At 35.4% G+C, this 65434-nt stretch overlaps 4 protein-coding genes and 1 long non-coding RNA gene across 7 annotated transcripts; all 5 read right to left on the minus strand.

Annotated features, from left to right (window-relative positions):
• Positions 1 to 3943: 3943 nt before the first annotated feature.
• On the minus strand, positions 3944 to 6212 carry LOC123923012. Its single transcript, XM_045975661.1, has 4 exons — positions 5553 to 6212; positions 5157 to 5478; positions 4095 to 5108; positions 3944 to 3975 (listed from the first exon to the last, which is right to left on the minus strand). Exons 1-4 carry the CDS (start codon positions 6210 to 6212, stop codon positions 3944 to 3946), a joined length of 2028 nt encoding a protein of 675 aa, XP_045831617.1.
• A 32267-nt stretch (positions 6213 to 38479) lies between these two features.
• Positions 38480 to 40696, minus strand: LOC123923013 (protein FAR1-RELATED SEQUENCE 5-like). The gene is made up of 3 exons (XM_045975662.1): positions 40039 to 40696; positions 39025 to 39971; positions 38480 to 38881 (listed from the first exon to the last, which is right to left on the minus strand). Exons 1-3 carry the CDS (start codon positions 40694 to 40696, stop codon positions 38480 to 38482), a joined length of 2007 nt encoding a protein of 668 aa, XP_045831618.1.
• Positions 40697 to 42956: 2260 nt separating this feature from the next.
• LOC123922323 (protein ALP1-like) lies at positions 42957 to 52426 on the minus strand. 3 transcript variants are annotated; one of them, XM_045975048.1, is made up of 5 exons: positions 47086 to 52426; positions 44696 to 44799; positions 44241 to 44568; positions 43939 to 44170; positions 42957 to 43859 (listed from the first exon to the last, which is right to left on the minus strand). In XM_045975048.1, exons 2-5 carry the CDS (start codon positions 44704 to 44706, stop codon positions 43408 to 43410), a joined length of 1023 nt encoding a protein of 340 aa, XP_045831004.1. In that variant the 5' UTR covers positions 44707 to 44799; positions 47086 to 52426; the 3' UTR covers positions 42957 to 43407. The 3 variants fall into 3 exon arrangements, with proteins under 3 accessions (XP_045831004.1, XP_045831002.1, XP_045831003.1); XM_045975046.1 differs by having other exon boundaries at positions 42958 to 43859; positions 44241 to 44799; positions 47086 to 52424; XM_045975047.1 differs by having other exon boundaries at positions 42958 to 43859; positions 44241 to 44802; positions 47086 to 52424.
• Positions 44839 to 47086, minus strand: LOC123922324. Its single transcript, XM_045975049.1, has 2 exons — positions 45910 to 47086; positions 44839 to 45822 (listed from the first exon to the last, which is right to left on the minus strand). Exons 1-2 carry the CDS (start codon positions 46234 to 46236, stop codon positions 45001 to 45003), a joined length of 1149 nt encoding a protein of 382 aa, XP_045831005.1. The 5' UTR covers positions 46237 to 47086; the 3' UTR covers positions 44839 to 45000.
• Positions 52427 to 55370: 2944 nt separating the features above from the next.
• LOC123924762 lies at positions 55371 to 58525 on the minus strand. Its single transcript, XR_006814835.1, has 3 exons — positions 58085 to 58525; positions 57336 to 57472; positions 55371 to 55948 (listed from the first exon to the last, which is right to left on the minus strand). It is a non-coding gene; the product is annotated as an uncharacterized LOC123924762 (long non-coding RNA).
• Between the last annotated feature and the right edge of the window lie 6909 nt (positions 58526 to 65434).

Genomic DNA, 65434 nt, shown 5'->3' on the forward strand with positions numbered 1-65434 from the left:
ATCTGTCATGGTCATTGCGAAGGTAACCGCTTTTCGAAGAGATCGCGTTTTCGTATGCCAAGTTGGGAATTTGTCCGGAGAAATTGTGCTGTCATTCTTAATGATCTGGAAGAGATTGTTTCCCAGGTATTTGAAGAAAATTGGATGGTGGCCATGAAAGCGGTAATGTTCTCTCAGCGTGGTCCAACCCGTGGTAATCCTAGGAACATCATCATCATTTTTGAACCCTACTTTGAGTTGAAGGCCTTGCGAATCAAACAGGTGCCAGTAGCGCCCCAACTCATTCCTAAATTGCTCATAAAAACTTCTTTCAACCTCACCCTCAACCTACATAATTAAACAACTAGAAATTAAATATATCATCCAAAACAGAACACAGGATATTGTTTCACTCAACAGATCAACAAGTTCAAACTGGGCTAAAATTGATACATTTTTCAAAAACAAAAAGTAAAAATACGAACAAAAAAGAAGATTCAAAAGAAAAGAGCTCTGTTTGTACGAACACAACATGCTCTGTTTTAAACCAAAAAAAGTAGATTAAAAAGAAAAAGAAAACATAACATGCTTTGTTCTTCGTCCTTTCCTTTCGATTTACTGTGTTTTGCGCATACATACTATTAAAAAAACTGGAAAAAATTGACAAATCAAATCATGAAACTTACCTCTCCTTTGACATGAATCGTCAAAAAAGACCCCTGTTCTTGTCTTTGAAGGATTTCACCAACAGTCACCACCATGTTTGTAGTTGATAGATGGATGGAGCGGAGAAGAGGAAAAAAGAAGAAGAAAAATTTCACGAGAGTAGAGGAAGTGATTTGATTCTATCTTGGTAGAAGGGTTTTGGGAGAAACAATGGTTGATGGACAGTTCCAATGTCCGTAATGATGAGTTTTGGTGAGCAAATATTAATGGTGGTGTTTATTACCAAGAATTGAACGGGTAAGTGGTGATTAATGAGTTAAACATTTACAATGTATTTGTCAACTAAAACCATCGATCTTCCTTCCATCTTCCTTCCATCTTGTGAGATTAATTTTTAAAATAATGATTTTTTTGATTTTCCAAAATATATAACACAGTAAATCGACTACCTTTTCAATAATAATTTTTTTGATTTTTATGATTTTCCAAAATATATTAGTCAAAATATATTTTAGGATATTTTAGTACCAATATAATTTTAATTTTTTTTGATTTTTTAATTTTATGATTAATGGAATTGATTTTAAAAATATAACGTTTCCGGAGAGGTGATTATAGTCTCTATCGTTATCTTTTACCTCATAGGCAATTGTCTCGCCCACACTTTTCAATTTTTTTTTTTAAAAAAAAAGAGGTGATTAATGGAATTGGTTTTCAAAATATAACGTTTCCGGAGAAACAATATAATTTTAGTACCGGTCGTAAGATTAGGGTTAACGTGAGTAACTCATAGTTAATCGTCTCGACCACACTTTTCATTTTTTTTTTATTAAAAAAAAAGAGGTGATTAATGGAATTGGTTTTCAAAATATAACGTTTCCGGAGAAATAATATAATTTTAGTACCGGTCGTAAGATTAGGGTTAACGTGAGTAACTCATAGTTAATCGTCTCGACCACACTTTTCATTTTTTTTTTTTAAAAAAAAAGAGGTGCTTATAGTCTCTATCGTTATCTTTTACCTCCGATTAATGGAATTGGTTTTCAAAATATAACGTTTCCGGAGAAACAATATAATTTTAGTACCGGTCGTAAGATTAGGGTTAACGTGAGTAACTCATAGTTTATCGTCTCGACCACACTTTTCATTTTTTTTTTAAAAAAAAGAGGTGATTAATGTAATTGGTTTTCAAAATATAACGTTTCCGGAGAAACGATATAATTTTGGTACCCGTCGTAATATTAGGGTTAACGTGAGTAACTCATAGGCAATCGTCTTGCCCACACTTTTCAATTTTTTTTTTTTAAAAAAAAGAGGTGATTAATGGAATTGGTTTTCAAAATATAACGTTTCCGGAGAAACAATATAATTTTAGTACCGGTCGTAAGATTAGGGTTAACGTGAGTAACTCATAGTTAATCGTCTCGACCACACTTTTCATTTTTGTTTTTTTTTTTAAAAAAAGAGGTGATTAATGGAATTGGTTTTCAAAATATAACGTTTCCGGAGAAACAATATAATTTTAGTACCCGTCGTAATATTAGGGTTAACGTGAGTAACTCATAGTTAATCGTCTCGACCACACTTTTCATTTTTTTTTATTAAAAAAAACAGGTGATTAATGGAATTGGTTTTCAAAATATAACTGAAATTCTGGCACACTAGTGTTAAGATGTTGTACTCAACGCTTCACCACTGTAAAACACTTTTAATGCGTGAACCAATGATCCAACATCCAACAGCGCATACAAAATGAATAATAAACTTAACAAACTGAAAGTAAATTAACACAGTAATTTGTTAACCCAGTTCAGCATAAGCCTACTCTAGGGGATACCAATCCAGGAGTGAATCCACTATGATAGTATTAGTTTGAAGCCCTCAATAAACTTCTCGTTTATGACTTCTCACCTAATCACCACCTGTGCTATATTCTACCTAAGACACACCTAGGTATGAGAACCTCCGCTCACCTCCTCTTGACCACAGCCACTGTGATCGTACTTTCTAGATTTAATAGGTGAAGACACACTTCATAAAACACACACACCACTTCCGTGCTTAAAAGCTTTGGAATGGTATACACACACTATCTCCTTGCTTAGAAGCTCCAGAGATATTACAATGCATAGACACACAGTTCCTAGTCTAGTGGTAAATCAACACAAGACTCAGAACACAATAGACACAATACTAAAACCTAAACTCACGCTTTGTAAGACTCAATTCTGGTTTCAGTGATCTGAACAATGGTGTCAGCATCCTTTAAATAACCTACACTAGCATGGGCTAGATCTTCAATTAGGCTTCAATAGCTCAGCATGATCAAAGGTTCCTTCAAGGAATAATCTTCAATTAAATGTTTTGTTTCCTTAACTGGAAGATCTGATTAGCAAACAAAACTGGGTCACGAGATCCATTATTAATTATACGTGACAGCGCTCCTTATCACATACGAAGATTTATTATGGATTCCATATTTAGAATTTAGGCGCGAGATCTCAACATACACAGGCCCGGCCCACTGGATGTGGTATCCAATGTTGAAGCATTGTACCCAACATCTTGCTTATACTGGATGGTGGAAGCATGTAGTTCCACATCAGGAAGGATCACATGTTTTAGCAAAATGAGGCCAACCATACAACACCAACAATCTTCCCCTTTGGCAATTTTTGGCTAAAACATCCTAAGATTATTTCAACCGTTCTAGAGAGATACACAAGCTACCTTTCTTCAACTCAACATAGGCACACAGTCATGAAGTAAAGTAGAACAGTTTAACATGCTTGTTTTAATAACCCCTCATATAAAAATAGCATATTTATTATGTATCAAATTAGAACTTCAGAGGCATGCAACAGCGAAAGGACAAGCACAAGTAGCCTCACAGGAATTTGCCAATAGAGAGTATAAGATTCTCATAAAAGAAACACTAGGGAAAAATAAATTCCTCCAATAATAAATTCTCAGGAACAGATGATGCTTCAACATGCAGTAGCACATTGTGTGCTTAGCAAAATAAAGTATTGCTCCCCCTCAATAGTAGAGGCGAGTACCAGGTTCATCTTACTCCCCCTTAGTTCATGCATAGTTTTATTCAGATGGTCCAGCATCTGATGGCACATCATAGCTCAGCATCTATTATGGCATAAGCATCTATTATGGCATACAATAGCTACTCCCCCTTTTTAGCCACAAAATAGACAAAATGGGAACTGCATAAAATATTATCCAAAGGCAGTGCAGATAGTAGCAGGACATAAAGTGCAGACAAAATTATTACACACCATGCACACTAGGTGCTAAATACAGGGCTCAGCCCACAGACTTGCAAAACAAAAATCCAGAAGAAAAAAAAACACATCAGAATTACACAGAAGCACTTGGGGAGGAATCACTTTCTTCTCCTTCAGCATCTGAGTCAGCTTCTTCTTCACCACTAGTACCATCATCACCTGCATCAGCTGCTTGAGCTGCAGCCTCTTCAACCCTGAGAGCATGTATCATCCTTTCAAACTGCAACTTCTTTTCATCTAGCTCCTTACAGTTTGCTTCCAGCATAGCAATCATCTCCTTCCTTGTCATAGGAGTATCAGCAGCAGCAGTTGATGGTCCAACAATATCTGGAGCATGCTGTTTACTGTACAGCTTCTGATGAATGGCCAGAGGAGTTGCCCTTTTCTTAGCAGACTCACCCTCATGCCTTATATTAGGATGTTGGGACAAGATGATGTCACAGATCAATGTTGGAAATGCAATGGGTTGCTTGGTGACAGAAGTCTTAGCATGCTGCACAACTTGATTAAAGATATATTGACCAGCATTAAATTTTGCACCAGTACCAATCATGTAAATGAGCTTACCCAGACTTGTAGCAATATCGGATGCATGTGTAGTAGGAACCCAGTTGACAGATGCAATACGATTCAAAATGGAATACTTTTGGGTCAGCTTGACTGCAGGTACCTTCTCCTTCTTTGGCCAGGTTTTCACTTTGTCAGCTGTGATGGTTTTGCATACCACATTGTCAGATACTTCTATGTCAGGATGAGGATCATCTGAGTTACCCAGCACCTTGTTGATCACACTTGGAGAGAATGTCACACATTTTCCTCGAACAAATACCTTCTGAAATTCTTTGTCCAAGGGATTGTCACAACCTATAGGAATGTTGACAACAAACTCCCTAACCAGCTTCTCATAGCAAGAGCCTAAGCCCCACACAGTTTTGATCAATCCAGCATCATTGATCAAGCTCACAATCTCTTCACACTCTAGAATATCTTTGCCTAGTTCCCTCTCCAAAGCCAATCTTCTTCTGCATATTATTCCCCATCGTTGAGCATAAGATGGAAGATGAAATGAAACGTTATCACAAGGAAAGTCTTCAGTGTCAGGAGCAGTAACTTGAGGCATAGCCTTCTTAGCAGTAGGCTTGATGCTTGAGTCATCCTTTGCAGCTTCAAAATCAGAATCACTTAATGGTGCACTCTTCCTTTTCAGCACACCCTTTTTCTTTTCAGAAGGGGGTACAAACTTGCTCCATCCTTTCTTAGGACCATACTTGACAGGCTTCAGAGTAGTGTCCTTTGTTTTCTTGCTGACAGCAGGGGTAGTCATAACAGCAGGTGCAGGTGTAGTAGTCCTGCTTCTCAGTCTTCTCCCAATTCCTTTCTTAGTAGGTTGAGGTTGCAGATCTTCTTCATAGGGGACTTCATCAACATCTACTATATTCTGTTCTTCATTGGTGGTTTTCTCAGAATTCTCACCAGTTTCATTTTCTGGCTCAGAATCAGCCACATGTTCAGGAGTATTTTCTTTGTTTACTTCCTCTTCAGTGGAAGCTTCAGTATTAGATCCACTGCCAAACGACCCAGTGGCAGTGTTAGCATGTGGGCTAGAACCTCTCCTTTGGATGCTTCAACATCCTTTTCAGTATCAGTTGGTACAGAGGGTGGCTCAACACCGGTTGGCGCATCGGACACAACAACTTTTTCTTGGGGTTTTTCAGTAACATCAGTTATGACATTCGTAGGAACTGCCATATTCTCAGGACCACTAGGATTATTGGTCACAATAACATTCTCAGCAACATTTTGGGTTTTTCCTAGGGTTTCAACAGAAATAGGGTTTTCCTGTGCAGAAGGGGTTTCTTGATTGACCTTTTCAGAAACAGACTTAGCACTTTCTTCATTATCTTTACTAGACGATTCAACATTCGCATTTTTGCCGGAGGCAGCACAATGCGATTCCACATTCGCAGTTTCAAAAGGATTCTTACTCAAGTACAGATCAGACATGCTCAAACCCCTTTTTACGGGAGATTGGGGTTTCTTCTTCTTAGATTTAACAGTATCAGATTTAATTGAAATAGAAGGAGACGATTCACTTACTTTCTTAGTGGATTTTGCAGATTTCTTCTTCTTAGAACTAGTTGCAGGGATGCTTGATATGGGTGTCGCATTGACCACAATAGTTGCTTCTTCCTTCTTCGATTTTGATCTTGTTTTCACAGTATCAGCGATTTTGTTTTTGATCTGAGCAGAACCGGAAGATTGAGACATTTTCACAGAGAATTTGTTGAAGTTTTTGAAGTTTTTGATGATTTGAGATGATGACTTGAGTTTGCAGATCGCAGCAAGAAGTTTAGAGGAAGTTGAAGGTTTTGAAGAGAAATAATGATGATATGAGAGTTGATAGCGTGTGAGTGGGAAGTTTAGAGGAAGTTGAAGGTTTTGAAGAGAAATAATGATGATATGAGACATTTTCACAAAACGGTTGCGCGCACATAATGCCTTAACTGCTATAACTCCTCATGTAGGCAAATTCCCAATTTGCCCCTAAGCCTTTCAAACTGAGTAGCATCTAATGCTTTAGTAAAGATATCAGCTACCTGTTCTTCAGTTGCAACATGCTCCAACTTCACAATATTTTCTTCTACTAAATCCCTGATGAAGTGATGACGAATGTCAATATGCTTTGTTCTACTGTGCTGTATTGGATTTTTTGAAATATTTATGGCGCTCAAATTGTCACAGTACAATGTTAGAGCATCCTGTTCAACATTGTATTCCTTAAGCATCTGCTTCATCCACAATAGTTGAGAGCAACTACTCCCAGCTGCAATGTACTCAGCCTCTGCAGTGGATAGAGAAACACAGTTTTGTTTCTTGCTAAACCATGAGATAAGATTCTCTCCTAGGTAAAAATATCCACCAGAGGTGCTTTTTCTGTCATCAGCACATCCAGCCCAGTCTGCATCACAATATCCCATCAACCTAGCATTGTTGGTGTGGGAATACATTATTCCATAATCAGAAGTTCCATTGACATACTTCAAAATTCTTTTTACTTGTGTAAGATGGCTCATTTTTGGCTCAGCTTGGTACCTTGCACATACACCAACAACAAATGTGATGTCAGGTCTGCTTGCTGTGAGGTATAGTAGGCTTCCTATCATGCTTCTGTACAGGCTTTGGTCTACATCTACACCTTTCTCATCCTTGGTTAATTTTAGATGTGTGGCAGCAGGTGTTCTTTTGTGGGCAGCATTTTCCATGCCAAATTTCTTTATGATATTATTTGCATACTTGCTTTGAGACACAAATATTGTGTCTTCCATCTATTTTACCTGTAATCCAAGAAAATAGGTTAGTTCACCTACCAAGCTCATCTCAAATTCAGACTGCATCTGTCTCAAAGTGTTGGACCATCGGTTCCGCCATCCCTCCAAAGACTATGTCATCAACGTATATTTGTGCTATCAGCAAGTTTCCATCCATTTCTTTGACAAACAAGGTCTTGTCATTTCCTCCTTTCTTGTATCCTTGGTTGATTAGGAATTCAGTTAGCCTTTCATACCAGGCCCTTGGTGCTTGTTTTAAGCCATACAAGGCCTTTTTCAGTTTATAAACATGATCCGGATGATTTGGATCTGTGAAACCTTTTGGCTGTTCAACAAAGACTTCTTCATGGAGATACCCATTGAGAAATGCGCTCTTGACATCCATTTGATAGAGTTTGAGCTTTAGAATGCATGCTACACCAAGGAGTAGTCTTATGGACTCGAGTCTTGCTAGAGGGGAAAAGGTCTCTGAAATCTGGCACAATCTGGCACGCAGTGAACACAATGTTGCACAAGATGTTATAGCATATGTTGCAGCAAGACAGGCGCTGAATAAAATAAAGCAATAAACGACAGAATAATAAATAACACAGATTGTTTGTTAACCCAGTTCAGTGCAACGTCACCTACTCTGAGGGATACCAATCCAGGAATGAATCCACTATAATAGTTCTAGTTCAAAGCCCTCGACCAACACCCGGTACTTGACTTATCGCCTAGACACTACCCATGCAATCCTATCTAAGAACCTCTTAGATAATGAGACCCCGTCCCAAATTCCCTCTAACAACACGTACCATGTTGCTGTCAATAATAATAATCAAGATGGAGACACTCTCCTAGAAACTAGACCACACTCTTGCTTAAAAGCTTATGAGTGAATCACACACACTAACTCCGTGCTTCAAAGCTTAGGAGTAGCTTACAATTAACAACCAAAACACAGTCCTAAACTTGCATCAAATTGACACAAGAAGGCTGACAAAAGACACAAACTCTAAACCTTAAAAACTCACACTTTGTAAACAACACGGTTTAGAATACATGAGAATAATAGCTTGAGGCTTCACATATTTATAGTCTTCAATTGTCTTGATGGGCAAGTTAGGTCTTCAGACAAATACAGCTGTAGGAATTGCGGCCAACCCTAGATTATTTCCAGAAATATAATTCATGTTGTACCAAACAAAAAAAAACGCAAAAATATAATATAATTATATTTTTGTTTTAAATAACATTCCTTCAGCCGACTTCAATAAAACTTGCTGAGCAAGGCTCGTTTTGCCCAGGCGCACGTGCTTGAATATATAATTGAAGCAAATATTGACTCAGATTTGAAATAAAAATTTTGCACGAAAACAGAGCATCAGTATGTTGTACTATAATGCTACAGCACCTTAGTCCAGCATCTGGCTGGTTGACTTTTGCAAAATGTAGCCAATCAAAACACCAACAATCTCCCCCTTTGGCAAATTTTGGCTAAAACAACCTTGGACCAGTGCATAGAGAGATACAGTCTAGACTTTCCTTCGAGTCAACATGAGCACACAACTAGGAAAGAAAGTAGAACGATGCTAAGCTATTTAAACTTTCCTTCGAGTCAACATACGCACACAACTAGGAAAGAGAGTAAAGAAATTCATCAGATGAATAGATAGCTAGCACGTAAGCATCAGAGGCATGCAACAGCGGAATATAACACATCTAGCCTCAAAGTACAGATAGAGAGAAATAAACTCTCACATAGTGGATTCAAGATCGGAGAAATAAACTCCTTAATAATTAAGCAACGCCACAGAGAATAGGAAAAATAAATTCCTATGTAAACATGCATAAGTAGTAGAAAAGTAAATTCTACCTACTCCCCCTCAATATATGCATAAACTTCACTCCCCCTCAAAACTTGCATATCACATAGAACAGACATGCTATACTAGATGTTATAGCATTATGCATCACATCATGCACAACATATTACTCCCCCTTTTTAGCCATAAATTCTGACAAATAAAGTCAGTATCACATAGTAGGAGCAAAATACATATTTCCACAGAGTTATCAGATCATAGAGAACATAGAGTGCAGAGAGAATCAGAGCATAGGAACTCATAAAGTGCATATACAAACCATCAGGGCATAGAAAACCTGGAGTATCGGACCCAAAGACATGGATTATGCATGTTACAATCCAGAGAGCATCAGGGCGTAGCCCAACAAATTAAAATCCAAAAGGACATGCAAATAAAGCATAAGCAGGTCACATAGAAGGACTTGCGTCAGAGTCCTCCTCCTCTACCTCAGTATCACCACCTGCAATATCATTAAGAACACCAGTATTGACATTGAAAAAAACACCTTGAGGTCAACAGTCATTTGCTTCCTAGGCAAAACATCAGTTTGACTGGTTGACAGATGATGCAGCACAGTCTGCAGCATGTGTACCCTCAAACAGTCTAAAATCAAAAGACAAATCACAACCTCTCTTACTAGGAACACCAGCTTTAGTACAAATGTCAGGATGTTGAGCTAGAATAATGTCACACATCAGTGTAGGATAGACTATAGACATCTTCACAGTACATGACTTACCATGCAGAACAGTTTCATCAAGAATATAAGAACCAAAGGCAAAAGGTGATCTGGTCCCTACAACATATATAAACCTAGCCAAACCTGTAGCCACAGTATTGGAATGAGTAGTTGGAGCCTAGTTGCAGTTTTCATTAATCCAGCAGCATTAATCAAATCAACAAGCTTTTGTCATTGTAAAAAAAAATTCACTTAAATTCCTTTCCACAGCAAGCCTTCTTTTTATCACAAATTTCCACCTGTCAACATTTTCAAAACGATGAAAGGAAATGTTGTCAATGGGTACAGGGGATACATCTTGAGGGATCCTCTTTTTCTTCACAGACTTCTTTGAGGATGCTGCAGGCGATGCAGTAGCATGTTGGTCTTCCTCAAACTCTGAATCACTAGAGGAAATAGTCTTCCTCCTCAAAAGCTTCTTCTTTGGCTTAGAGGGCCTAGTAATCTTACTCCACTGTCTTTTAAGACCATAGATTTTCTTTTCCTTGGCAGTCTTGACAGGAACATTAGAAACAGCTACACCTTTACCAGCATTGCTCCTTAACCTCCTAGTACTAGAAGCAGGAGTCCTCTCAGTAAGGTTGAGATTGTCAACATAAATAACATTTGAATCTTTCTCAGCAGATTCATCAACATTCAAAGGAACAAACATAGTTTTACCACTATCATCAACATAAGGAATCACATAGATATCATGAAAAAAAACATTATCAGTAGTAGTTGCTTCAGAACCCTTTTCTTTGTCAGGAACAATAACATCATCTGGAGACTCGAGTATCACGATGTTATCCAAATTTTCCCGTGCTGCAGATGTTGTAGCATCATGTGCAGCATCTTTCTCAGGAACACTCTTCTTGACATGTTCCAACACAGAGTCATCTTTGACCTCAGTTGGAGCGCTAATATCATTACCAACAAATGTTAAACACAGCAGGGGAGAACACCACATAACTTTCTCTGACAAATACTTTCTCACCACAAGAAACATCCTTATCATCAACAAACACACAATTCTTACCAAATCTTCAGATGTTTCAATATTACTAAATAAGTTGAAGAGAAAACTGCACGCCACACTTGCAATAATTGCTATACCTCTTCAGATAGGCAAATCCCAAGTTTGCCTCGCAATTTTTCAAATTGGACCGCATCTAGAGCCTTAGTAAAAATATCAGCCAGTTGTTCTTCAGTGGCAATATGCTCAAGAGTTATAATACCTTCTTCAACAAGATCTCTGATAAAATGGTTCCTAATATCAATATGCCTCGTCCTACTATGTTGGATAGGATTCTTTGAAATATTGATTGCACTAAGGTTATCACAGTACAATGCCATAACATCTTGTACCACATTGTACTCCAGCAACATTTGATTCATCCATAATAGTTGGGAACAACTACTACCAGCAGCTATGTACTCTGCTTCAGCTGTAGATAAAGATACACAATTTTGTTTCTTGCTGAACCAGGATATAAGATTGTTGCCTAAAAAGAAACAAGTTCCTGAGGTGCCTTTTCTATCATCTGCACAACCTGCCCAATCAGCATCACAATACCCCTCTAGCATAGACTTGTTCTTGTAGACCCACTTGGTACCAATCACATTAGTATTTTCTGGTCTAGGAACTAAGTCCCAAACTTCATTCTTCTTGAACTGATTTAGCTCTTCTTGCATAGCATTTATCCAAAACTCATCAGTGAGGGCTTCCATCACATTTTTTGGTTCAAACTTAGAAACAAAACAAGCATTAGGAACTAAGTCAAGTGTCCTTCTAGTAGTAATTTCATGATTAGGATTACTAATAATCAGATCTGTAGGATGATTCTTTTGAGTACGAATGGATGACCCTTTCTTTGAAGTAGCAAAGATTGGTTCAGGTGTAGTGATCTCTGTATCATTCTTGAATTCCTCAATAGTTTCAGAATCTATACTACCTAGGATAGATGCTGTAGCATCTTCTGTATCATCTTTCACAACTTCACTTGAAATATCATCTATTACTACATTTATAGATTCCATCATGGTTTTGGTTCTGTAGTTATATACTCTGTAGGCTCTGCTATTTGTTGAGTATCCCAAGAATATGCCTTCATCACTTTTAGGATCCATTTTAGTTCTTGGTTCTCTATCAGACAAGATATAACATTTACTTCCAAACACATGAAAGTACTTAACAGTAGGTTTTCTACCTTTCCACAATTCATACAGAGTAGATGTAGTTCCAGATCTCAAGGTGACACGATTATGAATATGACAAGCAGTGTTCATAGCTTCTGCCCAAAAACCATGAGAGAGTTTCTTTGCATGTAACATTACTCTTGCAGACTCTTGTATAATTCTATTCTTTCTTTCTACTACACCATTTTGTTGTGGTGTAATGAGAGATGAAAATTCATGGATGATGCCTTCAGAGGCACAAAAGTCAGAGAATCTAGAGTTTTCAAACTCCTTTCCATGATCACTTCTGATCCTTAACACAACATTGTTTTTCTCTCTTTGAAGTAGAATACATAGATCTTTGAATACGTCAAAGGTCTCTGATTTCTTTCCAATAAAATTTATCCAGGTATATCTAGAGAAATCATTTACAACAACATAGGCATACCTTTTTCCTCCTAAGCTTTCAGTTTGCATAGGTTCGATCAAATCCATGTGTAGAAGCTCAAGAACTCTGGTAGTGGTAAGATGCTGCAGCTTTGGATGTGGCTTCTTGGTTTGTTTTCCAATTTGAGATTCACCACAAATGTTTCCTTCTTCGATCTTGAGATTTGGCAAGCCCTTGATGGCTTCTTCAGATATAGCTTTCTTCATGCTTCTTAGGTTGAGATGACCAAGTTTTTGGTGCCACAATTTTATTTCATCTTCTTTCGTGATTAAGCATGTCGACACATTTGCCTCTTCTTGGGGAACCCATAAGTAGCAGTTGTCTTTTGATCTGACGCCCCTCATCAAAATTTCACCCTCATCATTTGTAACCAAACATTCAGACTTGGTGAAGTTTACCTTCATCCCTTGGTCGCATAATTGACTGATGCTTATTAAATTTGCAGTCAATCCTTTTACTAACAACACATTGCTTAGTTTAGGCAAGCTATTACTGTTGAGCTCCCCTATACCAACAATTTCTCCTTTAGTACCATTACCACAAGTTACAAAACTAGTTGAGTAAGACTTTAAATCAACAAGAAATTTTCCAATTCCGGTCATGTGTCTTGAACAACCACTATCGAAATACCAGTCTTCCCTTGATGAAGCTCTAAGTGATGTGTGAGCAACCAGAGCAGTAATCTTCTTCTCAAGTTGAGTACCATCACTGGTCTTCACATTCTTACCTTTAGGTTTCCATTCTTGTTAAGTGGAGGCAGTTGTGGAAACTGGTTTAGGCTGATGATGCCTGTTAGGGTATCCAAACAATTTGTAACAAAAAGGTCTTATATGCCCTTTTCTACCACAGTAGTGACATATCCAAGAGTGATGTTTTCTTTTGTTCTTTGACAAGGGATGCTGCTTATGATGCTGTAGCATCTGTTGAGGCATCTTTCGCTTATGAGTTTCTTTTGGATGCATGTACGTGAGATCTGAGTTGTAACCTTTGTGTTTGTTGACATTCTCATAACTAAGCCCAATATGTTTAGGCTTTAGAACATTTTTCTCTAAGATTTCTTCTAGTTGACCATCAGCTTTTTGAAGTTTATCAAGATGATCATCATCTTTATACAGCATGTCAGAGAATTTTCTCAAACGCCAAATGTCAGCATTTAATTTTTCAATGACTTCCTTAGCTTCATCAAGATCAGAGGATAGATAATTTACCTTCTTCTGGAGCTCATCCATCTTTGATATATTTTCAAATTTTTCTGCCTTCAATTGATTGATGGTTACCTTTTGTTTCTCAATGACTCTGCATATTTCTCCACTCTTGAGGCAGAGTTCTCTGTAAGAATCAACAAGTTCTTCGTAGGTTACCTCTCCATCACAAGATTCTGTATCAGATGTAATAGTACCTGTTAAGACTGAGATATGTTTGGCAGTCACAGATGCTATATCATCTTCTGAGTCATCATCATCAGACCAACTTACAGTTAGTCCTTTCTTCGTTCTTTTCTGATATGTTGGACATTCAGGTCTGATGTGACCATATCCCTCGCATTCATGACATTGAATATTCTTGTTTAAGCTTGACTTTTCATCACTCTTAGGTTTTCCTTGATTCACAATGCTGCGCATAGTGCCTGGAGCATCATTCTTAGAATTTGGTCTGGGTCTTTTGTCCATTTGTTTTAGAACTTTGTTGAACTGTTTTCCCAGCAACTCCATAGCTTCAGAGATACTTTTATTAGATTCTTCATCCTCCTCTAGATCTTCTTCATCATTTTTGGATGAAAAAGCAATGCTTTTGTTTTTCTTTTCAATTCTTTCATTTGCAGCACTTTCATAAGTTTGGAGTGATCCAACCAGTTCATCCAGCTTCATCTGAGATATGTCTTTGGCTTCTTCCATAGCTGTGACTTTCATATCAAACTTCTTTGGAAGAGATCTGAGCATTTTCCTTACTAACTTTTCTTCGGGAATTTTCTCCCCAAAGAATCAAATTGATTATCATAATCTAGAATAGTCATATGAAAATCTTGATCGTTTCCTCATCCTTCATACGTAAATTTTCAAACTGAGTAGTAAGAATCTGTAACTTAGACATTTTTACCATAGGGGTACCTTCATGAACAGTTTCAAGAATCTTCCAAGCTTCCTTTGCTGAGACGCATTTTTTGATCAGTTTGAAGATGTGTTTGTCTACCCCATTGTATAATGCATATAATGCTTTTGAGTTTTCCAAAGCAAGCTCATCTTCTTCTTTAGACCAGTCCTCCTCAGCTTTTAGTTCAAGTGTTGGCTTTCCATCTTTGTCCATGACCACAGGGGGGTCCCATCCTTTCAGAACAGCTTTCCAAGTTTTGCTATCCATAGATTTTAGGAAAGCAATCATGCGTGATTTCCAATAATCATAGTTGGAGACACCAACGAGAAGCGGTGGTCTGCTTACAAGCCCTCCTTCTTTGTCCATGTTGCCAGACATTCTCCCTGGAGCTCACCCTATAACCAGAAAGGGTGCCTGCTCTGATACCAATTGAAATCTGGCACGCAGTGAACACAATGTTGCACAAGATGTTATAGCATATGTTGCAGCAAGACAGGCGCTGAATAAAATAAAGCAATAAACGACAGAATAATAAATAACACAGATTGTTTGTTAACCCATGTTGGAACAAAATTGATTTAAAAATATTTGTCCCTAATTATATAAAGGTTTTGATGATAACAAAGTATTAATTAACAAATTGGAAGGACTAAAAATTTATTTTAAGTGTGCAGATATAAGCATCATATAAGCTCTGAATGAAGTTCAGAGGATGTGAATTCAGAAGTTCACAAGCGCTCAGAAGATGTTGGACTTCAGAAGTTACAACCTTCAGAGGATGAAGACTTCAGAACTTCTTGTCTGTCTACAAGCTTCATCAAGCTCTGAAGATCTCTTTGAAAGCTGTGAAGATTCTCTTTACTAGTCAACTCTTCTACCAATGAAGAAAAGGACCTTTCAAGCCTGATCAGTTCAGCTACCCTCAGTTTGTCTGTTCTCTTTTGAGAACGTGGGTTTTCAGTTTTGTTAGCTGAATAAGGAAAGTCCACTCTGCAGTAGTCAAAGTAACTGAAACTCTTTCTTAGTTTTGGATACAACCAAACTGCATCAAGACAGACTACTTGAAGACAAAAGATTATCAACTCCAACGGTTCTTTTCGCAACGACTCTTTTCTAGTGGTATATATACTAGAAGATTCAGCTACAACAATATACAATTATCAAGAATTGAACGTGCGCTGAACAAACTCTGAACTCTGTGATATACAAGCTCTGAACCTCTGTCAAGTGTTTTTGCACTTTAGCCAAATACTCTGTACTATTTGTATTTGCTCTCTTTAGGTTCATCTAAGAGCTTTTGTATATTGTTATATACTTTTCATTACTTGAGGAAACTTAAGCTTGTGTGCTTAAGTGTGAAGTCTCTTGCTTGTGTGCTTGAGCATTGTTGAGAAGTCTCTTGCTTGTGTGCTTGAGCATTGTTGAGAAGTCTCTTGCTTGTGTGCTTGAGCAGGTGTAATCTTGTGTGATTATAGTGAAATCCCTTGGAAGTGCAAGGGGACTGGACTACTCTCGCTTTGTGAGAGGAACCAGTATAAAATTGCTTGTGTGATCTCTTTCTCTCTATCTTGTTATTATTTGTGTTATTTTTCCGCTGCTAACGTAGTTGAGTTAAGAACTTGAAAAAGTTTTAACTTAGCTAAAACACAATTCAACCCCCCCCCCCCTTCTTGTGTTTTCACACCTTCAATTGGCATCAGAGCGCCTGGTCTGTTACTTTCACTTAACAGTGAGACAGTAAAGATCTTGTGAGAACACTATGTCTGGAGGAGATGATAGTAGTACTAGAACTACTGGTGAAGGTGAGGCCAGTGGTGCTGGTGGTGGTCCTAGAAATGCTTTTAGTTTTGACTACTTAAGTAATGAATCACATGAACATAGTGGCAACAGAAAAGCCCCTATATTCAATGGTGATGCTTCATTATTTGAGTGGTGGAAAGAGAGACTGTATAGCAATATTACGGCTATTGATCATGAGTTGTGGGATTTGGTTGAGTTGGGAGTAACTTTTGAAAACTTAAATGAACATGGAAGGTTGTCCATTGAGCATAGAAAATTACTCACACCAGCTAACCTAAAAACCTACACTAAGCATCATAGAGTAAAGGACATTGTTGTTGGTGCTATTAGACATGAGGATTATGTCAGAATAGAGAACAAGTCTACTGCTAAATCTATTTTTGATTCTATGTGTGCTACCTATGATGGTAATGAAAAGGTTCAAGAGGCTAAGGCTAGTCTCTTGATAAGGCAATATGAACTATTCACTATGCAACAAGATGAAAACATTGAGACTATGTTTACAAGGTTTCAAATCCTTGTATCTGGTCTTAAAGCTCTTAAGAGAAGTTATTCAACCTATGATCATGTTCAGAAGATTCTGAGAAGTCTTCCTATTGCTTGGAGACCTAAGGTCACTGCAATAGAGGAAGCTCAAAATCTCAAGACTCTGAGTCTTGAAGCTCTGATAAGCAATCTCAGAAGCCATGAGATGGTTCTGGATGCTGACTCAGAAACTAAGAAGAAGTCTAAGTCAGTGGCTTTACAGTCAACTAAGACTACTTCTAAGGCTCTTAAGACTCAGCTTCTTGATATTGAAGAAGAATCTTCTGCTGATGGTCAAGAGGATGAGATGAATGAGGATGAGTTTGCTTTATTCACCAAGTTTCAGCAATGGAACAGATTTAACAAAAGAAATTTCAGAGGTAACAGCTCCAGAAATTTTATCAGCAAAAAGGATGATCAGAAGAACTGCTTCAACTGTAAGAAGCCAGGACACTTTATTGCTGATTGTCCAGAAATGTCTGCTAAAGACAAAAGCAAAAGATACAGCTCAAAGAAGCAACAATTCAAGAGTAAACTGAGAAAGAGTCTGATGGCTACCTTTGAAGAGCTATCATCTGAGGAAGAAGTTGAGGAAGAAGAAGAAGCAAATCTAGCCCTGATGGCTTCAACTGACTCAGATGCAGACTCAGACGATGAATCAGAATCAGATTCAGAAGTAACTGATGAGGTATTTTCTGACTGCTCTAAATCTCAACTCATAACTGCACTTAACAAGGTCATTGAGAAACATCTCAGAGTGTTAAGTAAACAAAAAGTTTTACAAGAAAACCTTAACACTCTGACTGAACAAGCAGAACATTTTCAAGGTCTATATCAAGAAACTCTGAATAGAGTAAATGATCTTGAAAAGGGTTGTGCTGTGTGTCACAAACCTACTGATGAGCAAGAAATGGCTCTTCAACAGTTTGTGCATCTCAACCTTGGTAAGAGCAAAGCTGCTAATCTTGTTTATAATGTCATGAGACATAGAGGAGAGGGACTTGGCTATGAATATGGTAGAACATATTCAAAGCTAAAGACCTATCCCAAAAAGGTTGGAAAATCTTGGGTTTACTATGTTGTACCTCAGAGTGAAGAAGGAAAGAGATTTGGTACTCTGGAAGATGAGGACAATAATCTGAGAGATTTGGGAAATGACAACTCAGAAGAACCAAGTTCCTCAGGATCTGGGAAGAAAAGCTCAGAAGATAAAAGCTATTCAGAACTTGACAGTATGAGTTCAGATGTTCTGAAAGTTTCAAAATCTGAGGCTTCAACTTCTGGAACCAGAGGAATTCTAGTTCATGAGAAAAGTCAACCTAAGGGCTCAGAAGTTTTTAAAAGAAAGTCAAACCTCAAACCTCAGAGGCAACATAGGACTAAGGTTATTTATGATTCTAGAGTCAGTAAACATAACCAGTCAAATCATTGGACTGGTGATAAATACAAATTCTGGAATCATAAACAACTCAAGTCCTAGAATAATAACAAAACTCATACTAAGAAACATTTTCAAAAGAGTTATTATTCCAAACCAAAATCCTTTTCTCACACTCAACAACACAGTAAACATTTGTGGACTAACAAGCGTGGACCCAGAAGATGGGTACCAAAAGCTGAAATTATGTATCATTCAGATTTACCAACTAGGAAAGGATATGTCCTACCTAGAGTATGGAAACAAGTCCTATGCAAAGGAAGAAGGGCTTATGTCCTTGACCAATGGCTGACAAGCTCTCAAGTTAACAATCAGAACTTGATAAATGAAGAGGAAGAATATTGGGATGACTTTATCATTAACTGTGATAAAGAGTTCCACCGTAGTGATTAAAGTTGTTTCTCATACAGCCTATCACTCAAAGAAGTATCATGAATCATTCATGGTATCTGGATAGTGGGTGTTCAAGGCACATGACTGGTGACAAACAACTGTTTTCCAAGCTAACCATGAAAGAAGGAGGATCTGTTGGCTTTGGAGGCAATCAAAAGGGAAAGATAATAGGTACAGGTACAGTAGGTAATTCCTCCCTATCTATTAATGATGTTTGGTTAGTAGATGGACTCAAACATAACCTATTGAGCATAAGTCAATTTTGCGACAATGGTTATGTAGTTGTCTTTAATAAGGAATCATGTACTGTGTCTAAACAATCTGATAACTCCATGATATTCAAAGGTCTGAGAAAGAACAATGTTTATAAAATTAATCTTTCTGATTTGAATGAACAAAAAGTGATGTGTCTTTTGACCTTGAGTGAGGAAAAATGGATCTGGCATAAGAGGTTAGGCCATGCTAACTGGAGGTTAATCTCTAAGCTTAGTAAGCTTGACCTTGTCAGAGGTTTACCTAAAATCAAATATCACTCAAACACACTTTGTGGTTCATGTCAAAAAGGGAAGATTACAAAATCATCTTTTAAACCTAAAAACATTGTCTCTACCTCAAGACCATTGGAACTTCTTCACATTGATCTTTTTGGGCCAGTTCACACTGCCTCTATCAATGGAAAGAAGTATGGATTAGTGATTGTTGATGACTACAGTAGATGGACTTGGGTAAAATTCCTGAGAACAAAGGATGAAGCTTATGATGAGTTTAGCATCTTCTGCAAGCAAATTCAAAATGAAAAAGGCTACACTATTTTAAAAGTTAGAAGTGATCATGGTGGAGAATTTGAAAATGAACCTTTTGAAAACTTTTGTGAAAAATATGGCATTTTGCATGAATTCTCTTCTCCCAGAACTCCTCAACAAAATGGGGTTGTAGAAAGGAAGAATAGAACTCTGCAAGAAATGGCCAGAACCATGATGCATGAAACAAATGTAGCAAAGTTTTTATGGGCAGAAGCTGTAAACACAGCATGTTATGTTCAAAATAGAATCTATATCAGATCTAAGTTGAACAAAACTGCTTATGAATTGTTCAAAGGAAGAAAACCTGATATTTCTTATTTTCATCAGTTTGGATGTACATGTTATATCTTAAACAATAAAGTCCATCTAAAGAAATTTGATGCTAGAGGTTATAAGGGTATTTTTATAGGATACTCTGAACGCTCAAAAGCATACAGACTGTATATTTCTGAAACACATACTGTGGAAGAAACTATGCATGTCAAATTTGATGACAAAGAGCCTGACCAAGTGTCAGAGCTTGTGGAAGGTTTGTCTAGATTTCAGGTATCAGAGGATCAATATTCAGATATTCCAAACTACTCAGAACATCCATTCTCTGAAGAACCTCTGAACACAATAGTTCCTACAGACTCTGAACAACCAAGTACTGAAGCATCTGCTGAACCTGATGTTGATGAGTCTGAAGATGATGAGCCCCCAAGAAATACTTTCAAATACAAATCATCACATCCAGAGGAACTGATTTTAGGCAACAAGGACAGTCCAAGGAAGACAAGATCTCAACTGAGAAATGAGGAATCTTTAGTTGGTCTTATCTCAATGATGGAACCATCAAAGATTGATGAAGCTCTGAAGGATGATGCTTGGATTGTAGCAATGCAAGAAGAGCTGAATCAATTTCAAAGGAATGATGTGTGGACTCTAGTGCCTAAGCCTTCACACAAGAACATTATTGGAACAAAATGGGTATTCAGAAACAAGCTGAATGAACAAGGTGAAGTGGTAAGAAACAAGGCTAGATTGGTTGCACAAGGTTATAGTCAACAAGAGGGGATTGACTATACTGAAACCTTTGCACCAGTTGCTAGACTTGAAGCAATCAGGTTACTTCTATCTTATGCTGTTAATCATGGAATAACCTTGTATCAGATGGATGTTAAAAGTGCCTTCTTAAATGGTTTTATTTCTGAAGAAGTGTATGTTAAGCAACCTCCTGGTTTTGAAGATGTCTCAAATCCAGAACATGTTTTTAAACTGAAGAAATCACTGTATGGTCTGAAACAAGCTCCAAGAGCTTGGTATGATAGACTCAGTAATTTTCTTCTTGAAAAGGGATTTGAGAAAGGAAAGGTTGATTGCACACTCTTTAGAAAAACAACCAAAGAAGACATTTTAATCATACAAATTTATGTTGATGATATTATTTTTGGTTCAACTAATGCTGCTCTGTGCAAGAATTTCTCTAAGATAATGCAGGATGAATTTGAAATGAGCATGATGGGAGAGTTGAAGTTCTTTCTTGGAATTCAAATCAATCAGAAGAAGGAAGGAACTTATGTTCATCAATCAAAATACACCAAAGAACTTCTGAAGAAATTCAATCTAGATGACTGCAAAATAATGAATACTCCTATGCATCCAACTACCAACATGGGCAAGTCAGATGATGAAGGAAAGGTAGATCAAAAGGTCTACAGAGGTATGATTGGTTCCTTACTCTATCTGACAGCCTCTAGACCAGATATTTTATTCAGTGTTTGCTTATGTGCAAGATTCCAGTCAGATCCCAGAGAATCTCATCTTACTGCTGTAAAGAGAATCTTTAGGTATCTGAAAGGAACAACTAATCTTGGACTTCTCTATAAGAAATCCAATGATTATGTGCTAAATGGATTCTGTGATGCTGACTATGCTGGAGATAAAATTGAAAGAAAATCCACAAGTGGCAATTGTCAATTTGTTGGTGAAAACCTTATCTCCTGGGCTAGTAAAAGACAAACTACTATAGCTTTGTCTACAGCAGAAGCAGAATACATTTCAGCAGCTAAGTGTTGCACACAACTACTCTGGCTAAAATATCAGTTAGAAGATTATCAGGTAAGCAGTAACAATATTCCTTTATATTGTGATAATACTGCAGCCATTCATTTATCTAAAAATCCTATTCTACACTCTAGAGCCAAACATATTGAAATTAAACACCATTTTATCAGAGATTATGTTCAGAGAGGCATTATAGATATTAAGTTTGTTGATACTGAAAATCAATGGGCTGATATATTTACTAAAGCTTTATCTGTTGAAAGATTTGATTTTATAAAGAAACATCTGAACATGTTTTCAATCTCTGAATGAAAATTTTTTTTGGCAATTAAAGTGTAAGAGGTTATGTATATCAGAAATTATGATTCAGAACATCTGAAACACAAGCTCTGAAGTACTTGACTCTGATAGAGAATTTTAAATAACTCAGAGGCTCTGAACTATTTAAGTGAGAAACGTTTAGTATTCACTGCTGAACAGTTGTCCATTAAAATAGCAGTTACCGAGTAACTTTCTGCACGTGGTCTACGTGTGTCAGGTAGTGGGTGGTTAATGATGATTTTTGGAATTCAACTTTCTGTCAATTAGCGTAACTTCCCAAATTTGCTATTTTCGTGTTAACTGTGTGCATTTAAATAAAACTTACACAATACACTTGCACACTATTCACTTTCACAACCTACACTTTCATATTCTCTCTAAACCTCCAACACAATTTCTTTCTCTCTCGTTAGTTTTCCAAACCCTACCCTAATCTCCAACATGGCTGGACCTTCGTCATCTTCTTCAACAAAGATTCCACCGTTTATGTTCAAGAATCTTCAGATTGTTGGGAACGAGATGGAGTTTCCAGAATCTGAACTCACTTTTCTGTCTGAGAAGATTGTGGATTTTGATAGTCTTTCTGCAAACGGCTTTGAAGTTAAGCAGTACTTTACATCACAATGATGGGATAAGTACTTCGACATGCTTAACGGTCCTATCTACCCAGACTTGCTTAAGAAATTTTGGATGAAAGCAAGAGTGTTTGATAAACATGAAGCAAAGAAGGAAGAGATTGCTGCTATTGAGAGGAATCCTAGTCTGAAGGGTAAAACTAGGAAGGAAATGGGCTTGCTGGAATATACAGGTGTTCAGATTAGGTCTAACATCTGTGGGATGAATATGGCCTTCTCACCCATTCATTTCAATGCTCTTCTTGGTCTACCTAACTCTGGGATAGAGTTAGATGCTTTTGAAAAGGATACCAGATATAGAGATGATCTTCTGCATCTCATCTGCACTGATTTCAAGCTGAAAGGGAAAGTCAAAGGATTGACTGACGAGTGCAGAGTTTTGTTCAAGATAATCCTTGCCTCTATCAGTCCAAGAGTTGGAGGGACTGATACAATCTCCTGGACGCATCGTCATTTGTTATATTTCCTTCTGACAAGGAAGAGAGTTAATCTTGGAGATTACTTCTTTGAACGGATTTGTGAAGCAATCTTTGCAAGTAAATCTCAGAGGAAAACTACTATAGTTTATCCCAGGTTGTTGTCAGATCTTCTATATCAAGGTCACGTGATTCAGAACCTGCAGAAGTTCCACCCAGAACTAGTTCAGAAGAAGTTTTATCCAGAGATTCTGAATGCTAGTTTTCTATCCAAGATGCGTTTGATTGCATCTAAGCCTGTTGCTCCTCCTAAAGAATTGTCTGTTAGGCTTGAAAATCGTCTGTATGTTGAAGGCTACCCTGTTATTTCTGAAGCTGATGCTGAGCATGTAATTCAAGACTATTTAGAAGTGCTCAGACAAGAAGGTTTTGTTGTTGATCGGAGTATGGTTCCTCCAGCTCCTGTAAATCTGTATAATCCTAAGAGGAAACCAAAGAGAAAGGCTGAAGTTCAAGATGATCTACCTAAGCCAGATCTTTTGGCTCAGAAGAAAGTTAAAGTTGAACAATCTATGGCTGAGCAAAGGACTAAAAGGAAGCATGAAGAAACTGCAAACAAGGCTGCTGAGGGAGCTTCCAAAAAGCCTATTGTTGTTGAGGAAGACAGTTCATCTGAAGAATCTGAGTCTGAAGATGAGACTGAGTCTGATGAAGAGACAATTGCTGAAAGACTTCGTAAAAGACCTGCTCCTATTTCAAAAGATAAAGGTAAGTCTACTAAGTATGTCTTTAATGAAAATGAGATTGGAATAGGTTACACCAAACCTCTCAGAACTATTTTACCAACCTCTGATATTCCAACCTCTGATAATCCTCTTTCTGAACTCGAAAAACATCTGAGCCCTGACCCTCTAAATAATCACCCTCCTTCTCATGAAACTCAACACAAATCTAGTTCACCTCCTAAACCTAAATCACCTCAACCCACTCCTCAACCAGACATTCCACCATCTGAACCTCAACCAGATATTCCTGTCACTAAACCAACCTCTCCCACAAAACAATCCTCTCCACATATATCTCCTGAACCAACCCTTGAACCAACAGCTGAACATAAAACTCCTGAACCATCTCCTGAACATATTTACCCTGAATCAACTTCTGACATTTCATCATCTGAACCAACCCCTGAACCCCATCCTAACTCAAGTGCTGAACATGCTTCTCCTGAGCGTATTCATACTTGTGCCCCCAAGCCTTCAGAGGCAGAAGTTGTTATTGTTGACAACCCTGCTAATGAAACACCCAACCTCTCTACCATTCCCAATCCTTCACCCTCATCATCCAACCCTTTTAGTAATCTATCCACTCAATTTCATGAAGATTTGCTTAGATTATCTAAAATAAAGGACAGGTTCTTAGTTTGTCCTTCTGATGTGGACCTAGAAGTTTCAAGCATTAAGACAAGGATTTGCAATGCTTTGGATGTTGCTGCTGCAAAGATTAAGGCCGTTGTTAGTAAGAGGGATCTGGATGGTATAAGCTTCATGAGGAACAGTTTGGCTAGAGCTGAGTTGAAAAGGTTAACGCCGTTCAATCATGAAGAGCATGAGCGTGCTAAGCTTGTCGCTATAGCTGCTGCTGTAAGGTGTCTGTCTGCATTCAATGATTGCTGGGTTGACTCTACTCTTCTGCACCGTCTTGAGGATCAACGGATTGAAAATGAACGTCTAGCTGAAGCTGCTGCAAGGCTTGCTGAAGAACTTCCTGAGATAAACCAAGAGGATGCTACAGATGATGTGCTTGCTTCTCTGAACCAGGATGATGTCCTGATGATTGACTATCCAGAGGAAGGTGAACCCTCTGATAAAGGCAAGGCACCTTTGGTTGAAGAACAAGCACCTGTGATTGAAGATCAAGCTCCTGTGATGGCTAATCAGTTGCAGATTTTTCAAGAAGCCCTGAGGGAACAGCAACAAGGTTTAGAACGTCAAAGAGCTGCTCATGAGACATTGGAAACCAAGGTGGATGGTTTAGTTTCCAATGTGGGATCCTTGAATGATAAATTCGACCAACTCTTAGCCTTTCTTAAGAAACCCTAGGATTCTCTGCACATGTTTTATGCTTTCTTTTTATTCTCTGTTTATCCTCTGAACAATTTTCTTTTTAAGCTATGTTTGTTCTTTTAATTATGTGGTTTGTTTTATATTCTGTTTGTTTTGCTTATGCTAATTTTTTGATAAATAAGAACACAAGAACACACGATGCTCTTTAAAACGAAACTTTTTTTATTAATGCTCCAACAATGTTGAGTACATTGGTAAAAAGAAAAAGAAAAAGACAACCTAATCCTAATCAGATGGATACAACTCAGAAGAAATCTCTGATTTCTCCTCAGCATCATCTGATGAAATTTCTATGGGATCCGGGTCTTGCTCTTGTTCTTCTTCTTCTTGTTCCTCTTCTGGAACATAGCTAGCCAAAAACTCAACATAGTCAGCATCATCTTCATTCTCTTCAGCTTCAGAGTCTGATGAGATGTTTATAATCTCAGCATCTTGTGGTATCTTGTTGTCTTCTTTATCTTTTTCATCGTCTTCGCGTTTCTCTTCGTTCTTCTTTCTCTTAAACTCTGCGATGCGTAAACTAAATCTTTTCATTATTCCAAATTTTTCTTGCTTCACTTGTTTATTCTTGTTTTTACGTGAAGCAGGCATGTTAACTCTTTCACCTTTTTATAAACCCTTGAGCGCGTTGGTTTTCGTTTTTGAAATTAATTCACCTTTGTAACAACCACTCTTTTTCTTTGACTGTCTTGGTTATATAAATTTTTTTTACTTTTTGATAATGACAAAAGGGGGAGTAGTTACGCATTAATTGATAAGTGATAAGTTCAAAACTGAAACCACTCTTTTATCTCGCTTTTATCTGTTAAGTTAAAAGTTGTTACTTTTAAGATGTCTTACGTATTTCAATGCGGAGACTAAGTTAGTTGAAACTAAAATAAATTTCATAAGTAAGGATAAGTTAAGAGTGCAATTTTAACTTAGCCTTATGAGACTTAGGGGGAGAGCTTGCAAACCTCTCACTCTGAAGAAAGACATGAAATTTGCTTTATTTCAAACCATCTTAATCTTATACTAAATTAAAATATCATGGATAAAACATAAAGTTCAGACTTTATGTAGTATCAATCTTAGGGGGAGCTTGCAAACCTCATAAACCTAAGAGAAACATGATAAGTTAATTTAACAACAATTGTCAATTAATACTTATGTTTGTCATCATCAAAAAGGGGGAGATTGTTGGAACAAAATTGATTTAAAAATATTTGTCCCTAATTATATAAAGGTTTTGATGATAACAAAGTATTAATTAACAAATTGGAAGGACTAAAAATTTATTTTAAGTGTGCAGATATAAGCATCATATAAGCTCTGAATGAAGTTCAGAGGATGTGAATTCAGAAGTTCACAAGCGCTCAGAAGATGTTGGACTTCAGAAGTTACAACCTTCAGAGGATGAAGACTTCAGAACTTCTTGTCTGTCTACAAGCTTCATCAAGCTCTGAAGATCTCTTTGAAAGCTGTGAAGATTCTCTTTACTAGTCAACTCTTCTACCAATGAAGAAAAGGACCTTTCAAGCCTGATCAGTTCAGCTACCCTCAGTTTGTCTGTTCTCTTTTGAGAACGTGGGTTTTCAGTTTTGTTAGCTGAATAAGGAAAGTCCACTCTGCAGTAGTCAAAGTAACTGAAACTCTTTCTTAGTTTTGGATACAACCAAACTGCATCAAGACAGACTACTTGAAGACAAAAGATTATCAACTCCAACGGTTCTTTTCGCAACGACTCTTTTCTAGTGGTATATATACTAGAAGATTCAGCTACAACAATATACAATTATCAAGAATTGAACGTGCGCTGAACAAACTCTGAACTCTGTGATATACAAGCTCTGAACCTCTGTCAAGTGTTTTTGCACTTTAGCCAAATACTCTGTACTATTTGTATTTGCTCTCTTTAGGTTCATCTAAGAGCTTTTGTATATTGTTATATACTTTTCATTACTTGAGGAAACTTAAGCTTGTGTGCTTAAGTGTGAAGTCTCTTGCTTGTGTGCTTGAGCATTGTTGAGAAGTCTCTTGCTTGTGTGCTTGAGCATTGTTGAGAAGTCTCTTGCTTGTGTGCTTGAGCAGGTGTAATCTTGTGTGATTATAGTGAAATCCCTTGGAAGTGCAAGGGGACTGGACTACTCTCGCTTTGTGAGAGGAACCAGTATAAAATTGCTTGTGTGATCTCTTTCTCTCTATCTTGTTATTATTTGTGTTATTTTTCCGCTGCTAACGTAGTTGAGTTAAGAACTTGAAAAAGTTTTAACTTAGCTAAAACACAATTCAACCCCCCCCCTTCTTGTGTTTTCACACCTTCAACCCAGTTCAGTGCAACGTCACCTACTCTGAGGGATACCAATCCAGGAATGAATCCACTATAATAGTTCTAGTTCAAAGCCCTCGACCAACACCCGGTACTTGACTTATCGCCTAGACACTACCCATGCAATCCTATCTAAGAACCTCTTAGATAATGAGACCCCGTCCCAAATTCCCTCTAACAACACGTACCATGTTGCTGTCAATAATATTAATCAAGATGGAGACACTCTCCTAGAAACTAGACCACACTCTTGCTTAAAAGCTTATGAGTGAATCACACACACTAACTCCGTGCTTCAAAGCTTAGGAGTAGCTTACAATTAACAACCAAAACACAGTCCTAAACTTGCATCAAATTGACACAAGAAAGGCTGACAAAAGACACAAACTCTAAACCTTAAAAACTCACACTTTGTAAACAACACGATTTAGAATACATGAGAATAATAGCTTGAGGCTTCACATATTTATAGTCTTCAATTGTCTTGATGGGCAAGTTAGGTCTTCAGACAAATACAACTGTAGGAATTGCGGCCAACCCTAGATTATTTCCAGAAATATAATTCATGTTGTACCAAACAAAAAAAATGCAAAAATATAATATAATTATATTTTTGTTTTAATTAACATTCCTTCAGCCGACTTCAATAAAACTTGCTGAGCAAGGCTCGTTTTGCCCAGGCGCACGTGGTTGAATATATAATTGAAGCAAATCTTGACTCAGATTTGAAATAAAAATTCTGCACGAAAACAGAGCATCAGTATGCTGTACTATAATGCTACAGCACCTCAGTCCAGCATCTGGCTGGTTGACTTTTGCAAAATGTAGCCAATCAAAACACCAACAGTCTCATCAAAATCAATTCCCTCCACCTGAGTGTAGCCTTGAGCTACCAGTCGTGCCTTATTCCTTGTTACTAAGCCCTTCTCATCAGATTTATTCTTGTATATCCATTTTGTACCTATGACATTCACTCCATGTGGTCTTGGGACAAGATCCCAGACTTCATTTCTCTTGAATTGATTCAATTCTTCCTGCATAGCTTCAATCTAGAACTCATCAGTGAGAGCCTCTTTTACATTTTTAGGCTCAAATTTTGATACAAAGCAAGAATTTGAGATAGCATCAATTTTTCGCCTGGTAGCAATACCCTGGTCTGGATCTCCTATGATTAGATCTTTAGGGTGATTCTTCTGTGTCCTAATAGATGGTGCTTTTGCTGGAACAGGCACTGATTCTTGAGTGGATTCATCACCTTTTATTTCAGTCTTCTCCATTTGTACCACATCATCAGAGTCATCAGGGAATGGTTCAACATCTGATCCCACATCCTGTGTTTGATAGGATGTTACATCATCAATTACAACATTAATTGTTTCCATAATTACTTTGGTTCTTGAGTTATAGACCCTGTATGCTCGGCTATTTAGAGAGTATCCCAGGAATATACCTTCTTAACTCTTAGGATCAAGTTTTCTTCTTGGCTCCCTGTCAGCAAGGATGTAGCATTTACTCCCAAAAATGTGAAAGTGTTTTACTGATGGCTTTCTTCCCTTCCATAGTTCATATAAGGTTGCAGATGTTCCCTTTTAAAGTGTTACACGATTGTGTATGTAGCATGCTGTACTCATGGCTTCTGCCCAAAATTGATATGGAAGACTCTTGGCATGGAGCATTACCCTAGCTGATTCTTGAAGGGTTCTATTTTTTCTTTCTACTACCCCATTCTGTTGTGGTGTTATGGGAGCAGAGAATTCATGTTGGATACCTTCTGATGCACAGAAATCATAGAATTTTGCATTCTCAAATTCCTTCCCATGATCACTTCTGACCCTTATGATAATAGACTCCTTTTCTCTTTGCAGTTGTAGACAATTTTCTAAATGTTTCAAAACTGTCTGATTTTTCTTTAAGAAAGTCTATCCAAGTAAATCTAGAGAAATCGTCCACCATAACAAACGCATACCTTTTTCCTCCAAGACTTTCAGTCTGCATAGGTCCCATTAAATCCATATGCAACAATTCAAGAGTTCTGGTAGTAGTCGGATGGTGAAGCCTTGGATGTGCCACCTTGGTTTGTTTGCCTATCTGACATTCCCCACATATTGTTCCTTCATCTACCTTGAGTTTGGGCAGTCCTCTGATTGCTTCTTCAGCTATGGCCTTCTTCATTCCTCTGAGATGTAGATGACCTAACTTTTGATGCCAGAGTTTGACTTCATCACTTTTGCTCAAGAGACAAGTAGATAAATAATTTCCTTCTTCAGACACCCACAAATAGCAATTGTCTTTTGACCTTACTCCCTTCATTACCAGTTTTCCTTCTTCATTTGTAACAAGACATTCTGATTGTGTAAAGTTCACCTTCATGCCTTGATCACACAGTTGACTAATGCTGATCAAGTTTGCTGTAAGTCCCTTCACTAGCAAGACATTGTCTAAGTTTGGTAGTCCATTGTCAATTAGGTTCCCAATTCCTTTTATTTCTCCCTTAGCTCCATCTCCAAACGTCACAAAGCTTGTGGCATAGGATTTTAGGTTGGCAAGATATCCTTCCACTTCAGTCATGTGTCTTGAACACCCACTGTCAAAATACCAGTCTTGCCTAGATGATGCCCGCAGTGATGTTTGAGCTATCATACTTACACTATCTTCTTTCTTCTTCCACTCTTTCTTGACATCCACGTTCTCAGGCTTAGGTCCAACTGGCCGTGAGTTCTTGGGATAGCCATACAGCTTGTAGCAGTAAGGCCTAATGTGTCCTTTCCTACCACAGTAGTGACATCTCCAATTCCTTCTTTTGATTCTAGATGTTGACCTGTTGTAACGATGTGGAGGCGGATGTTGAGGCATTGATTCAGTCTGAACAATATGCTTGGGTTTCAACCATGTGTCAGTTCCCTGATGTGTGGGAGGATGAGGAGGCAGTAACCCACCACTAACAGGAAAAGTTTTATCAATGGGGGTAGTGATTGTAGCTTTGTTGTAACCCATTTCTTGATCCACTATCTCATAGTCAAAGCCAATAGGTTTTTTACCTGCACTTTGTTTTAACAGCATGGCTTGAAACTTTTCTTCTCCTGCTGCAAAGACTCTAACTTGTTTTCTATCATGCTCCAAGTCTTCATTCAGTTTTTCAATCTCTTTGTTTAGAGTCTTAATTATATCCAGACATTCATTCTTCTCAGCCTGTAGTTGGCAATTTGCCTTCTTTTGTTTTTCCAAGGCTTTGCAGAATTCATTGCTCCTGACGAATAGGTCCTTATAGGTAGCCAGTAGTTCTTCATAGGATGTTTCATCACATGATTCAGCATTAGATTCACAGACACCTGTCAATGCATTGACAAGTTTAGCAGATTCACCTTCATCTTCTTCTTCTGAATCATCCTCATCTGACCAAGTAACAGCAAGACTCTTCTTCTTCTTCAGAAAAGTAGGGCATTCAGATTTGATATGACCAAATCCTTCGCACTCATGACACTGAACTCCTCTAGATGAAGTACTTTTGTCATCACTTCTGGTCCTCCTTTGACTAGATACAGGTTTGTTGAAGTCAGATTTGGTGCTTGGACCATTGAACTTATTGTTGAAGTCAGATTTGGTGCTTGGACCATTGAATTTATTTCTTTTGTCCATCCTCTTCATGATACGGTTGAACTGTCTCCCAAGTAACACCATGGCTTCAGATAAACTTTCATCACTCTCCATATCTATCTCTTCATCTTCTGCAGTATTAGAAGTAAAAGCCAAACTTTTGCTTTTCTTCTCTTTTCTTTGGTTTATGCTCATCTCATAGGTTTGAAGTGAGCCTATTAGTTCATCCACTTGAATGTTGGCCAGATCCTGAGATTCTTCTATTGCTGTTACTTCCATGTCAAACCTCTTAGGTAGAGATCTGAGGATTTTGCTCACCAGCTTTTCTTCTGATATGGGTTCTCCCAAAGCATCAAATGAATTTGGAAATTCTAAAATATTCATGTGAAAGTCATGAATAGTCTCTTCTTCCTTCATACTCAGATTTTCAAAGTTTGTGCGAAGCATCTGAAGTTTGGACAGCTTTACCTTGTTGGTTCCTTCATGTGCTTTCCTGAGTATTTCCCACGCCTGTTTGGCCACAGTGCATCGTTTGACAAGTCTGAACATGTTGATGTCCACCCCATTGAATATGGCATTTAAGGCTTTTGAGTTTCCCAGAGCTAAGTCATCCTCGTCTTTAGAATAGTCTTTTGTAGGCTTGATTTCACTGGTTTCCTTTCCATCCTTATCAATGACCACTGGGGGTTCCCATCCATTTTCTACAGCTTTCCATGTTCTGCTATCAATGGATTTAAGAAAAACCATCATCTTAGCTTTCCAGTAGTCATAGTTCTCAGGCCCAGTTAGTAGTGGTGGTTTAGAAACCGTTCCTCCTTCCTATTCCATCTCACCAGAAATTTCCGTCCCTGAAGCTCACCCTGAGTTTCGAGCAGGGTGCCTGCTCTGATGCCAATTGAAATTCTGGCACACTAGTGTTAAGATGTTGTACTCAACGCTTCACCACTGTAAAACACTTTTAATGCGTGAACCAATGATCCAACATCCAACAGCGCATACAAAATGAATAATAAACTTAACAAACTGAAAGTAAATTAACACAGTAATTTGTTAACCCAGTTCAGCATAAGCCTACTCTGGGGGATACCAATCCAGGAGTGAATCCACTTTGATAGTATTAGTTTGAAGCCCTCAATAAACTTCCCGTTTATGACTTCTCACCTAATCACCACCCGTGCTATATTCTACCTAAGGCACACCTAGGTATGAGAACCTCCGCTCACCTCCTCTTGACCACAGCCACTGTGATCGTACTTTCTAGATTTAATAGGTGAAGACACACTTCATAAAACACACACACCACTTCCGTGCTTAAAAGCTTTGGAATGGTATACACACACTATCTCCTTGCTTAGAAGCTCCAGAGATATTACAATGCATAGACACACAGTTCCTAGTCTAGTGGTAAATCAACACAAGACTCAGAACACAATAGACACAATACTAAAACCTAAACTCACGCTTTGTAAGACTCAATTCTGGTTTTAGTGATCTGAACAATGGTGTCAGCATCCTTTAAATAACCTACACTAGCATGGGCTAGATCTTCAATTAGGCTTCAATAGCTCAGCATGATCAAAGGTTCCTTCAAGGAATAATCTTCAATTAAATGTTTTGTTTCCTTAACTGGAAGATCTGATTAGCAAACAAAACTGGGTCACGAGATCCATTATTAATTATACGTGACAGCGCTCCTTATCACATACGAAGATTTATTATGGATTCCATATTTAGAATTTAGGCGCGAGATCTCAACATACACAGGCCCGGCCCACTGGATGTGGTATCCAATGTTGAAGCATTGTACCCAACATCTTGCTTATACTGGATGGTGGAAGCATGTAGTTCCACATCAGGAAGGATCACATGTTTTAGCAAAATGAGGCCAACCATACAACACCAACAATAACGTTTCCGGAGAAACAATATAATTTTAGTACCCGTCGTAATATTAGGGTTAACGTGAGTAACTCATAGGCAATCGTCTCGCCCACACTTTTCAATTTTATTTTTTTTAAAAAAAGAGGTGATTAATGGAATTGGTTTTCAAAATATAATGTTTCCGGAGAAACAATATAATTTTAGTACCGGTCGTAAGATTAGGGTTAACGTGAGTAACTCATAGGTAATCGTCTCGACCACACTTTTCATTTTTTTTTTTAAAAAAAAAAGAGGTGATTATAGTCTCTATCGTTATCTTTTACCTCCGATTAATGAAATTGGTTTTCAAAATATAACGTTTCCGGAGAAACAATAAAATTTTAGTACCCGTCGTAATATAATTTTTTTAAAAAAAAAAAAACAGGTGATTATAGTCTGTCTCATTTTTTTTGTTACACTTTGCACATGCTATGAATCACAGCCACTGTATATAGTTGGACGTCTCAGATCTAGCATAAACCTATTAAATTGCAACCATTCAGATATATCAAACGGCTGATTATTTACATGATCTAATGCACATTGCATACACCATAAATTTATCCCAAATAATGTAGACATTATAAAGAAGCAAATTCAGTCTTTGTTCTCACAAACCCTAATATCCCAATTTTTCTCAACTATTACCACGCCTCCAACCGTCTGAGTCATGGCTTCTTCTTCATCCGTTTCTCACTCCACCCTCTACCAAATCCCTAAATGCGGTTGCAATAGACCCATGAGGATGTTTGTATCCAATTCCGATGAAAATCCTAAACGAAGATTCTGGAAATGTACCCTTTCGTTGGTGGGTTTATGTTTAATTAATACTGATGATTTAATTTTTTTCCCTCAATGATTTCGAATCTGTAATGGATTCCTTTAATGTTGTTATTTTTATTTTATTTTTTATACAGGGGACTGCAAGCTGTGGACTGTTCACATGGGATGATGAGATTGAGGGTCACCCACCATATATTCGTGAAACAAAATGTCAACCCAGAAAAAAGAAGGAGTATAATGATGGGTCATCAGGAAGTGGCGCAACATGTAATGGTTGCAACTGCTCAGAGATTTTGAGGGATATGTTGAATATTGTGAAAGAACTTCAATTAAATAAAGGAGATCACCTGGAGATGAAACTTAAGAATGAAAGGAACACATCCAACAAGTTTAAGTCACTGTTGTTCATTTCTTGGTTTTTCTTCTTTGCATATTGTAAAATGTTTGGTTAATAAAAATAAAATGTTTGGTTTTTCTTCTTTTAATTATGCGTGACACAATTATATTTTTTTTCTTGGTTCTATTAAATTTACTTTATTTTTCTGAAATATTTATGCGTGAAATTTTTTTTGTGAGAAAATAATAACAAAAAACAAAGTATTGATTATGTAACAAACAAAGGAATGACTATTGGGATTATGCTGACAAAGTTGTTTAATTGTGGAGTAAATCAAGGGCATCTATTAATGAGCTTCAGCTTCCAAAACCCTAGGGTGGTAGTTATAATAGGCCTAGATTATAGCAACATTTTCAAATGCTGATTACACACAACTCCCAAAATAAATCTTTTTGTTTCTTTACTACTCCCAAAAATTCATTTTAACACTTTTTTTTTTTTTTTTGCGCTTGGTTAATCAAACTAAGCAAAATGAACTTTTCGTGTCATTTTTTTCATTAAGCGAATACATAAGAGAAGAGTCAAAAATTGTTAATTGTTTCGGTTCTTTTAAACGTAGTGCGTAAAGAGGTGATTAAGTGTATTCACCACTTATTAATAGAACAATACTTTTTGTTTCTTTTTCGTCATTTTTTTCATTAAGCGAATACATAGTAGAAGACTTAAAAATTGTTAAATTTTACCACTTATTAATAGAACGATACTATATTGATACCATATTATATTAATAGAAATACCATAATATATTGATAATTGTTCAACGGAACGAAGATTGTACTTAATAGTTAACACAACCATAGACAAGCAACAAAAAAAAAAGGACATACTCGTGATACGTTTAAGTTAGACATACAATAAGCTACCATCATAAAAAACAAAGACATACAACCAGCACCAAGTCAGACAACCATAGCACTCAACGACGATCTTCGCGGCGGATCAACTTCACCATCAAGCGCTTCTTAGATTTCGAGACCATGAAGTTCAGCTTATCTCCAATCCTTGGCTTCGTGTCTTCCAAATAAGAGTACCACCCATCTCCAATATATCTCACGAACGGCCCTCTTTCAGCCGGGCACGTAATGCTGCATCGATAAGTACAACCATTGTCCCCCGAGCCCAAAATAATACGAGTCTTGTCATGCAACGCTTGTCGAACAATCCAAGATGGGACATGCTGTAAACATTTGCAGTATTTAGTTAAGATCAACAACACAAATACCACTAACACCAATACCACTAACACCACAATTTATCCTAACAACAAAAATGAAATACATACCAATGTTTGAGGCTTCCTCCAATTCCCAATGGCCGCAGTAACCTCCTTCGACCAGCCCCATCCATGTAAAACCTCATCAGCCACCCTAACCTTTTCTTCCTCATCCGAGCTGATGTAGATTATTTCAATCTCTTTATTGATTCCTGCATTCTTCTGCTTTTGACTCCTATTTCGAAAAGAAAAAAAAAAACCCAAATCAACATGTAATCACCAACTGAGCAACTTACAGTGACTATACATTTTTTTTTAACTCAAATCATCAACATACGGTGACTACTCTACAATCAATGGTAACAAAAGTTTCTAAAAATGCAATCTTTTTCTTTTTTATCACAGATCCAAAATCACTTTACACTCTTTTTCCCTTTTTAACAAATGATACTTATAGATCAACAATAAAAGCACTATTTTTTTTTAAAAAAAATAAAAAATAGTTTCAACAATCAAACAACGAACAAAAGCAATGAATCTAAACGAGATAACATCAATGGATCGACGATGGTAAACAACAACGATCGAAGACATACGAAGAAGAAAGAAACAACAAACTTTGAACAACAACATCAGACAAAAAAAAATCGTTTTTTTGAGTAAGAGGAATGGTGAATCTAACCTGTGTTTCGACGATGAAGCTCTTGCGCTCTTCGGTGTCGTCATTCTTTCAAGTTTGGAAGGAGTGGAAGAGTTTGCAGGTGTGTTGTGGTGGTAATGATGAGAATGAGAAGAAGCAAAGTGGTTTATGTTGGAAAACGAGATATGAACAGGTTCCCACGCTTATATCCGTTCCAATCTTCCAAACATCCATTCCCTCTCCACGCACGTACCCATATGTATCTATTTTTTTTTACAAATTTCTTTATTTTTATTTAAGAAAATTAGACGAAAAAGTCTAGCGATGATAATACACGAGTTAAATTAGAGTGAAACAATATAATTTTACAAATATTTTAATTTAAATGTGCAATCTCATTTACTTATTCATCGTGACCGCATCGCAGAATGTTGACAAAACATGGTTGACCGGCGTAAGTTCGGATGAATCGGATGAAAATTAGAAGGAAAAGTCTAGCGATGATAATACACGAGTTAAATTAGAGTGAAAAAATATAATTTTACAAATATTTTAATTTAAATGTGCAATTCATTTACTTATTCATCGTGACCGCATCGCAGAATGTTGACAAAACATGGTTGACCGGCGTAAGTTCGGATGAATCGGATGAAAATTAGAAGGAAAAGTCTAGCGATGATAATACACGAGTTAAATTAGAGTGAAAAAATATAATTTTACAAATATTTTAATTTAAATGTGCAATTCATTTACTTATTCATCGTGACCGCATCGCAGAATGTTGACAAAACATGGTTGACCGGCGTAAGTTCGGATGAATCGGATGAAAATTAGAAGGAAAAGTCTAGCGATGATAATATGGCATGTTAAATTAGAGTGAAACAATATAATTTTACAAATATTTTAATTTAAATGTGCAATTCATTTACTTATTCATCGTGACCGCATCGCAGAATGTTGACAAAACATGGTTGACCGGCGTAAGTTCGGATGAATCGGATGAAAATTAGAAGGAAAAGTCTAGCGATGATAATATGGCGAGTTAAATTAGAGTGAAACAATATAATTTTACAAATATTTTAATTTAAATGTGCAACTCATTTACTTATTCATCGTGACCGCATCGCAGAATGTTGACAAAACATGGTTGACCGGCGTAAGTTCGGATGAATCGGATGAAAATTAGAAGGAAAAGTCTAGCGATGATAATACACGAGTTAAATTAGAGTGAAACAATATAATTTTACAAATATTTTAATTTAAATGTGCAATTCATTTACTTATTCATCGTGACCGCATCGCAGAATGTTGACAAAACATAGTTGACCGGCGTAAGTTCGGATGAATCAGATGAAAATTAGAAGGAAAAGTCTAGCGATGATAATACACGAGTTAAATTAGAGTGAAACAATATAATTTTACAAATGTATAAATATATAACTACGGAGTGCAAATTTTTCAAATGAAATTGTCATAGCCCGGTGGTTACATGGTCTAGCTTCTTAAAGTCCTGTGTTTGAACCTGTGTAGCGCCACTATTGTTTTATTTTTTCTTTATTGTTTCCAAAGCTGTTAAATGACAAAAATGAAGCCAACGGGATTCGAACCCAAGTCCTGCCTACAATATCAAACACTATAAACCACTGCGACGCTTATAAGCTTTATGTATTATTGTGCATTATGAATGTTAAATTAGTATTCAACTGTGTATCAGTGTTCATATACAACCATCAATATCAGCTAGCATGCATCAATTTTATGCAATTAAATAACGGTTGCATCAGTCCTCTATTCAACAATCAACATTAACTTGCATCAATTTCTCAAACTTGAATAAATTAAATTTAACGAACATCGATTCCCATAAATAAATATGGTTTCAATTTATCCACATACATTACCAAACTTATCCACAAACATAACAACCTAAATCATCCTTAAACATTACCTAAATACATTCTAATCAACTAAATCATTAACACATCAATTATTCTTAGAAGATCTTATAACTTGCTGTAGCAAACCAGTTTGCATTCCAGATTGCATTCCAGGTTGCATTCCATACATTGGGTACATGGGTTGCATGTGCATTTGCTGCATCATCGGATGTACCATAGGCATCATAGACTGCATTGGAAACAATTGTTGATTCATACTTATGCTTGTGGTTGGGAACTTCCACTTGTGTAGTTGTCATCACATTAGCGCCGCGGTATCTTGTCGGATCATACAGAGATTTGTTTTGCACACTTTTTTGACCATTGCAACTTGCTTTCCTTTTCTTTTTCTGAAAATTAACATAGTTTATTATATAATAACCCAACATTTTATCGAAAACCAAATCAACATATAATAACCAAACAAAAATAAAAAGCAAAAATATAATACCTCAGCAATTTGGCTTACAGAATCTGAAATCGATACCGAGTACATGTCAACATTTGGTTCTGGAGCTTGTTCTGACGTTTGTTGTGTACCCTGCAAATTTAACGATATCAAATACAATATCGATGACAGGTAAAACACTCATTACCTATAACAAACATATAATGCTTTATTAAAATTACCGAATATCTCCTAGCATTAGGAGTTGTATTTTTGCATTTTGAACGGCGCCTGACAGCTTTTGTGTCATTTTTTTTTTCTTCGGCGCACCTTTACTCTTAACCATAACTGGATCACCTACTGCTGACTTTTGTGTACCAACTGCTGCATCATCATTACTGCAGTACTTTATTTTCAGCTGCATAAGGTCTTCCATTATTTGCGCGTAAACACCATCCTTTTTTGAAGCTTCTCTGCAAAAATCTGTTAAAACCGTACAATATGAACCAAAACGAGCTTCCGCAATCGTATTCGAATCAACATTATCATTACAATTGCTGATGTTCAAATACTGAATTTTTGCATCCTTGGTCCATCGCGACAAAACCAAATTGTCTGGAATACGATCAACGTGTTCTTCCTTCATTACATAAAAAATATGTGAACACGGGATGCCGCGGGACTCAAACCTCTTACACGAACACTTAAATGTAGAACCATCATAAACAACACTTCTTTCATAATCATCCTTACAAAATCTTGTCAATATATAAATCTTAGTACCCCCCCCACTTCACTTTTATCCCTAACTATCAATTCACCGGCCTTCAAAATTTCATGTCTAACTTCTTTGAAAACCGCCGCTGTATATATTTTACAGGCATGACTCTCAATCACAGGCAGCTGCGTCGACAATACAGGATCTGTAGACGATGATTTAAAATCAGCAACCAATTCGTTATTTCTGTAATCTCTCAGAGCCTGATCAAAGTTGTTCATAAATTCAAAAATGCATCCTTTCTTCCTTACATAACTCTTAATAATTGCATTAACAGCTTCACATTGCGACGTAGTTCTTATCCATCCGAAAAAGTTATCACGTAGATATGCAGTTGCCCACAATGACCTATTCTCGTACGTTTTGACTACCCATGGATGTCCTTGCACTCCATTTTCTTTAATCATATGTGACCAATACTCTTCAAATTCATCTATAGTAAAATTTGAGTACATGGCCTTTGAAAAACCGTCCAAAAAATTATTCCCGTTCTTCACATTCTCACCTGCATTCTTATTCAAATGCCAAGCGCATAACCTATGGTTAGCATCGGGAAATATCTGTTTTATGGCCTCCCTCATTGCCCCATCTCCATCTGTTACCACCGCTTTTGGTTGTTTACCTTCCATGCATTCTAGGAAACACCTCAACACCCACTTATATGTCTCTGTCGTTTCATTTGACACCAATGCAGCACCAAAAATTACTGTTTGAGAGTGATGGTTACACCCTGAAAATATAACCAACGGATAGTTGTATTTGTTCTTGCTGTAAGTCGTGTCAAATGCAAGCACATCACCAAAACAAAAATAGTCGGTCCTACTAATCCCATCAGCCCAAAAAAGAGTATTCATTCTTCCATTAATATTGTCTACTGCATACTCAGCATAAAGCATGGGATCAGTAGACGACTTCATATTTAGATAGTTTAAAGATGCGGCAACATCACCATCTTTAATAACAGCACGCATTTTTTTTATCAAAATAGTTGTACAAATCTTTCTTTGTAAAACCAACACCTGCATATCCACCTTTTTGTGCAACCATGTACCCCATTATATGGCATGTTCTAATACCACGTTTCTGAAGACCATCCACCTGAGCCTTATCTGTCTCAAAAATTTTACGATATACGGGGTGTAAGTGCACAAACCTAGCTGGGGTTAATTCATGGTTATGAGTCTCTTCAAAAGCTGTAACAACATATCTATCCTTTTCAGCTTTGTAATTCACACGAAGCCTAGCTCCACACTGAGTACGAGTCAAACGTCTATGTTCTAATTTCCTATCTGTCCTAACTAAGTGTCTCTTCTCTCTTACACCGTGTTTGTTGCATACAAACTGCTTCATTTTTATTACTTTATTATCTCCACTCCCTGTTACCCTACTATCACTTTTCCTAACAGCAAAACCATTATATTTACCATAACGGTAATAAAAGTCATAAGCTTCACTCACAGTAGCAAATTCCATACAACGAATTTCTTCAGCAGTTATGGTATCAAACCTTACCTTAATATCACCTCCAACTTCATCTACATCATTGTTGCCATCCGTTGAACTTTTATCCGCACTAGATACCGAATAACTCCCATCATCGTCCAACTCATCGTCCCATGAATCACGTTCAGATGAATGAATGGAATCAGCATCAACAGACTCATCATAGGTTTCCATTGTAATCCTGAATTAACACAAGTTGTCACACAACAAAAGTCAGGTCACCATCAATTACAAAACAACCTAATTCCCAAAGGTAGCTGACCATATTAGACATCTACATCTAAACCCTACCGTAATTCCCAAATTAAATTATGAGTTCCACTGGTAAACCCTAATTCACAAATTGAAATCAAATTTAACAACCCCAAATTACAATTTGATATCATTAAATCTTGATAACTAATTACAAATAAAGATGTAAAACGTTTACCTTAGAACGACACGAGCGCAACAAAGGAATCGATTTTTAATCTCGCACTCGAACACCAATTGAGTAAGAGAACTTCAATATCTCGCACGTATGCAGTTTTGGGAATATTACACTTTTCTCAACAATTATGATGGACGAACAACAAATGAAGTTTCGATTTTGATAAAATACGAACTTGATGAACGATGGAGTTGAAGAAAATTGAGGTTGGGTGGCGAGAAAATGAGATGTTGATGAACGATAAAGTTGAAACGGCGGACCAAGAACAAAGTGGTTGCCTGGAGAAATTAGAAGTATGATGTTCAAGAACAGTGAAGTTGACGATATTGTAATTTCTTTTTGTTTTATTTGGTTTGATTATTTGGGAATAATGATGTGAATTATAATTAATAAAACAATATTAAGTTTGGGGTAAATTTGCCAGTTTTAATTTGTTAGGACTTGATTGCAATGAAAATTGATAAGAAGATGTATGGTAAGCCTTATGTACCATATAATCCTATGTGGCAGTGGACCAGTCCAACTTATCATTTCATTGGCCATAGTGGCAACTTCTTTAAAGGAGTGAAATTTGTGACTTCATCCTAAAATTTTCCTTATTATTTATATGAGGCCCCTACAATCCTGAGGCCCTGTGATGCAGCACACTTTGCACCTGCACATGGCCGGGCCTGTGAATTGTATATTGAGTTGTTTTGTTGTCGTATAAAAAATATATATTTAAAAATGAAGAACATGCTATTCTTCATATAACCAAAAGAAAAACCGATGAGACAAGGAGGCATCAAAATTTAAGTGGCTTAATTGGATTCATTATAGATCCAAGAGAACGAATTTCAAGTGGAATAATGGGATTAATGGATCCGTTTTAGAATCATACTACGGCTCCGTTTGGTAAAAAAAAAGCTATAAGCTAGCTGATAGCTGAAAAGCTAGCTTATAGCTGATAAGCTAGCTTATAGCTGATGGCTGATGGCTGATAGCTTATAGCTGAAAAGCTAGCTTATTAAAATTGTAGTGTTTGGTAAATTTAGCTGTTATAAATATAAAATGACCAAAAAGTACATAATAATTTAATTTCCAAAAAAAACAAAAAATATAACTTTTTTATGCAAAAAAAAAAAATATTTAATGTTTATCAATGTTGTTCCTCTTCGTTCCTCGCTGGTCGTTTTGCCGTCTCCTCTGCACCACATCAACTCATATTTTGCATCGTTCTCCTCCCTCTGCATCACATCAACAATGGCGTTGTTCCAATCAGCCCATAACGTGGGAGGAGACAATGCCAATTAATAGAGTAAATTGCATTTGTGAATTATAATAAATGCAAAATAATCCTGCATAACAACCACTTATCATCGTTTATGAATCAATTTGCACTTAACAACACAATTTAGATTCTTCTCTCCATTGCAGAAGCTACAATTTTTTTTGTCTTGAAAGATTTATCTAAAAATCCAACTGTTACCTGACTACAATTTAATCACAGTCAGAGCTTATAAAGCACCAAATCATTATACAATCAAAAGCAATACAAATATAGGATTATCACTGATACTAAAATATTGGAGCCAAATGTTTTTTTTTTTTTCAACAACAAAGAGTCCTAGAATTGAGTATCGAGTCTAACTCTTCCTTACAAAACCGGTTTGTAAGGTGAGGATTGCCTCTAGGATATAAACACTTATTCAGGCCATCTCGCAACCGATGTGTGACTTCTTAACAAAGAGAAATCAATATTATTAAATAAAAAGGCATAAGGGATGCCTATAACAATTAGAGTTTACAAAGAGAACATAATGCTACTCATCCAAAACTGATACAGTCTGCAACTTCGCCTTGGCACAACACAAAAAACTCAAGCATAAGGCCCTGATTCACGCCTCACACAATGAGAGCAATCAAAGCACTGCTAAGCCTAAGAATTGTCCATGGCGTAGAGTGATTTAAAAGATGCAAAACAACTCGAGATCCCGGCCCTTGTCACACTATCAAACGGAAATTACGCTGCGACAAAACATGAACTGCAAAAAAGGATAAAATCAGCTCAAGATACCAATGACAGTAGCACAGCCAAGATAACTATTACACCAAGAACGGCATTGTGCCGACGATTCTTCAGAACCTGTTTTGATTCTAATATCCTACAGAAAACTGCACTGGCAGCAATAGACAAGCAAAATATGTATAAAAAATCATAAACAAGTAGCCTCATCCACCTAGATGTTACATTGATCTCCTCTACCACCTTTTCATGTTAAGTAACCTCGCTAAATTGTACTAAATTAAGATAACCCAGAATAATTGAAACCAAATTAAGATCCTTGAAATACAAATTAAGATCATCATAAATCAAACTTGCCAAATAAATCAAACTTGCCAAATAATTGAAACCAAATTAAGATCCTTGAAATACATAACCCAGAATAATAACAAAAAAATTGCCTACAATCTATCATCTCCATATTAACTTGGCTATATTGTTGCGAGTCACTTTCATCGTTGTTGATCTATCCACCGGAATTTCATTGCTTGTGTCACCATCATAAACATCCGGAAGTTCTTCGTCACCACCATAATCTTGGTTATGCTCGACCATAGTAAAGAGTAAGTCATCATGTGAGTTCATCCGAATATAATTATGTAATGCAAATGCAGCCATTATAACATCAATTTGGGTTTGTACACTAAATTGTGCCATTTGGCCAAGTATCTTCCATCTTTTTTTCAACACTCCAAAAGATCTTTCGGTACAACTTCGAAGAGAAGAATGCAAACGATTAAAGGCTTCTTGAGCATTGGTAGGGAGCTCATTTTCAAATTGAGACTGATGATACCTTACCTTAGGGTAAGGCACTAAATATCCTTCTTTATCTGGATATCCTTTATCAACTAAATAATATCGACCTATTAAAAAAAGAAGAAAAAAAATTATATTCTGTTTACATACAAAAAACTAATATATAAAACAGTAAAATAACAACACCTTGTGGTGGCTTTGGAAAGTTTAATGCCGGTGTGTTGATTGCATGTAGGAAAACACGTGTGTCATGTGCTGATCCCTCCCATCCAACTGATATAAATGTGAAACACATATTAAAATCACAACTGGCCATGACATTGAAGGTAGGGATTCCTTTTCTCCCTCTATAACGCATTTGATCAGCCTCTGGAATACATGCAGGTATGTGGGTTCCATCAATACATCCAATAGCATCCTATGATAACAAGTTAGTGTGGTGCTCATTTTGACATAAAAAAAGTAATAATTTGTATTTGACTATTTACCTTAAAATAGGGCATGTATCGCTCATCATTAGCAATTTGAGGCGGCACAAATTGAAAAGTTGGATCCTTTGGTCTTATGACATCACGTGCAAGTCCCCTATAGCCATTGCTCCCCCCACTAACGGCTTCCAAAACTTCATGAAATGCTCTACTGATAGTCTCACCAGAATGTTGGAACCTCTCTCTAGCATCCCTATTAGAGGCACCTCTTGCAAGTATATATAGAAATATCGCCACTTTCTGGTGCACTGACATTCTATTACTTGCTTGTAATCCATATTTTGATTGTAGGTCTTCACATAGTTGTCTAAATACGCTTTGCTCCATCCTAAAGGCATTTAAACATCGAACAGGATGCCCATTTAGTATCTCGCGTACCCAATTCTCTCCTTTTTGACGTGAAGTCATGCATGGTTTTTTGAAAATATATTTATAATAATATGTTGCAATTGCACCTATAGCACATGATGTCACAGTCCAAAATATTGCATGTCTTTTTCTTTTTTTCTTTCTTTCAGCACTTTTTCTTTTTTTCTTTCTTTCAGCATCCATGATGTACCTACTAGTAAAAGAACAATATAAAACATCCATAACCATATTGGAAAAAAAACATACATTCATTGAAAAATACATAGTTGTAATCTCATAATTCAATCGGCTCATTTTCATTGAAGTTGCAAATTATACGTGTCCACTAAAGAAACACTAAATTAATATAATGAAAACAACCTATTGCAACTAAATTAAAATTAAATTAAACTCATTTCTGATTGGCCTGCATATACACCAACCAATCTTTCTTGCCACCATCATCCTCGATGTTCATAAAAATGTCGCGTCTTACTTCATTCTCAATCAAAGCAAGTGCAAAACACCACAATTCACTCCCCTTTTTCAAAAAGCTTTCAGCAACCATCCTATTAATAACAGTGACTGCTGCTGCAATAGTTGAATTAGCACTACCATTTTTATCTGAACTATCATCAGAATGTAATATGTCCACAGCAATTATAGAGTTTGATACCAATGCATCTATTTGATTGCTTAGTTTTGCTGCCCCTCCTGATTGTCTTCTTTTACGCTTTTCCCTGACGGTTTTGTTAGCCACCTTTGAAGGGTATGTAGTTTTTTTGTTGCCATTACCTTGGCTAGCTACTTGGGTAACTCCAACACCTGTGGTTGGTACTTGGGTACCTTCATTAGCTTCAGTAGATACTTGGGTAGCTCTCGCACCTTGGGTTGGTACTTGTGTGCTGCTTGTTCCTTCCATGAAATCAGGCCAAAATGAATTATCATTATTAAATAAGTTACTGTAACGAGGATCATGTCGATTATATTCAGCATAAGCATTCTCTGCATCACTCTCATAATGATTCATGTCTTCCCTGTCACTCCCTTTATCTTCTTCCTCAACATTCACATTCAAATTCACATGTTCAACGGGTTGAACACAATTAGGATCCATAGATGGTGCAACATTCTCTAACCCATCTGCATAGTTGTCTTCAAACAGTTGATTCCATAATTCCTCAAGTGAAGGATCTATTGCTTTATTACGAAACTTTTTCGCCTCAGGTTTCTCCTACAAAAGGGAATATTGATTCATTGAATAACAGATCTTATATATTTTATTTCAACTTAATTGTATGAATATATGAAAGGAACTCACCTTTATCTTTCTATCCCACCATTCATCTGAACAACTAAGCTTTCCTGTAACAGGATCCCATCCTAATCCAGTTTCTCCAAACTTTAAAAATCTCCAAATGCGCCAATCCCTCTTCATTGCATCATACTTATTCTTCAAAGTTTTGAAATGACACTTCCGCTTAATGATGGATTCAAACTGTTGGTTAATCTCCTTCCATCTAAATGATACACGTCCATTCTTCCTAATGAACTTGATACAAAGCTCGGCTAAAACCTTTTCATACTCTATATTATCGCTCCATTTAAAAGCCACTCCTCCCTCCATACAATCATTATTCGATGCCATCTTATAGATTTATGAAAACAAAGCAATGGATAAAATTTCTATAATAAAAAGAAATAGATAAACACTTTGCTGCATCAGTACACTTATATCGACACATAACAGCAAAGCTTAATTTTTTTGAAATGCACTAGCTAGAAGTGCACCAGTACACTTATGTCAACACATAACAACAAATTCACATTTGAACACAAAATCATAATAAACACTTACTGTCAAGTGAATTAACCATAATGTTGCACAAATCTTTCCTAAAATTATGCATACTATCATATAATGTACAATTAAACATTGTTTTCAGATAAAACCGAAAAACATAAATCAATCAATACTGGTGCATTCCAAAAAGTCAAAATAGGAGTAAAAAATAGTGGAATTATTCACTTTCCTAACCCAACCCAGCCACTTTCTCTCACTCACCTCACATTGTTCTTTCTTTCTTTCTAGGTTCTTCTTTCTAATTTCTTTTTCAGAGATCAGAAGCAAGTTCACACACACCAAAAATCTCATCTCCAAAGTTCAAACTAACGCACACAAAACGCTCTATTCAAAGTCCAAATTTTGTTTCTAAAACTCATTATCTCTATTACACTTCCAGAACAACACCCAAATTAAGAATGACAGAAGAACAAATCTAAAGTTTTCATGTCTGTAAGGTGTTTTACGACTGTAACGGCGTGTTTCGCGGTCGTAACGGTGTTTCGCGGTCGTAACGGTGTTATGAAACTGAATTTATTTTTGAAATAAATCTCATAAATAAACACCAATCAAAACTCTCAAACAAATTTGCAATAAACAGAGGTAAAAAGACAATTTATTCAAGAAATTCAACATAACTATCGCAATTCATACCTTAAGTTCTTCTGCTAAAAGAATTGAATCTTCACTTCTTGTTGTTGTTGTAGATTTTTGATTTTAAAGAGTGTAATAATGGATGTGTGGTTGAGTTGATGAGCAAATATATATATACGAAGGTTGGCGCCAACAGTGAAACGCGCGCGCCAAAGAATGAAACGTGCCTGAGTAGTGGAGCAGTTTTCTTTTTCATTTGTTCTTGAGGAGTCAGTTTCTCTGATGTACATGAGGGTAATAAAGTAATAAAATGAAAATAATAAGGATAAAATTGGAATAAAATGTAAAAAGCTATAAGCTATAAGCTCAAACGCTACTTGAAATAGCATCTGAAAAAACGCTATAAGCTTGTTAGAGAAGCTCGTTACCAAACACTTCACATTTTTATCAAACAAGCTTATAAGCTCGTCCAATAAGCTATAAACTAGCTTATTGGACTTACCAAACAGAGCCTACACTGATTGGAATAGCTGGCATTGAGTCAGCAACAGTCAAACATAACCCATGTTTTGTTGTAAATAATTGGACCTAATCACAATATTCAACAATTTATTAATTTAAGTAATTCAACAAATATTATAGAGAACAAATTAAAATAGATGTCATAGGAACTTATCTCTTGTGGGTGTAGTAGTTTGATGTCAACCGCATAGTAAACAACCACAGAATCATAAACCTGCAAAATAGTGAACCGTGATACAATACTTGAGGCGTGCTGATTGCACTGTCCTTAAGGATTTATTCGCCTCATAAGCGCAAATCCCCCAGGATTCAACAGGTCCTTCCCGGATATGAAATCATATCCGAGGTGACAGAACTAGCAAGAATTAATAGACACCAGTAATGTAATCCAAGAAGATAACACTCAATATGTATATGAAAATGTAATATTGATTTTTGTTAAAAACTGTATGTGGCCACGAACTCAATATGTTTTAGCCCCTTCTTCCTTTTATAATCCCACGTCCACATATATAGCCATCATTGCTATTAACTAGGAGTAAGTAGGTAATATATCAAACGGAAAAGCAACGTGTTTATTAACAATTCATTAATAATAATTTTAATTCTTTTAAAAACTATTATAATAACTTTAAAATAAATTACTTATATCAAAATTATACAACAATCCCCCACAATTTATTTTAGAGTTTAAAAGAATTTTCAAAAAACATTTCCTGGATTAACATCATTGATGTAATGCATCAAACTGGTGTAGCAAGCTATATGAACCAGTCCTAGACTGATAGTACTTAACACACAGTAACATTGGTGTAGCAAGCTATATGAACCAATGAAACTTGGCGTATGTTAGTGGTCTACCAATCGCATTACACCCCACATTTCTTGCTGTTGCCGTTGTGTTGCGCTAATAGGCCGTGTGCGTGCCTGGATTCTTTCATGAGTGCTCTAGAGATTTCGCCAAGATCTCATACAAGCGGCCCCACTTGACATTCACATAGGTGATTTCATCAAGTGTATGCTGCAAATCAATGTTATAAAAACCGGACCGGACCGGCCGGTTCAACCGGTTCGGCCGTGAACCGGACACAGCACCGGTCCGGAACAAGCACCAAAACCGCTAGTCCATTAAACCGGGATAAACCCGCTTTGAACCGGTCTGAACCGGTATAAACCGGCAAAACCGGCGAACCGGGAAACCAGAAAAACCGGCCGGTTCTCTTCTAATAAAAAAAAACTGGAATTTCAAAAAAAAAAAATCTTTTCTATTTTCAAACTAGGGTAGAGTTATTCTTTTCACTGGAACATAAGTGTCAAACAAAAACATGAAAATGCCACTGTTATTTGTTATAAGAAAAAGAAGAAGAAAAAATACACAGATGAATTTGAGAAATTAAGGAATAGATCTGTTGTAGTCACACAATAGTTTTTTATTTCTTGATGGTCATACTTAAGAAAGGAATGAAACAGATCTAAGTAAGAGAGAAAAAGAAGAAACAAGAAAATAAGAAGAAAAAGAAAGAAAGTACGTGAGAGAAGAAGATGGAAAGTGGAGTGGAGGCTGCTCACTAATAGGAATGAGAGGATATTTCAATTCTAGGGTTTAACTTATAATTGGGCTTTTGGGTCAATACAACTTGATAAAATAATGGCCCAATATATTATAAAATAAAACTAACTTCTTTTTTTTGGAGAACTAACTTTCTTTTTTACTATATAAAAAAAAAATCAAATTATTGAGTCTAAAATTATTATTTATTCCTCAGCATTATATTTATTTTTAATTATTCGGTTCAATAACGGTTTAATAGCGGTTCAACTGATTAAACCGGTTGAACCATGAACCGGAGCTCTCACCGGTTCGATCTCCGGTCCAGTTTTTAAAACATTGCTGCAAATCATACACCACCCATAAGGGATATGAAATTCATTAAAAGCTTTATTGCTTACCCTCTCAATAATGCAGTGTCTAGCACTTTCTCACTCACACCATAGGAAAAGGACCAAGACAAAAATTAATTAGCTAATTTTTGTGTGCTAGCAGATCTAACAAGTAACTTGTTCTTACCCATATGAACCTTATTCATGGGATCTCCAATCACAAAGGTTGGGTTCCTATCACTTGTTGATTTCAAATGGCTTAAGTCCAATTCCCCTCGATGTGTCACAAAATTATTTCTTCCTAGGGGCTTTATTTAGTACGTACTTTACACAAATGATGAAGACATAATTTTCTTTCATCAAGTATAATATTTACTAAGACGTCTCTAAGTCAATTAATCTCATATTTATCAAGTTTATAACAACAAGCTTGTTCTTCACAATAAATTTATACATGTCTGCTTAGTTAACTAAGCGACAACATTCTCACTTAGAACAATAAAATCCACTTATTGATTTTATTCTCATAGGCTTTTATCCGATTAACATCATTGTATTATTTTAATACAATGGCTGATCACATTAATCAATATCTCATATATTTTCAAATCGATATTCATAATATCGATTTCAAGCGACAACACCCCCACATTTGTCAACATAGGTGAATTTTAATTCAGATCTACTTGAATGATTTCAAGTGACAGTGCCCCCTCAATAAGGACAATTTATAATTTCATATATTGAGATATATTTTCTCATAAACAAATTTCACAAAACATCATTGTATTATTTTAATACAATGGATAATCCACAATTTCACTAAACATCATTATATTATTTAATACAATGGATAATCCACAATATATTAAACATCATCATTGTATTATTTCAATACAATGGATACTCCACAATATACCATATTATATAATCACTGGTATCTCAAAAATATCTCATGAAACACAATCATGTTCAGGTCTACTTAGAATATTTCTAAGCGACAACGTCTCTAAGCGACAACGTCTCTATCACAATATATGTGTCTCCAAAAAATTTCTCAATATCATCAAATTTTTCAACAAGATAGTATCTCCTAAATTTGCTTCTAACAATGCTCTAATAACTCGTATACATCTTCTCAAGTTATTGTTCTCATATATTCACAAATATCAACATGAATTCACAAATTATACATGCATCCATATACTTCTCAATTTACTAACAATAGAGAACACAATTAAGTAATATTTCACATTAAACTAAAATTTTCCAAATAGATATATTTTCACACATAAATTATTATATTAAACATGTCATGATAAAATTCTTATTATGAGTTGTATAACCCACACACTTTCACACAGATTAAACAAGTGCACATACATATATCATCTTTGTTTTTCCACCGGAAGAAACATAATATTATGAACTTGCACAAAATCCAATTAGGAATTGAATATATACTTTCAAGAATTACCATTCATTCTCATGGATGTTGAGTAAGATATAAAAATTATTCACAGAAATTTATATAGATCGATATATGTTTCACAATCAAATTAAACAAGCTCAATTAAAGAGAGACTTACTTGGATTTTTATATCACGTTTTTGCAACATTCATATCTAAGGGATTGCACTAACCATATACCATCATTTCGTGGATTGAAAATTCCAGCTATATATCCACATAATTCTTTATCACCCACTGTACTTAGGTATTCAAATTGTAGTTTTTCTCTCGCCGCAAAATTGGGGTTTTAGAGTCTGAGCATAATACAAGAGACTAAATCCTTAAGATTGTTGTAAATAATTGGACCTAATCACAATATTCAACAATTTATTAATTTAAGTAATTCAACAAATATTATAGAGAACAAATTAAAATAGAGTTCATAGGAACTTATCTCTTGTGGGTGTAGTAGTTTGATGTCAACCGCATAGTAAACAACCACAGAATCATAAACCTGCAAAATAGTGAACCGTGATACAATACCTGAGGCGTGCTGATCGCACTGTCCTTAAGGATTTATCCGCCTGATAAGCGCAAATCTCCCATGATTCAACAGATCCTTCCCGAATATGAATCATATCCGAGGTGACAGAACTAGCAAGAATTAATAGACACCGGTAATGTAATCCAAGAAGATAACACTCAATATGTATATGAAAATGTAATATTGATTTTTGTTAAAAACTGTATGTGGCCACGAACTCAATATGTTTTAGCCCCTTCTTCCTTTTATAATCCCACGTCCACATATATACTCATAGTATAAAATTGAGAAAAACCTCTTCTTTATTATAGCCATCATTGCTATTAACTAGGAGTAAGTAGGTAATATATCAAACGGAAAAGCAACGTGTTTATTGACCAAGTAAAACGTTACTTAACAATTCATTAATAATAATTTTAATTCTTTTAAAAACTATTATAATAACTTTAAAATAAATTACTTATATCAAAATTATACAACATGTTTTTCCTTCAAATTAACTAATCAAAGAATTAATTAATTTTGTGACTAAAAAATAATGTTTCACCTAGTCACTTTGGGATATAAATATATACACACTACTAAGGATAGTGTTCTTATCAATGTGGGACATTTCCCACTTTTTTTAATTCACACTACTTAGTTCCAAGTCCTACAAGACCAATGTGTTCATCTCATTTCCAATCACAATGTTTCAACTTCCACACTATAATGAACACTACTATGTTCTTTTTCCAACGGTAGATCGGTGAGAGCAATTAGGTAACTGGACAATTCAATAAATGGAGGTAACTTGGACTTCAACGTAAACATGCTTTTTTCTACTGTAAAAATAACATAGCTTTTTTCTTTACATTTTTGTATATAATGTGTTAACATGTTGTAGACTGACTATATATTCCTTTCTATTTTAAAATTAAATAAACAAAACTCAAAATAGATCAAAACAAGTCTATAATGATACGAACCATGTCCATTTTTATTTGAATATATTGTTTTTATAAATTATAAAAATTAACATGATAATAAATTTAAATAAAATTCCAATAAGTAAAAATTAATTTAATAATATATAAAAATATATTAAATTACCAAATTCTAAATATCTTAAATATATATTTTATTATGAATTAAGAATGTCTTTTCATGCCATTTTACATCTATCAACTAGTTCAACCTCTAATTTTACCAAACACTTTAATTAGCTTATCAACCATCAGCTATCTATAATCTATCAGTCATAAGCTAGCTTATCGGCTAACCGCTATTTTTGTCAAACTGAGCCATAAGATGATAAGCTAATTGGAGTGTTTGGTAAAATTAGCAGTTCAACTAGCTCATAAATATAAAATGACATTGGTAATTCATAAATAATATTTAAATAAAATTAATACTCCCTCCGTCCCTTATTATAAGCATCATTTCAAAGAAAAAAATTATCCCCGAATATAAACCCCTTTTCAATTCCCTATACACATTTATTATTACTTTTCCAGACATAACCCTGTTTTGCATTAAAATACGTAAAATTAACTACAAATACATCTTTTCACAAAGGACAATATTACACTACTATTCCCTATACACATTGTAATACTCAAAAAATACACATTTATTACACTACTAACTTTTCTTAATAAGCGTGAAAAATTGCAAAAAGAGCTTATATTAAGGGACGGAGGGAGTATTTAACAAAAATTTAAAAGTTAATTTTACTAATATAATATAAAAATTATATTATTAAACTAATTTTAATTCATTGGAATTTTATTTTCTAAAGTCATGGTTTTTCTAAAAACTAATAGTAAAATATTGAACGTTTATTATTGTTTTTTTGGTACAAAACAATCAATAAGTTTGGTGTAGCCTTCTTTACATTCCAAAATTACCCTTCCTTCACAATTTTTTATAAACTAGTAACACTAACTGCACAATCGGAAGTTTCATGATAAATATCAAGGTAATCAAAATCGGACCGGACATCAAACCGGTAGAACCATGTCTTTAATGGTGTTAATAGATTCACGAATTTCTCATTAGATCTCACATTTTGATGTTTGATATTTTATAATTGTGTGTCAGAATCCTTAGAAATTATATTATGATCAAAACGCACAAAAAATCGTGAAAAATGGAGCTGAAAAACGGAAGATATGGATCTCCTATGTCCATTTAGGGTCGTTAGACGATCTCAGCGCTAACATCTATTTAACTCTTCCCCAACTGTTGCAACTTCGTCTCTTTCTTTTTAAGCTTTCTACATTTTCTTCCTTTTTATGAGATTCACCATAAAAATTGAAACCATTTATTACATTTTCGAAATCTTTTATCTTTTATCTTTGAATCCTTTTTTACATTTTTTTTTATCATTCTTTTCAAACTTCCAAGCTTATGTCAAATCTCAGAGTATTATTTATTTGAACAACACAAGAACAATTAGTTGAGCACGAGGATCAAGTATGAAATTGAAGTAAGAATGAATAGTAAACGAAAAAATTGGTGTTTACAGAAAAACAAACTTCCATTGCTATTGGGAAGAAGAATAAGTGAAGAGTGTTAGAGTGAAATTGAAAGAATTTGGCATTTCGGTTTATCGGTGGTGTTATGTCGAAAGAAGGAGAAGAAAGATTGGCTTTAGCATGAGTGTGTTTCATTATGTTTGGGAGAATTCTTAGATCTAACGGTGGAAAATGGTCTTTCACGGTGCAAGACTTAAAGAGGTTGTGCATGGTAGATGCCGCCTTACATTATATTATATCTCTTACTTTATTGCATTTTTTTATCATATATTTGAATTACTGATTATATTATATCTCTTATTCTTGTTATCATATTTTTATTACAAAACGACACTATATTCTTTAATGATGATTACATGTAAAAAAAAAAATTAAACTTAGAATACAATAGTCAGTCTATAAAACGACACTAAAATTTTAAACTTCAATTTTTATTATATATTTTTGAGCTAGTATTTGTTGTAAAAAAAGAGATAATAAAAAGAGATAATAAAAGATTTTTATTATATATGTTTTATATTGATGTGTTGTAAAAATCAAATAATGGCGGAGGTAATAAATTAAAAATGGATGGACAGGATTTATTTAGTTTAAATGGTTGAGATTAGAAGAAGAGATGAGGGGACCACATAGAAAAAATGGGGGAAAATGGAATTAGTGTTATGAACTATTTCTAAAGATGAGGAAGAATATAGAAGAGAAGATGTTGGATTTTTGTATGTTGGCTAGGTATTTGTCATGGAAGTTTGTCTTCTAGTTTGTTCAGAATTGTTATGTTGATCAAATCGCTGTCTGTGATTGAAGAAGGATTTGAGGAGAGCCTCATACCTAGGTGAGTCTTAGGTAGAAAGTATAGCACGAGTAGTGATTAAGTGAGGAGTTGTAAACAGGAGAGTTTAGCTCTGAATTGATACTATTTAGTGGACTTTATCTCTGGCTTGGTATGCCCCCAGAGTATGCTGTTATGCTGAACTGGGTTAACAATTCTAGTGTGTTGTTTATGCTTTTTATGCTTTTAGTGTTGTATATGTTTGTAATGCCCTGTTTTATTGTTCTTACTGCTTAGACAAGTGTTACGACAAGTATCTGAACATCGTGGACAACACTTGTCTACTGTGTACCAGAATTTCAATTGGTATCAGAGCAGACACCCTGTTCTGTATCTGGGTGAGATCCTAGGGAAGATACTTTCCGGTTATGAACAAGTAAGAAATACTGAAAAGTTGTTTGGACTTGGAGAAGTTCATATTTGTTTGAATGGTCCCTAGAAGTGGAGGATGGACTATTCATGGCAAGGTGTGTAGCTTTGGTGTTGAGCTGCTGTATGGTTTGATTTATTATCAAACCTATGTTAACCTGTTGCACATGGAGTGTGGAGTTTGTGCAAAGGTCATTATGGTGTGCCTGAAATTTGTTGAGGAGTTTTCTGGTTTGAATGCCAGCACCACCTTTAATATAAAGAACATTCATTACATGAGATAATTGATGTTGAAACTGAGATTTTTCAAGGAGTACAATCTGAGAACGTTCTTGCTGCTACGGTAACAACTGCCAAAGGAAAAAGACCTCTTGTTGAGCGTACTGAATCTTAGTCTAAGTCCATTCCCTTTGTGGACCTTAATCCATGCATCACTGCATTTTGACTCGAGTAAAGAAATTGGTGTTGATCTCACTCCTTCACAAAGCTTCTACAAGAGTTCTTGGAGATTTTTCAACCATACCTCATCCTTTTGACCACTCTTTATTTTTCCCATATGAGAATCACTATCAAAGATTTTTTGATTCAATTTTTAGCTCTGAATTCCTAAACAAAAATTGCTCAAAATACCAAGCCCAAAAACCCCAAAATATTTGTTTCCATATTCTCTACAACCGCTGCACCAGTTTGAGATGAAGCAAACATTAGGCCTAAGCGTTCTAAGATGGGACTTTGAAAAAGAAAGCAACTTGGATGAGTTACTTTATATTGTGTTGGATCCAGTAGATTAATCTCAGAACGTTCTTCCTGCCAAGTCAACAAGTGAAAAGATACTTGAGAGATGATGAATTTACTCAACATTGGAGAATGCTCTAAAAGATAAAAAATTTCTCCTCAACCGTCAACCAAGTGTTTTATATTTACAATGACGAGCATGTGGTGAAATTGCAAACAATTGAAGATGCTCTCATCATTGAATCTCAAGTGAGGAAATCCATTATAAGGTACACAAAATTCTAGATCTTATAACATTTGCATTATATTAAGCTTGAATACATTTATGCAATGTTATTATGTGATTGATTTGATGATCTTGAAATCTAGAATTCAGTGGGAGATTTTCTCTATGCAAGTATATGACTTTAAAAGCTTAAATTGCATATCATTGCTTGTTAATGACTAGTATGTGCATATGCTTAATTCATATCTTTAATGCACTCTTTGTTCTTACATTTTTCCATGATTTTTGTTCATACAATGGAAAATAATCTCTTTCAACATATCATGCTATGTGTTAAATAAATGAACATTGTTGCTTGCAAAATCATCTTTCTACACCTTTGTAAGCAATACATTTTCAAAAATGTTATACTCATATTGCTATCAAAGTTTTTGTTAAGGGTTATTTTATCAAGTTAGATTTTCTCCATATGTCTTAGTCACATTTTTCAATGATCAACTTTATTTTGACATACCAAAAGACAATTTTATTTTAAATCAACACTTGTCTTAATTTATTTTTATGATCTTGTGACAAATGTTTTTTTTTTTTAAAAAAAAAAAAGGTTCATGATCACATTGTTGATAAATATTTTTTAAAGTACAAGTCATGTATGTGCTTAATGAAAAATTATCCTTAATGATCAATGAATAATTTTTGGAATTAGTCTCTTAATTGTCCTTCATGATAGACCAAAATTTTTAGAACAAGAAAAATGACAAAAAACTCATAATTTTGATAATCAATTATATGTCATATTTTGTTCTTATATAAGTTCGACTTATAGTATACTTTTTTCATAAAAAAAAACATTTTTTTTCTATAAGTCTTTTATATGTGCACCTCTCTTAATATAAAACTTTGGATGAATCCAATTTTGTTGCACATCTTGATTAGCCTATAGTTTGCTTAATTGATGATTAAGTATAACTTTTTGAACATGGCTTCTCAAAAATTGAGATTTTGTTATGGCTTATGTAAAAGATCCCCCTTCAAAGGTTTTAAATGAATATCCATTTTTTTGTTGGATTTATTATTTGAAGGATGTTAGCAAAAGAATACATTATTGGTCTTCATGAGAATAATTTGTGTGTCTAATCTCAATAAAATTAGAATTTGGTTTATGGAGAATAATTATCACACATTATATTCTTAAAAAATATAAAAAATAGGAATAGAAGAAACACTTTTAACCTTGTGAAAGAGAAGAACCAAAGCGATAGATTACAAGGTTTGTAGCCGAACTATTGGTATGCTCCACTCTCTTAAGATTACAACGAAGAATCGAGGAAATATGCCTCTGCAACTGCACCATAATTGTGTTCTTTTTTCTGTACAAGAGAACAGGAGTAGTTAGTTACTCAATGAAATTTAAAACATAGAAAATGCACCCATTGTCTTGATTCAGTTCCTGGGTATGCACAGGTTGTCAATACTAAGAGCACATCAAAACTTAAAATAGAAAACTACAAAAAATCAAATTATGACATTTGGTTGTCAAAAAGGGGTGAACCTGCTTAGAAAATGAATGGGCTAGAAACAGATTTTCTATGTGATTGTGTGACAAGTGACAACACAAGAATTGAACTACCTCTAGAAAAATTTAGACATAAACGTGTGTGATGCAATGGAACATTTCATCAAATACATTGTTTCACACAACACAATAATTGGATTCTGGGAAATGGGTATCGATAAATAGGAGATGAATGTATGGGTGATTCCAATGAAACATTTCATCAAACATGTTGTGTGTGTGTGGAGACTATAATAATCGATGGCATACAACAACAACAAAAATTAAGATAAAATTTAGGTCAATAATCGCATACAAGAACAAGAAGAAAATTAAGATAAAATTTAGGTCAATACAATAATAAAGAGCAATTATTATATCAATAATGGGAAAATAAGAAAATTGAGGGTTTCAAAACTAAATATACCTTGTGAATCGCAAGTACCTTCGTCGCGTTTCAAAACTTTAGGGTTTCGAGCGTTTATGAGTCTTGAAGGGATTCTTGCGTCGCGTTAGAGAAATTTGGAAATAGGAAAGGAATAGAGAAGAACAAGAACAGGTTCTTGGTTCGTGAGTACTGAGTAGAGAAGAACCGGACGATTATGAGGGTTTTGAAAGTTTTGTAGGTCGCGATTGATGGACGAGCGTGAAAACTCATTGAAGAAGGAATGAATTGAAGGTACAATCGATAGGAGTATAGAAAATTTTGAGAATTTGCACTGATATTGCGAAAATGAAAATTTGGGGAAAAAACACTTAGCCCGCTGTTGTTGAAATATTGCGTTCATTGAAATGAAAAGAAACATGGGTTGCGATGATAGGAAGAGGGAGAAACAAGACAACGCCTCATCACTTTCTTCTTTTTTTCAAATTAAAAAATATTTAATTTTAAAATTGTACTCCAAAAGTATTGAAAACAAGTAATATCAGCCCTTAGATTCATGTTGTCATGTGTCACACTCACACATCTATCTATGTATTGAAATTGAAAAGGAGTAAAAGTAGACAAGCAAAATGGAGCAAAGCTCCGCTATTAATAGAATAATGTCAGCAACACACTCTTTAACAAACATACTCCAATACACTCTCTTCTATTGGTTGAAATTCACATGGGTCCAATAAAAAATGTGGACCCATATAACTTTTATGAGACTCATATAAATTTTAACCAATAGAAGAGAGTGTGTTAGAGTGTGTTTGTTAAAGAGTGTGTTACTAGCACTCCTCCTATTAATAACTAGCGGGCCAAGCAAGTACGTTCCATGTCTGCATGTGTCTAACTTATATATAAAAAAATATATATGTCTTCTTTTATGGTCGGTTTGTTAATAAAAAAATTTTGTTGCTAAAAAAAAAAATATGTGTTTTATATTTTGGTGAGTTTGTTAATGAAAGATTTTTTGTGCTAATAAAAAAAATAAAGGATATTGTTGGTATTATGAAAAATTCACACCAAAACTCATGTATTCTCTTTATATATAGTAAGTATAGATAATAATAATAATGGTTAAATATGTTTACATTTTATTATATAGTAAAGAATAGTCTCTACATGTCCACAAATCCTAACTCAACTGGCAAAAATGCTGAAATTACTATTGTTGGACGTCGGGACCGGGTTCGAACTCCGGTCACTCCACTTTATGGTGAAAAAAAAAATACAATTTTTTCCATAATCAAAATGGCAATAAAATGTGAGATCGTGGGCGAATAGGGTTGTTTAGTTGGGCGTGATGGGCTGGATCCACTGCTACAGATAATAGGCCCAACAAGGATATTTATTGGGCTTAGGCAAATTGGGTCTTTGCTTGACCACTCGGTCCAATTTTTTTCTTCAAGATTTGGGATAAAAAAAAAGGTTAAATATGTTTGAAGTTCCTATATTTTGGAGGATTTTTAAAAATCGTCTCTACATTTTTTTATTATATTTTTAGTCTTCAACGTTTTTGTTGTTTCCAACATTAATCCTTACTGTGAAATTTTAGTTTATTGGACAGATGAATATATTAATAATCTTGAATTATCTTTTGTTATTCTTTGTTGTAAAATGTTTCATGTTTAAAAAAATTTATAAATCATGTAATAATCACTAAAAATAAAAAAAATAAATAAGAAAGTATTATTCATACATTAATATGTTAAAACAAAAAAATGGTGGGGTATGGAGGAGAGGTGAGGATTATAGTGAACCGCCAGAAATTTTAAGCAGCCACCGACCTTCAAACCACTCCAAGGTTCATGTGCATGGCATCCATGTTTCTTTTTTAAAGGGAGAAACACAGGTAAAACACCCCAAAAACATTATAAACCCTCAGAGAAGAGGCTAGTGTTTAGGGTTTGGAGTAGCACATGTATCATCCAACCACATACCCCAGGTTAATAGATTTCCCTATAACATGAATTTATAAATACTAAAAAACGTGATTGAGTTTCCGATGTGGGACTTATATGATGCTCATTTGAGGATTTCTAAGATATCGCTCGTATTGATTTTTTAGTTTACATTTCTTTTTCAGTGATGGATTGGTTTTGATTTATTATAGCTATATATCTCATGTAAAACACAGCATAGGTTGTAGTTACCGTATCTCTGTTTTTGCATCTTTCATTGGTTTTGATTATTTTAAAATTGTTCATCTCTGTAAGTTTTAATTGACTTGTTCAAACAATGACTTGGGGAGGAACTTGGTCAATGTATACTGGTTTAAACAGCATTGATTATAATAATTGAATTAGTTAACAGCAAACAATGGCTTGGATAAAGATACGATCCACATGTTTACATTGATTTCACCAATGTTTGGTCTGTGTAACCAACCTCACCTAGTGGAATAAGGCAAGTTTGTTCCGGTAGTTCTAAGAGCATTGAAATTTCACAAATTTCAAAGATCACTCAAACTCAACAGTCTTTAACACTGCATATATAGTCTTTAAAATCGTTTGTGTGGATCAGGACCTTTCCCTCTGGCCTACCCTTGCATTAGCTTTTAAGACTCTTGGTGTGGTATATGGTGACATGGGAACAAATCCTTTATATGTTTTTGCTGATGTCTACAGCAAGGTTCTGAAGGGATCAGACGACGATGTATTGGGGGTGTTATCGTTAATAATGTACACGATAGCGCTTATTCCATTAGCAAATTATGTTTTCGTAGATCTCAAAGCTAATGATAATGGAGAAGGTAACAAATTCACTTTCATACTCAGAATTATGCACTTTGATTCATGATTTTTATATGTTAATTGCTCAACTGTAGGAGGAACATTTGCAGTTTTGCACTATACTTGCTGATTTGTAGGTATGCAAATGTGAATCTGCTTCCGAATCGCCAACAAGCTGATGAACAAATCTCTAGTTATAAGCTCAAAATTCCTACTCCAGAACTCAAATGGGCTTTAAAAATAAAGGAGACTTTGGAAAGGACATCGTTTTTGAAAAGCGAGTTGTTAGTGTTGGTTCATATCGGAACTTCCATGATTATTGAAGACGGTATTCTAACTCCAGCAATATCAGGTGCATATAAGTAAGTAAATTTTTGACATGAAATTCTGTTTTAAGTTTTTGGTTATGCCATGTGATCTATGCTTTATGTATATGAGCTAAACTAATCACACCAACTTTAGCACTCACAGTAAATCTATTAGATCATATCAGTGTTGTCTAGTGGCGGCTATAGTAGCGCTACAGCATAACAGAATTTGAACAAATTGATATGGTTTTTTGTGTTTTTGTATTGCGGAATTTGGTGAGATATAAATTTAGGGAGAAAACTCTCCTCAAATATAGGGTTATATGAAGAATACTAAAGTTCTTGTTTTATTCATTATGCTTATGGCTCTATATATAGAGCTACATAAAAACAAATCATATATTTTTAAAACAAAACTAATCCTATAATAAATTCTAAACAAATCTTAAATATTCTAAATAGAAATATAAATCATAAAACCTAATATTATCATATTTTAAATATAAATCTAAATAATATTTAAATCTAAGATCTTCAGAAGATATTTAGGCATATTATTCTCAACACTCCTCCTTGACTGAATATCTTTTGTGCATATCCAATCTGAGCTTCTTGAAAAATTATTCTTCTTGTTTTGATTCTTCTTCTTATCGCAAGCTTTAGCATCTTTGTGCCTTGTGGACTTCATGGTAGAAACATTGCATTTGTTATGACTTTTAGGTGATTTTTCACAAGCATATTTATTCTCCTCCTTAACTTGAAATTTCTTTAAAATACCTGAATCTTCGCGATCTTCTTTGAATTTAAGTTCTTTTTTCTCTTCAATAATATGATCATTCTTCATTAAATCTAAAACAAATCTTTTGCCTTTAATCTGAGATGTGATCACTTCCTTATTGTTTTGATCCTTAATCACACAACTTTTATGTTCAAATATCACTTTATAATTTTTCTCCAACAACTGAGCAACACTTAAAAGATTCTGATTAATTTCAGGAACATATAAAACATTGGAAATTTGTTTCATACCTGCATGAGTTTTAATTGAAATTGTTCCAATGCCTTCTACTGCAATTTGTTCTCCATTCCCAATTCTGACTTTGGAAATAGAAGTTTTATTGAGCTCTTTGAAAAGATCTCGATCATAAGTCATATGGTTTGTGCAACCACTGTCAATGAGCCATTCTTTTGACGGTTTGTTGGTTGTAAAACCTGAGATTGCAAGTAGTAGTTCCTGGTCTTCTTCATATTGTTCATGAGCAATGTTAACATCTCCTTGTTGTTGTTGTTGTGATGTGCATACCTTCATCATATGACCTAATTTACCACATTTTTCACATTTTGCAACAGGCCTCCACCAACAATTCTTTGGTGAGTGATTATCCTTTTTGCAATGAGGACATGGTTTGTGTTGGTATTGCTTTCCAAAACCTTTTGCTAGACATATACCATCTATAGTTCTTTCTTCCCTCATAAGTCTTCTTTGTTCTTGTGCATGCAATGCATGTAACACTTCTGGCAGAGTGATTTTACTCAAATCTTTTGTGTTCTCCAAGGCGGCTATAGAGGCTTCATATCTTTCAGGTACCGTTACAAGGAGTTTTTCCACAATTCTGGAATCAGAAAATTGAGTGCCTAGTAATCATACCTTATTAGCAAAACCCAATAATTTATCAGCGTATGTCTTGATTGTTTCATCCCCCTTCATTCTTTGCAACTCGAACTCTCTCAATAAATTCATAACTTGCATGCTTCAAATCCTTTCATCTCCTTTATATTCTTCTTTTAGGTAATCCCAAATTTCTTTTGGTGTTTTGAGAGTCATGATTTTAATAAAGACGGTTTGTGAGACACTTGCAAACAAACAAGTCTTTGCCTTTGCCCTCTTGGTTTTTCTTTCTTTATGAGTTTTCATCTGTTCTGCTGTGGGATCTTTTGGTAACGAAGAAACATCGTAATCATCCTCCACAGTTTCCGATAGATCTAGAGCATCTAAGAATGCCTCCATTCTCACCGCCCAAAGATCATAGTCTTCTCCATCAAAGATCGGAGGAGCAACCTTTGAAAAATCCATCTTCACAGGTCCTTATGAACGTTGGCTCTAATACCACTGATATGGTAGAGATATAAATTTAGGGAGAAAACTCTCCTCAAATATAGGGTTATATGAAGAATACTAAAGTTCTTGTTTTATTCATTATGCTTATGGCTCTATATATAGAGCTACATAAAAAACAAATCATATATTTTTAAAACAAAACTAATCCTATAATAAATTCTACACAAATCTTAAATATTCTAAATAGAAATATAAATCATAAAACCTAATATTATCATATTTTAAATATAAATCTAAATAATATTTAAATCTAAGATCTTCAGAAGATATTTAGGCATATTATTCTCAACACAAATAGCTACTGTTCTGCAATACACTATTTAGTTTAAAGTTGTCAGATAGCAAATATAGCCGCACTATAGATTCTTTAGAACTATGGCATAGCGAACTTTTACAAATCGCTAGATTGACAACACTGGATTATAATATATAGCAAGTCCGCTGGCACTACTGTAAATCAAGTAACTTTGCAGAATTTTTAGTCTCTTGAGTTCTAATCAGAAATTATGATTTCAATTCTCTATCTATTAATTGTACGATATTGCAAGGAATCGAGTGGATTTCAATCCTAACGGCATCCAATATACTGAAACAAGATAACTTATCAAAATATGTAGATTTACATTTGATTTACCATTTTTATGTTGCATCCATGTGCTTCTTTAGAAGTGCCAGGTATCAATCAGAACCAAACTAACTATACTAATACTAAGTCTCCTCTGTGGGGTTGCAGTTGTTTTTTGTATGAACAGACTCTGTTGAAATGGTTCAATTCGCATTTTGCTTCTGCTGTCGATTTCAAATAACAAGCCATCTACTTCTTGACGATTTGAAAATTAGCTTATTTGTATTAGGACTGATGTTAAGAAAAAATAGCTTTTGTGTACTTTTAGTAGGACTGTTGTTAAGAATATTAGCTTCTTTGAGCATGTATTAACTTGCATAGTTGTTTTGTTTTATTATTAGTTGTATTCAACTGCTCACAGTGAGACTAGCCGTTTTTCATTAACGATAGGTGTCAAGTGGAAGTGCACTAATGTATGCAGTTGAGGCATTCTAACAGACCTAACCTATAGACTTTTTTGAACAAGCAGACCTATAGACTTGAACCTTGTTCCTAAATGACCTGGTCAATTCGCTTAAGAGATATATGAAGTCGCACCATTTTTTGAATGATAATCTAGGAGGAAATGAGGCATCACCGTTTTCTACAAGTAATTGGTTTCTTTTAGTAGGTGCATGTCCTTAATCTGTAAGTTAAAAACTATTTCATCTGGCGTAGTCAGTAAGCAGAAAGCAAAAGAAAATTTATCAATCGAAAAACATAAAATAATGCATGAGCTACGAATCTTGTGCTGCTTGTACATGGAGGTGTCATCACCAATTTTCATTTTTTCTACAGTACTATTGAAAGAGAAGCAAGTACAACAAATCATAAAATTCGACTACAAGCTTTGGCCATTATAGTTTTAGTTGATGTATTATTTACAATCTATATCAATGCAATACCACAAACAAATCCTCTACTGCCGATTGTCGGCAAATTAGTCCTACTCCTTTCAAAAACACAGTGAAGAGGTAAAAGCTAAAGTTCGTTTGATTCATAAAAACATTTGTTGAGTTGTCAGCTGTAAGCCTTCCATTGACTATTAAGAATATCTGTTGTGCATTTATGATCGTAAACTACTGAACATATTTTTGTGTGAACCAACAACTTCTACTGGTTTTGCACCTAGAAGAGGAATAGGTTGAGGAAAATACTAAGATGCACGCTGTTACCCAATGCCAATTGATTCAGAATTTTTTTCTCAGTTTTGTCCTAGCCGAGGTGTGAAACTAATTTTTCAAGTCTGAAGCAATAGAAAACAACACAATGAACCCTCACATACATCCAATGATACATATCTACAATATATTAAAAGAAGATACATATGAAATCACCAATTTTCCCCTATTTCATTTTTTGACACATAATCATTTTCAAGGGTATTTTGTGTCTTTATTAAAAAAAGTTAGTAGAAAAATGCTAAAACATTTCTAACATTTCTCAGCAGGATTTGAACCCTTAACCTTTTAGTTACACTTCTTATTATATTTACTACTAAGCCATATGAATTAATTTGTTATATTTTTGGAACCAATATGAGTTAAATACCCAATTATAACCATAAAACTCCACTTTATTTGT

The sequence above is a fragment of the Trifolium pratense genome, linkage group LG4 (genome assembly GCF_020283565.1).
Source record: "Trifolium pratense cultivar HEN17-A07 linkage group LG4, ARS_RC_1.1, whole genome shotgun sequence".
Taxonomy (NCBI): Eukaryota; Viridiplantae; Streptophyta; class Magnoliopsida; order Fabales; family Fabaceae; genus Trifolium; species Trifolium pratense.

Coding starts and splice junctions, on each gene's coding strand:
- LOC123923012 (XM_045975661.1), bottom strand. CDS start 6,212: ATGTCTCAATCTTCCGGTTCTGCTCAGATCAAAAACAAAATCGCTGAT. Junction 5,109..5,156: donor CCCTTCTGAAAAGAAAAAGG/GTGTGCTGAAAA, acceptor CTGATTTTGAAG/CTGCAAAGGATGACTCAAGC. Junction 3,976..4,094: donor AGCTGATGCAGGTGATGATG/GTACTAGTGGTG, acceptor TTGTTTTGCAAG/TCTGTGGGCTGAGCCCTGTA.
- LOC123923013 (XM_045975662.1), bottom strand. CDS start 40,696: ATGGAAACCTATGATGAGTCTGTTGATGCTGATTCCATTCATTCATCT. Junction 39,972..40,038: donor ACAAAAAGGTGGATATGCAG/GTGTTGGTTTTA, acceptor CTGTTATTAAAG/ATGGTGATGTTGCCGCATCT. Junction 38,882..39,024: donor ATAAAAGTGAAGTGGGGGGG/GTACTAAGATTT, acceptor TATGTAATGAAG/GAAGAACACGTTGATCGTAT.
- LOC123922323 (XM_045975046.1), bottom strand. CDS start 44,792: ATGGATGCTGAAAGAAAGAAAAAAAGAAAAAGTGCTGAAAGAAAGAAA. Junction 44,171..44,240: donor GATACATGCCCTATTTTAAG/GTAAATAGTCAA, acceptor TTGTTATCATAG/GATGCTATTGGATGTATTGA. Junction 43,860..43,938: donor CTTTCCAAAGCCACCACAAG/GTGTTGTTATTT, acceptor TTTTTTTAATAG/GTCGATATTATTTAGTTGAT.
- LOC123922324 (XM_045975049.1), bottom strand. CDS start 46,236: ATGGCATCGAATAATGATTGTATGGAGGGAGGAGTGGCTTTTAAATGG. Junction 45,823..45,909: donor GGTGGGATAGAAAGATAAAG/GTGAGTTCCTTT, acceptor TCCCTTTTGTAG/GAGAAACCTGAGGCGAAAAA.